This window comes from Gossypium raimondii, chromosome 1 (assembly GCF_025698545.1).
Source record: "Gossypium raimondii isolate GPD5lz chromosome 1, ASM2569854v1, whole genome shotgun sequence".
Taxonomy (NCBI): Eukaryota; Viridiplantae; Streptophyta; class Magnoliopsida; order Malvales; family Malvaceae; genus Gossypium; species Gossypium raimondii.
The window spans coordinates 11,865,480-11,937,568 of NC_068565.1; the positions used below are offsets into that span (position 1 = coordinate 11,865,480).

The window sequence follows — 72,089 nt, forward strand, 5'->3', positions numbered from 1 at the left end:
TCATCCTATACTATCCATATTCATAATTCATCTTTAAAAAACAATTCTTAATTCAACAAATTCAGAATAAATAATCAAAATTTAAATTTAAAATATTTTTTACAAATAAACAATTAATAATTAATAATTTAAATATATTTTAAATTTAAATTTTTGGTACTAAGTAGTATGGACAAAATCAATTGGTATAATCGGTATTGATCAGAATTTTCACTTTAACGGAGCCTAAAATTTATTGTTCTGATTTACTATCGAAACAAAATATCTTAATTGGTATGAGTGGTACTGAAATGGTACAGACTGTCATGGTTTTTTGTTGTACTAAAATGACACATTTTCCATCTTCCATGCGGTGAGTGTACAATCACACTCGAGGACGTAGCTTTACAATTTAATTTACCGATGGATGGGCCAGCCGTCATGGGGTCAACAGTCATTCTTGGTATAGAGGACCTTTGAGAGGCATTTTTGATGAAATTGTCAAATAAGTTTTATGATGGCCAGATACATATTAAGTGGTTAGAAACCAGTTTCAAAAATCTTCCTAAGGATGCACCTGATGTTGTCAAAGAATAATACGCCTAAGCATTCATCCTCAGGTTAATCGGGGGCATCCCGTAAAATATCGAAATTTGGTACACATAAGATGGCTACTACACCTAGTCGACTTCAAAGAAAGCAAACGACTGAGTTGGGGATCAACCATGTTCGCCACACTGTATCGGAAGTTGTGTCGGGTGACGGAACCAGATAAAATGTCAATTGGTGGTTGCCTGTTCTTACTACAATCATGGGTCTGATGGTGACTACCATTTCTATGTCCCCGAGTGAACAACCCATATACGTTCCCATTGGTGACAAGGTAAAAATCTTTTCATAATAAATATGTAGTTTGTATAGTAAATGTTATTTATTATATGTTTGAATTAACATATTGCTTAAATAGGTGAAATCATGGGCCGAGTTACGTGGGACTACCGGAGCAACTCGAAGATATCCAACTAATGTTAGATCAATGCTCGGAAGCCGAGGCTAGTTACTGATTTTTCAAACCTATAATAATTACACAAAGATTTTTAATTTAAAATTTTGTACACAACAAAATTTACAATTGTGCACTGCAATTTCAATGGATGTCATACATCGATCCAGATATCATAGAATGCGTCCTGCTAGAGTTTTTGGTCCTTCAGAGTATATGGACACGAAGGTGCCATTGATAGTCTACGAAACGGTGGAGATACACAAATCAGATCGTGTGATGCGGTAGTTTGGGTGGAGGCAACAAATTTCATTGCCACCGCAAGACATGGAAGCACTGCACAAGTTGGATCTACGGAGGAAGAGCGACGAGGATTGGTGAGAATATCATAAGGAGTTCATCAATGTTTGGGATCGTAAGATGGAATTCTCACCCATCCGTGAACCTTCTTTCTCATAGTGACCTGTTTGGAGTTTTGCCGTGGCTCAGTGTAACAGGCCGATTTTAGCAAAATCGGAGCAGTGGTTTCAAAACCACAAATCTGAGACTGTAAAATTATTTTAATATTTTTTTTGGTATTTACAGTATGTTACTTGATATGTGTGAAAATTTCGTGATTTAATTTTATCGATTGGTTAGTTAATTTGATAAAAGAATTAAATCGCATGAAATGTAATAGTGGCTTTCTAATTGTTAAAGTACTTATTTGCTTTGGTTTCTTGATTTTAAAGTCCTTAGAATGAAATTAGGCCATTGAATAAATGTGTGGACGGTATTGGTAAATTATAAAGGTAAATATGGTAAATGATTAATAAATGGTTAATAAAATAAAACATATAGTAAAAAACACATGGATATTCATCTGGTTTTGGGAGAAACTCAAGGAAAAGGAAAGACTTTAACTTTTATTTGTCTATTTTACTTCCTGGTCTCTTTCAAAGGAAGCGAGAGAGAGAGGTGGTGCATGTAGTGGAAAATCATGAAATTTGTTTGCTTAGAAGTTAAAATTTTCAAGTAGAAGGGTAACTCTTCTAAACTCTCCTTGCCCACCGCTGTTGAAAAATTCTGTTGCATTGTTGAATTGAGCTTGACCGAATGTGTGGGAGAAGAGAAGAGCTTCTTTTCTAGTTGTAAATGTTGCATGTCTAGTAGATGACGAGTTTCTCACTTGTGTTAAAAGAAATAGTGAATGTTTGTGTTGTTATACTTCATTTCAAGAACTTTGGGGTTGATTGTATTTAACTAACAAGGTGGAAGAAGGTCAGAGCGGAAAAAAAAAAAAGAAAGTGAAGGAGCAAATTGAATGGGTAAAATCGGTGTTGGGAACCCCGTGAGTTTTCCTTGAACTTTTATTTTCTTGTGTTTGATAAGTGTTGAACTGTTAAATTGCTGTCCAAATTTTACCTTGTTGTGTTGTAAATTACTTGCCTGCTTATGCTTTCCGATTGTGGTATTGATGTTGTTCAATATTACGTTATTAATGATGTCGAGAGTGGTGTATTTAAGCTGTTTTAAGGACTGCTATTTGGTGTATTAATGCTGCAGAAAAATGGTTGTTCAGACGTCAATTAATGTTGTCTACGTGATTGTAAATATATGTTAATAATGGTTAAAGTTGTTAATGAACAAATGATATAAAAAAATAATTTATTTAGATGTTAAAGAATGTTGTCTAAATGGATGAAGACTATGTTGTCCAAAACCGCTATTTAACTGTTTTCAAGCTGAAATTTAATGGGATTGAGTGCTGAAATTAATTGTACATGAAGGCTAAAGTTTTTGTATCCGATGCTTTAATCTACGCTGAGTGATGGTGTTCGAAAGTCATCTGCAGTACTGCATTAAAAATCTTTATTTTAGTCTAAAATGAGATAGATTTAATGTATCAAAAAAAAATTAGTCAAGGCCATATACGAACATACAATAGGTTGATTTAAATTCCTGTTGTGTTGATGTGCTATCACCACCCATATGGGGTTAATTAAATGCCGGAATTGAATTGAATAAATGGCCATATTTGTGTTGATGTTAACCAATTTGTGATGAATAAAGATGTTTTACTAGTTGAAATTAATTAATCTTAATACATGCTTGCTGTTCGGAACATTTTTAGTATAAAAGTGCAAATCTTAACTGAATTGCTAAAGCTTCCCGAAGGTCAATAATTGTTGGGGATTGACCAAGATCAACAACGAGAAAGTAAAAGTGGAGAAAATGAACCTTGTGAAATAATTGGTTGAAATGAGACTTTCTTAATTATAATTAAAAATATGATTTATAATTGGGGATTAATTGTAACGAGAGTAAATGTTGAGTGCAAATATGTAAAATGTAATTAAATGGTAGAATAATTTGAATTTGAACTTGATATGGTATTTGAATTAATTAATAAATTGATTTATTATGCTTTGATTTTGAAACGAATAAATCGATTGTAAATTGGGAAAAGTCGAAAGTTGTTGAACAATGTTCGATCCACTTGTTTCGAATGAGGTAAGTTCATAAGTAAATAAATGTTTTTTAATTTAAATGTATATATTATATACATTGCTGAAATTTATTTGTATATGGTTATACATTGTTGAAATAGAATTGTATGTGGATATAAGTTGTCAAATAATTCGTATATAATTATACATTACTGAAATTTATTTGTATATGGTTATACATTATCGAAGTTGATTTATATAAGAAAATAGGTTGCGAATTGATTCAGTATATGATTATACATTGTCGAATTTGATTCATATATGGTTATACATTGCCAAATTGATTTGTGTATGATTATATGTTGCCAAATTTGATTCGTATATGAATATAAATTGTTGAATTGACTTGAGCATTGGATGACTGGTTTCGTGTATAAAATGATTTAATTACGAAGTCAATAGCTATGAACAGACCTTAGAAAATGTATTTGATATTGATGACATGATATTAGAACTTCGGACGTGTAAGACCATGTCTGGGACATTTGCATCGTATATGATTCGTGTAAGACCATGTCTGGGACATTGGCATCGATATGAGATTACGTGTAAGACCATGTCTGGGACATTGGCATCGTATATGATTCGTGTAAGACCATGTCTGGGACATTGGCATCGATATGAGATTACGTGTAAGACCATGTCTGGGCATCGTATATGATTCGTGTAAGACCATGTCTGGGACATTGGCATCGATATGAGATTCGTGTAAGACCATAGCTGGGCTATTGGCATCGATATATGATAGCATGTAAGACCATATCCGGATATGGCATTGTGCGAAGTTATACGAGATTTTGAGTATCCTTAGCAATTCAATGGTTCAACAGCAAAGTTAATGCGAGAATAAAAGTGTAAACAAAATAAGTGGGACAGGTATGTACGATACCCATACGTATATTAAATGAAAGAAGATTGATAAATAGATGTGAGCTCATGTATATTACATGGAAAGGTTTGAGTTTATGTAAGTGTTTGATTTATATAAATGCTTATTGAGGATATCGAATTTCACATGATGAGTAAGTAGATAAATATGAGAAATCTATATAGTTATATTGATTATGAATATGTAATGAATATTGGATTGAATGTGGGATAGCTTAAATTGCTTATGCATATGAAAATGTGAATGAATTAGTAAGAATATATTAGATCTGTATGAACACGGAAATGGAAAAAAAAAACTTGTGAGACCCTTGGTTAGCTATGTGTATTGATTCGTGGTATAAAGGTGAAAGCAATTAAGTAACATTGTAATTTGTAAATGCTCAATATGTGTTATTTGATAAGTTAAGTATATTATCATATGAGCTTACTAAGCTGTATAGCTTACTTTATTTTCTTTCCTATGTTTATAGTGTTTCAAAGGCTCGCTTAGGTTGGAAGTCGTCGGAGATCCCATCACACTATCCAGTTATGGTTTTGGTATTTTAAAAGTTTGTACTTTTGACATATGGCATGTATAGGCTAGTTTCGATATGGTTCATTTTGACCTGTATATATATAGCCGCATTTAAAATGGCTTGATAATGATGCTAATGTTGTGTATATTCGATCATGGTATAAGCTCATTTTTGAAAGTATGTGTCTCGGTATATATATATATGTATGGTGTATTGGTTATATGTTTTGGTTGAGTAATGATTTAGTTGATGGATGTGTTTTTACTATAATACATATGTACCCATAAGCTAAGTTATGTATAAGTGATTGCTTGCATATTGGTTGTGTAGGTACGGTTTGTGATGGCAAAGTACGAATATGTTTTATAAATTTTGTGCATGAATTGTAATAATTGATCGTGATGAATTATGTTTTTGTTAGGTAATGCCTCGTAACCCTAATTCAGCGACGGATATGGGTTAGGGGTGTTACACTCAAAGTCGTCGGCAAGGCATGTATGTTGTTGTGGAGCGAGGAGTAGGCAACTTTGTTAGAAGAGGCCACAACGATTGCCCTAGCAGCGTAGGTTCGGATGCGATCGGGCGACGGGTTCGTCATCGGCTTCAACCCAACAAATGCCATCAATGCAGTTGCCACATCCCAGTCAATTCACTCCACTTATTCTTGTTCATTTCACTAACCCTATTTTTTTTCACAAATACCACACTATGCACCATTGCAACACCACTACAAAACATTACTTCTACCCCTCCCGCAAGTACATATTTCAAGGTTCCTCCATCCCCCGCATTCTACGCTCCCATGTCGATATTGATGTCGAAGAAAATACCAAATCAGATGCCGACACATGTACCATCACCGATGCTAGTGTCGATGCTTGAGTCAATACTGACATATCCAAGTTTTGCGACAACGTATGGTTACTCGCCAATAGTGTCACAAACACCAACCGCATCATTGTTTTATTAAGGTGGGTCATCAACGCACCTATCTTCTCGTGGAGCGGAAATGATTTGCCACAAATTGATTTGGTAAACTAGACTTTCCCAGCGTACTTAATAAGCTTATTCTCAACCAAAATAGTGTCTTTTGCATAATTTTTCGTAATTTTTAAATTTTAATTTAATAAGTGAAAATGTATCGTTTTTGCTTATTTTGTGACACAATTTGGCCAATAGTGTCATTGAGAGGATAACGTGTGATTGAGTGGTGTAAAGACGTGTTGGAGGTCGAAAACGAGCGAGAACGACACTGAAGGAAAGGGTATCGCGATATCCACACCTTGGAATCGCAATACCTCTAACAATATTAAAGATTGGAGACCACCTTTTAGTGGTGTCGTGATATCCACTTTGGGTATCGTGATATCCACCTTTCAAAGAAGACCCTAAGGTTCGAAACTGTCTAAGGTATCGCGATATCCTCTTTTGAGAATCATGAAATCAATGTCATGAATGGGTCAAAAAGGGTAATCTTTGTCCACCCGATCCACCAATCCGTGTAGGGGCATTTTTTGCAACAAAAACTCATTAGAAGTTAACCTAAATAGCCAAAATTGGCTAAGGAGAGAGAGACACACATATTAACTTAGTTTTAAGTTTATTTTTCTCTAAGTTTTCTCTTAGTTTTTTTGCACTTTTTTCTAGGGTTTTCATTTTCTCTTCTTCTTTCTTAATTTAGAGTTTATTTTCTGCATTTACTTCTTGTTCTTGATGTTTTTAGCGTTAATTAAGTTAGTAATCACTATAGCTTTGATTTATTTGCACTTTCAATCCCTGTACCTTGGTTGTAAGACATTTCTAGCTTTAGTTTAATGTATTTTAGTTTTGTCTACTTTAAATTTGTTAAATTTTATTCCTTTTATATTTGTTTCTTTAGATTTTCTTGTTGAATGATTTTATATTTTTCTCAAGCTTTACTTTAATGATTGTTTTACTTTTCATTCATGTTCATCCTCTTTGTTTTCAGCATGAGTAGTTAATCCTAAAAGGGGGTTGGTTGATGGAGATAGGGTTAAGCTGATTTTTGGTCAAATGACTAAATCGTAATAAATTGGAATAGATCTAAAAGCTTAAGAAGTGAAGCCTTTAAGGGAACATCTAGGCAAATGAGACCGAAAGGTAATCTTGTTGTGCACTTGTTCATTAGTCCCAGATTGATCTGCGAGAACAAGAGACAAATCAAAATTAACTCGTCTAAGTCGGTAAAATTGATATCAAAAGATAAAATGGAGCCACTTAGCAATTTAAGTGATTTAAGTTTCTTGTTCATGGACCGATGAACCACATCGAAATCAACCAACCACCATTAGTCATTTATTTGGTTAATTTCTTGCAAAATTTCATCGTTATGATTTTTCGTACTATAAAATCATATCAGTAGACACTTAGACTCTATCGAATATGCTAGTCATCACTCAATCGCCATCTCCTTTAGATTCGATCTTTGGAATACTCTGGTGTTCCATCGTAACACTACAAATATTACAACAGACTGTATACTTACAGTACAATCATGCTTTAAAAATTATTTTATAAAATCGTTATTTTATTTGCATGCGCAAAGTCGATCAAGAGGACACACAATGGGCGGCTAGGATGGCATTGCACTCAAGCACAGAGAAAGGAAATGAAGACGAAGACAAAGCCGATGGTGGAGATGAAGACAAAGATGACAATGGAGATGAAAATAAAGATACAAATAACAATGGAGATGAAGATGAGCACGATGGTAAAGGTGAAGAAGAAAAAGGTGAGGATGATGTTCATGATTTAGTAAAGGAGTCGACACCGGTAGTTGTGCGAAAAAATCCTACGCCCACCCATCAGCCCCAACCTTGCGACACACATTCGACTTGACGACGCCAATGATGTAACAGTCCGGTTTCGACCCTAATCGGAACAGTGGTTTCGGGATCACAAATCTGAGTTAGAAAAATATTTAAATATTATTATCTGAGTTTATAATGTGTGAATTGATATCTGTTAAATTTTCGTGATTTAATTTTATCGTTTGAGTGTCCAATTTAATAAAATGACTTAATCGCGTAAAAAGTAAAAGTTACTAACTATTTGTTAAAATGCCAATTTGATTTGTTCTTTTAGTGGGAGGTATTTATGTTGATATTATACCATTTAAATATTGGGTGGACATAAAACCAATGGTTAGTGGTTTTAAATGAAAATAAAAAGGTTAATTTAGTAATTATATTAATTTGATATTATAATAAAACATTAAAAAGAAAATGTTCATCTTTGGGGGATAGCCGAAACTAGCTAAAGAAAAGGAAAAGAGAAAAATAAAGCCACATTCGGCAATAGTTAAGTTTGATTAAGGTATGTAACTAGCTCGGTTTTTGATAATTTTTACATTTTTGAGATCGTTGCTATGAAATCTACAAAGCCCATGTTTTAATTTTTGAATTTGATGATGATTTTGTGTTTTGCTATTGATGATATTTTGTGATTTTTTTTATTTGTTGATATAAAATAAAAGATATGTGATAGATTATAATGTTTTGTCTTTGGATTTTTGGTGAAATTGAGTAATTTGGGCTCAATTATAAAAATAATATTTTGAGTGACTAAAATGTGAAATAAATCAAATGTATGGACTTGTATGAGCATGAGGAAGGTTCGGCCTAAGCATGGTGTGTGCAAATTTTACATGTTTTGTGTTTTGTGCAATTTGGACTAAATTGTAAAAAGTGTTAAATGCCAGGGAAAAATGGTAATTTTCCCATTTATGTGTTTTTGGGTTAAATTAAATAGAATTATGTTTGAATGAGTTTAATTTGAATATGTTTAGATCAAGAACCAAAGAAACCGGATTTGGATCGGGGAAAAACAAAAATAATCGAATAGTCGTTTATTTCCGTCCGTCGATATCTAAGGTAAGTCTATAAGCATATAAATGTTTTTAATTTTGAATGCATGTAAATTTTATATGCTGAATTAAATTTATATGAATATAATTTTTACTGGCCGAAAGTGTATAAGCTTAGGAAATATGGTTATGAGATTGTTTCGATCGAGTGACAACGTCAGAAAGTCCTGTACAAACCTTAGGAATATCTAGGATACATATGTCATGGCATATAATTCTGTTATGTGTTGTCGTGTAAGACCACGTCTGGGACGTTGGCATCGACTTGTGATTTACGTGTAAGACCTTGTCTGGGACAGTGGCATCGATATGTGATTACCTGTAAGACCACGTCTGGGACGATGGCATTGTACGAAACGTTCGATTTTTCGAGTATCCTTTTTTTATTCCGAATGGTACAACGGGCTGTAAAAAATTAAGATCGAGTATAAAAATTCGGATTAGAAAGGCTCAGGTATGTATTTATTCGAGTTATAAAAATATGGTAAGTCGAATGTATGAATTGATGATATAATATCATATTTTAATTTGAATTATGTGTACGTATATTTGAATGTATATATATATTCGACCAATGATGTTTCATTTTGTTATTGTTGAGGCAAAGGTTGAATATACTAATGTTTCCTTATGTATTCGGCCTAAGTAAAATTTATGCCAAATATATATATATATATATATATATGTTTGATATATGAAATTATGATGGTTTATTATTGTTTATCTAGATCAATTTTATATATGAATAAATGTTTTCATTGTTTTTGACTTACTAAGCTGTGAAAGCTTACTGTGTGTATGTTTTCTCTTTATTTTGTTTTTAGATTTTGGAAGTCGGTTACGAGCTCGGGGATCGTCAGAGAAGTCTATCACTCTATCGATCGTCTTTGGTATTTTATAAATTTGAATTTGAACCTATGGCATGTATAGTCTAGCTAATATGTTTGATATTAGGATATGTAAATATGAGCCATGCGAAAAATGGCTTATTCGTTTTGATTAAGCTTGGTTTTTATAAGTTCTTGGTTAAATATATGATGTTTTTATTTTGGGATATGTATATGTATATATATATATATAAGCCATGAAAATATTGGGTTATGTTTTATGATATTTATGCTTGTGATGTTTGGCTTGTGATTCGGTAATAAGGTAAGTATGTCGGTAGAATTAAATTATTTCATATGTTAGTTGAGTGGTATATGAATGTGATATATGTGATAAATAATTATGTTTGGTAGTAATGACAATCGGTCAAATGATGATATAGACATAGACTATGATTTTCGAGCTATTCATGTTTTAGCACTTATAATTATATTCGTGATGAATTTGTTTGAGATGATGCTAAAATAGTACTTTGATGCTTTGAAAGTTGATTTATCTTGTTTAGTAAAAGAAACTTATGATTAAAATGATGCTAATGAAATAGGTATTCCACAAGTTTAATATTGTGACCGAAATGGTAAGGGTTTTATAACTAAATTAGATGTGAATTAATGGATAGTTAGATATCATTCTCGGTATTTTGATAGATGTTTATTTTAGATGTGTGTGCTAAGTTGAAGTTGTTCGACAAGTGGGTACATTAGTTTTAAGATTTGGTAATTTTACTAAGGATATAAAAACAAATAATAATATGTTTTGATAAATTTGGATATTTAATATATACATATATATATATGTGTGTATATAGCATTTTGGTTACTGATTTTATATTGGTAAATTTGGAGTAGATTTGGTAATGCAAGGTTATGTTTTGTATAATAAACTTGTGTGAGGTGATTTATTAGTTATAGATCATGTTAGAAATGGTATGAATTATTGGAGTATTAAGTTGATGTTTCATATATAGAGTTATCCAATTTTGGTGCATAAATGCTGTCCAATTTTGTATATATATGCTGTCAAATTTTGGTGTATAAATGCTGTCCAATTTTGTATATATATGCTGTCAAATTTTAGTGTATAAATGCTGTCCAATTTTGTATATATATGCTGTCAAATTTTGGTGTATAAATGCTGACCGATTTGATGTATAAGAGCTATCAAAACAGGTAGATTACTAATGTTTGTAATATGTAGTATAGTTAATAAATTGAAATGAAATAAATCTGTACAAATAGATGTTTTGATATATTCTTGGTATATGATATATAATAATATGTGTTTGAAAATGTTTTAAGAATTTGAATGATATCAAAATTTTGATTAGATAAATGATAATGAGTTGGTTGAATTTTGAAACATGGTTGGTATATGTAATTTGATTAATGATGCATGTTTTATTTTAATTAGTTATGTTCTTATATATATTTATATATATATATGAGATGAATTATCGAGCGAGTGAATGATTGCTATTTGAATTTGATCTAAAAAAAAACAAAATATATATATACATATATATATATATATAGAATGAAATTTCGTGATTGAGTTAGTCTAATTTATGAATCAATTTTTAAAATGAAAGATAGTTCTGAGTTGGGTTTTGATCGGTAATGCCTCGTAACCCTAATCTAGCGACGGACACGGGTTCGGGGTGTTACAAATGATGTATTTTTAATTTACTTATTGTAATGTAAATATAAACGACATCAATAAAGAAACAATATTTTTTTTGGTATATTTGTATAGAAACTCATATTTGTCTTTCTTAAATTGTGATATAAATTATACGTAAATTTTCATATATAATATTTGATATATGTTATTCATACCTTTGGTTAGGCACCTTTGTCAAACTAGTTATTAAAACAGGTATGGGGACTAACTCGTAGAAATGGAAATAGTTCAATTCCCTGAGAAATTGTAATTATTATCTGAAGTATCGCTTAAAGTAACAATTTCTACGTTGTGTAATTGTTAGTAGACAGTGGCAAATACATTTAAAGTGAAAAACACTCTAAACCACTTTTAGCTGAGAGGTCGATGTTGGTCATATAGGGCAGAAGTTTGTATGCCCTGAATTGAAGATTTGGATCCAGAGCATTGTCTGAACCATCATCGTCAGAACCACAAGGTTCTAGTTTAGTTGGAACGTACTCTAGTTTAGAAAAAAATGTTACTTTCAAACTATCCGGACTGGACTGCCGGGTTGGTTCGTGGTCAGACTCTAATCCATCAACTACAATCGCTGCCCCTTCTTCCTAAAATGCATCTTCTTCCTCATCTGCAGCTTCATTGTTATCTTCAACCAAAGGGTTTGACATACTCTCATCGGACTCGATCGTAGGGAGTAAGTCATCGGTTCTTCTATATCCTATGTGCCCGACAAAATCTGCAGCGGATTGCGAACTGGTGTAGGTTGATAGCCCCTCAGTATAAATGCTTCCGCCCCAAAACATCGATCCATCAAAGTTAAAATCGAATGTACTGATTGAATGTCATGCCCGGGTGTCAAGTTTTAGGTTACGCTCATACCCTAATTGATAGTGGCTTTTGAAGTTTACATCAGTGCCGAAAATCGAAGAATGTCTGCCCATTGATGTTTCAGGGACATCATAGTAGGAGTTTTGTAACAAACTGGTGAACCCACTGTACAACTGTGTAGTAGGGCTTTTTGCTTCAGCTTTGATTCAACATTAGCCGCAACAGTGGCTGAAGATGGACCAGCTATATCAGCCTCGACAAACTCGACTTATAAATCTATTACAACATTACCGCTTGAGCAGTGTGACGATATGACCGCCTCCAGCTGAAGCTCGACTTTCACATCAAAATGCTTATACTTATATGGGTCAATCGGTACCGGATATTTATATTGCAAGCTCAAAATTCTTCCCCGGCTCGAACCTCCAGTTTTCCTCCTAATATTAGTTTGTAGCTTACACAATTTAATGGTACAGTTGAAAGCCAATTCCACGGACTGGGCTCCTACAAATACGACATTGAATTCCGTATTATAGATTTGGTTGTCATAGTAAATGGTGGATTTCACTCATTGTCTCATTTCAATTGAAAACGAATTGGATATTTGGAACCAAAAAAATCTTTAGACGGTTATCCAAAGAAATGCAGAAGACTCTCGCAACTCAACTCTTTGATGTTTGATATGAATTCATTGTCTGCCTAAGTTTTGAATATTTCAGTACTTTAATAGCAAAATAGAACAAGGATAGAGGGAATCCATGCTTCAAAATACGTGGCTAAAGACACACTTTCATTGAATAATGAGAATGAAATGCAAAGTAGTACTCAAAAATGCGTTTCACAAATAATATAATTACATTTTACGCGTGCTTCAGAAGGTATTCAGTGCCTCAAAACATTCTTTAGATTTTATCCAAGAATCCCGGGGTCGGGGTACTTTTTTTCAGACTTTATGAAAATGTTAGTGAAAAGTAAAAAATGTTGCCTTATAAATACCATGTAAAAGTTTACGGGCATAATCATAGGAAAATACTGTGGGGCTTCCCGCTATAATCGGCGTAATTTTTTCTCTATTTTCACGCAGTCGATGTCTTTAACCTTCCTTCTTATCCGAAGGTCGATACCACTGTGGGCGTAAAAGGACTCTCAGGCGAATAGCGACTGTTGCGGTGTAGTAAATGTGATGCTCCTTTTGGGGTGACAACAGTTGTCATTATTAAACAACCTATTAATAACTACAACCACTGTCGCGCCAACTTAAGTTTGACCTCTATTGTGCCGGAACATCCACTCTTCCTTTAAGAGCCCTCTTGTGTCCACATCCGTGTCAACCTTCAAATGAGAAGGAAATGTTAAATATACTGGGTGCCTGGAAATAGAGAAAAAAATTACATTGATTACACCGAAAAACCTTATGTTTTTCCCTATGATTATGACATCAATCTTATGTATGGTATATATAATGCATCATTTGTGAATATCCAAAAAGCTTAAACTCGTGACCGCTTAACGACTGTCAACTGGCCCCGGTTATAATTGAACCTGTGACCGCATCACGACTGCCGACTGGGACCTCCACTTAGACTTCTATATTTAGCCAGGGAGACTCAAAAGAAATCACAAGCAAATTCAACAAAATTAAAGTTTAATTAAGTGTTAGACTAGAATTTTAAGATTTTAAATCATTACGATATTTAGATAAGGAAAGAAGATAAGATTTAAAATTGTATTATCTAAGTGTTTAGATCAGAATTTTAATTGTTTCCTCAAATAAGTCTTGATAATTATTTTAGGATTTAATATTAAGATTTATTTACGATTTAAAATTCAACAAAATTAAAGTTGTTGATATTTTTTGAATAATTTTTTAAGATATAAGTTTTAGGGTTTATAATTTTAGAAGTTTATAAAAATAAATAAAGAGTTAAAATAAATTTTTTGGTAAAATTGAAGTTGTAAATAAATCATTATATAAAAAATATATGTTTGGTTAGTATTTACAAGTTAGAAGTAAATGATTTATTTGTGATCGTCATCAACATTAGTTTAGTGAATAAAACGTGAAGCAAATGGTGTCTTTTTCAAATTCACCGTCTTTATTGATTGATGATTTATATGTGGTGGAGAAGAAAGAAAATATCACTTCGGTGATTGTTATTTATTCATGATTGATTTTAAGTAAGTTGTTGACAAAATTTCCTCTTTTAACTCTTGTTATTCCATGGTGAGATGTTCTTCTTTTTTTTTATGAAATAAGAAATTATTAAATTATTATTTTAAATATAATGCAAGTTCTAAAATCCGAGTTCCTTCCTAAAATATGGCTGTTATGCTGAAAAGTTTTTAAATGGTTTTTTTTATACTTATATTTATTTTTGAATTGTAAAATACTAAAAGTCATGTTGTTTTATTTTTTTTAAAGGGTAAACTATAAAATAGTTAGTTATGTATGGTTTAAATTATGTTTTGTTATTGAACTTTAATTTATTACATGTTATCACTAGGTTGTTATCCGACATTAAAATTACTAGAGAAATCTGATGTGATACAAGTTGTATCGTCATGTAGCTTCCATGTCATTTTATTTATTTATTTTCTTTTACTTTTCATGTTTTCTTAACAAAACCTTAACCCCTTTCGCCTCTTTCTCCTTTCTACACAAAAATGCACCCTTCCTTGTAACACCCAAGAAATATCAATTAAAGTATTTAGGATAAATGATAATTTATTAAGTAAATGAGGATTTTAAGTCAAATAATACTGGAAGAGATAAAATAGGCATTAAGAAATAAGTATGAGAAGTAAATTATCGAGAATGATTGAAATGGAATTTTTACAATAGTATAAAGGCTAAAGTGCAATTTAACCATAAAAGAAAAATAATGGAAAAGTAAGTGATCATTATGTGTTGTTAGAGATCGACCCGATTAAGTAATGAACAAGTAAAAATAGTAGAAGAAATAGAGAAATTGAACACACAAATTTAACGTGGAAAAACCACTCCAAAGAGGATAAAAAAAATCACGGGCAAAAATAATTTTACTATAATAGCAAAAGAACGAATAGTACAAAAGATGGAGATAATAATTAAACCCCGAAAACCTGAAAACAAAGAACCCTCAAAATGTAAACACAAAATTCTCTAAATGTGTTATGAGTTCTAATCTAATGAGTGTATTTTCTAAGGTTGTAAAAGAGTCTATTTATAGGCTAAATTCATATGTCAAATAATAATAAAATAATCTAACCTAATCAGTGTTTGATTGAAACAAATGAGCAGAGTTTAACTAGAAGATTATTTCTCAAATTTGACTGAAATAGGAGTCATACTTAACAAATCACCACCTTGACTCATATTTCTACAACGCCATCTTTGCCAAAGCCCGCCACAAGCCTATCTTAAACTATGCAGGGAATTAACTGAGTCAAATCTGTGCTTAGAAACTGGAAGACTCCTTCAACTTGTACATTGCCAAATCAATTTTAATCCGGGTCTGATTTTCATGAACACAGTGCCCTAACTTTTCAAAACCTGCATCCAAAAGAAAACCTCTCTTCAACGAAACGGTCATACATTTTTCCCTCCTATGATCAAGTTGCCTCCGCTCTAAACGAGTTGACTTCGACTCTGTAACAGACGAGGGACGTCTAATTTTACCGGTCACTGTAAAACCTTCCAGAATATAAAGACTGTAGTTCTTTTACCTTTTAACAAAATGAGAGCTCCACGAGATATTTTAATGTCTCTCGACTCGATGTTGATTCTGCATCCTTTCAAGTCTAAAATACTCAAGGAGATGAGATTCTTTCGTCAGGTACATACCTAACATCTGAGAGTTTCCTAATCGTCCCATCGTGTATCCTAATTTTAACAGTACCAATACCAATTACCTTACTAGATGAATCGTTTCTCATGCACACAACTCCATCTTCAACCGAACTGTATATGGAGAACCATTCTCTCTTGGAACACATGTGGAAAGAACATCCCGAATCTAGGATCCACTTGGACGTGAGCTTGGAGTTATCACCCGTTGACACTAACAAGAAATTATCACCACTTTCACCGACCAAATTAGCACCAGCTACATCTTCCTCGTTACTCTCAACATGTAATGCCCCAGAAATTGGGCCTAGAAGTATTGGGCCTTGAGCAAGGGAAATATTAGGAAACTGTGCACAAAAGTATGTCTGCTTTAGTGGTTAAGGGTCCTGAGAGGAGTTGGAAAAGTCCTGGGTTCAAACCTGGCTTTAGTAAAAATTTTGGTTTTAAGTGGATAAAACCCTGGATGCTTAGATGTAGGCCTTTTAAATTATTGTGTTAAAAAAAGTCATAAGGAAGCATGTGATTTAGTGGTTGTGGCATCACTAAGGTTACAAGGGAGTCTGGGTTCAAGTCTTGGCTCTTGCATTTTATTTTTAGTTTTCTCTTAAATAAACCTGGACACTGGCACTTAGGCCTTATTAGTAATAATGCTTGTTTTGTGTCATAAAAGAGCTTGTGGTCTAGTGGTAAGTGGCGTCTTCAAGGTTACAAGGGAGCTCAAGTTCGAGTCTCATGATGTGTAAGAGAGTATTTATTTTATGTCCTTACAACATGAAGGCTTAGTGAAATTTGGCTAAGGGGAAAGGAAGGGAGCATTTTCGGCACAAGGAAAATATTTGTTCGGTTTTGAGAGGGTTGAAAGGAAGGTGCCGAATGCTCGTTGGTATTTTTCTACCTTTCGGGTTTGCGTTTTAGCTATTGAAGTGCTCAAAATTTCCATTACTTCTCCTCCTTCCTTCAATTGCCAAATAGGTAATCTTCTTTTTGGTTTCTTTTACTTTCTTTGCTTTGCCGAAATCCTTTTCCTCTCTCACTCTTCGTTCTGTTTCTTCTTTTCTTTCTGAATCCTTCTCCTCTCAGCCTCCCTTTTAAACCGAACCTACTCTCCATCTTTTTCTTCTCTGCTTTCCACTCTCTTTCGATCATAGTCGAATTCTTCATAAGGCTTTTTGTGTATGTTCAGTTTATCATTTTTCCCTATTATGTTTGGCCGAATATACCTAAACTATTCCAATCGATCCCATCATCATCAATTTTGGGTTTTAAAATCTCTAGAAGGGAAATGGAGGTTTCCAATAATATGTTGCGTAAAGAGATATCAATGGTGGCGAGTAGTAGTCATTCTAAGAGAGGATCAGGAATAGTGCCAGCTAAAAATGGGCACGTAATCCTTGCCCTCAAATTAAGGCAGCGTAAGGTGTCAGCTGTTCGGGATTTTTCACCGGGGTGCGGCAAGGTGGCTACACCAATCTCTTGATCAAGTGGCCAAACCACAACCGACTGATCTAGTCAAGGGAGAAGTAATCTATTGGACAAGTATTTTTCGGTAGAGGCTGTTTTTGATAAGTTGGTTGGGATTCGATTAATCCATTTGACAAGTGATTAATGAATTGCCTTGATTGAATGTAGATTGGAGTTCTAGTGGGTTTTTCTTACATTTTGAAATCAGGTGTGTATCTGTACACCGTAAATCATTATTGTCGCAAAATCGAAAGAGTGTGTGTAATTACACTATCTCTTTTGTGAATCGGTAAAAGTCGAAAAGCTGAAAAGACAAGTACGGCGACTGAGGCCACATAGGCGTGCGAACACTCTTGTGGTGAACTGAGCCCACGAAACATGGTGTTAGACTGTAGAGGCCACCACGAGCGTTTTCGTGCTCTTGGGCCATTTGGGCCTTGTTGGGCTGAAATGGGTCGTGTAAGCCCAATGGGCTCGTGGGCTCCACACGGATAAAATTCACGTTAAGTGATAAATACTATACTGGGCTATGTAGTTCGCATAGTCATGACTGAATTTGGGCTACATGGGTCACACGAGCGTGTGGGCCCACTTGGGTCGAATATGGTCATTGGGCCTATTTGCACCATTATGATCATTTAGGTTATTTGTGTCGGTCAAGGTGACTGTAGGCCTTCGAAAAGGTTGTTAAATGACCAAAATACCCTCGAAGGGTAAAATGACCAAAATATCCTTAAGAGGTAAAATTACTGTTTTACCCCTAACTGACGAAATGGCCGTTACACCCCTAGTGGTAGGTGGACTGATGTATGTATGAAGTTTATATGACTGATATTGAGCATGACATCCTACATTCATGTATGTTACTATGGCATGTCATTCTGCATGGGGTTGGGTTAATATTGACGGAGGAAGTGTATGGCTTGTAGCCGTTCTGTTCAAGGCTTACTGCCTTTTTGCTTATGGTTTTTAGTCGTTCTGTTAACTAGCAGCATTGCTATAATATTTATGTTTTTTAGCTATTCTGTCTATGGTGTCGAGCTGTTTTGTTGACTTACTGCCGTAACTGGTACTAAGCTTAGTATGTTGGCTGGGTGGGTCGATTTTATCCCCGCATGGTGTGTTGGTTGGTATGGGTGGTGTAGTGGTTGGATTGGGCTAGATTTCTGTTTGCATATCTGCATCTGATACTGATTCTATAATAGGCTTAGGTCCACTTGATTCTGTTTATGGGTTAAGGCTCACCTGATACTATACCTGTGATGGGCTTAGGCCCAGTCTGTTTCTGCTTACCGTTTATCTGACTATTTGTATTATAATGGATTATACATTGAGTTTTTGCAAACTCACCCTTCTGTCTAACTGTGCAGGTAATCCCCAGCCTTAGTTGATTTGGAGCTGCGAGAGACTCGGAGGTGGCCACACGACCGTTGACGCTCCGCTGTAGCCTTTTTATTTGAATTTTATATTTTGGGTTTTAATTCTATTATAAGGCCTTTGAGGGATTAAATTTTTAAAAGGGCTTTAGATTACCTTATCTAAAACTGCTAAACACGAATTTTCAAAATTAACAACTATTTTCCAAAAACACTTAAAAACAAACGTTTTTGCATTTCAAACTTTAGTAGCTTCCGCTATTGGAATAACCTAAAGTATCAATGCCAGACATTAAGTAGACATTTTTGATGAGGTGATTTGCTAAACTCGAGCAAAAGGATTTAAACATAGAAATAAACTTTTAACGACAAACTCAGTATTTGATCGACGCTTTGATATGACACGCCAGATTCGGCCATAACGTTTGGGCCGGGTTTGGGGTGTTACACAATAGGTCTTTTATTTCGCAGTTTATAACAATCTGCTTTGACGTGACCTAACTTTTTACAATAGCGACACCTTTTGTCTCGTTTCTTTGATGCTATCAAAACGGAAGCTTGCCTATCTGCCTTGCTATCCAAATGAAGCTCATTGTCGAGTTTGTCTTTACTCAACAAATAACCCTTCACATCTTCAAACGAGAGTTTGTCTCTGCCATAAATCAGGGTCTCCATGAAAGACTTGTATGAAGGGGTTAAAGAGCACAATAATAGCATAGCTTGATCTTCATCATCAATATGAACCTCAACGTTCTTTAAATCATTTAAAAGAGTAATGAATTGACTGATGTGATCTCTAAAAAGCTCACATCCGTTCATGCGAAACGTAAGTAGACGTTGTTTCAACACTAAACGGTTAGCCAGAGACTTAGTTGCATAAAGAGTTTCTAACCTTTTCCACAAGGCAGATGAGGTCTTCTCCATCAATACCTCCTGCAATACCGTATTCATGAAGCACAACTGGATTACAGACAAAGCCTTTTCATCAAGCTCTTCCCATTCTATTTTATTTAGATTCTCAGGCTTTTTCCCGGTAACAACCTTTTTCAAACCGGATTGAACTAGAATTGCCATCATCCGATCTTGCCACAAATTGAAATTTGTCTCATCATCGAACTTCTTAATTTCAAACTTTGTTGTTGCCATATCTGAATAGGTTGATCTATGAAAATTGAACTAGCTCTGATACCACATGTTAGAGATCAACCCGATTAAGCAAGGAACAAGTAAAAATAGCAGAAGAAATTAAGAAATTGAACACACAAATTTAACGTGGAAAAACCCCTTCAAAGAGGATAAAAAAACCACGGGTAAAGATAATTTTACTATAATGGCAAAAGAACGAAGAGTACAAAAGATGGAGATAAAAACTAAACCTCGAAAACCCGAAAATAAAGAACCCTCAAAACGTAAACACAATTCTCTAAATGTGTTATGAGTTCTAATCTAATGGGTGTATTTTCTAAGGTTGTAAAAGAGCCTATTTATAGGCTAAATTCATGTCAAATAATAATAAAATAATCTAAACTAATCAGTGTTTGATTGAAACAAATAAACAGAGTTTAACTAGAAGATTATTTCTCAAATTTGACTGGAATAGAGTCATACTTAACAATGTGTAAAAATAATACTGAAAATAAATTGATAATTATAAATTTTGAATCGGGAATAGACTAAATTTAAAAGTGTTAAACGTGAAAATTTTCCATAATATAAAAAGAGGGACATAAATGGAATGAAATTAAAATATTATAGAAAGACAATTTCCTCCCATAAAATAAGATATTTTATGGGAAAAATTATGAAATAGTGTGAAATGACATATTTACCCTTAAGTGCAAAATATAAAAAAGAAGAAGATATTTTCAAGTGCATTTTAGCCATTCCACTTTACTAGGATATGTTTTCATATTGAATTAAAATAAATATTTTAATGAAATTAAATATGGGCCAATAGATTTAAAGCCATGTGGTTAAATTTTAACCATTTATTTTATAAATAAATAAATAAAAGGAAAAGTAAAGAAAATCTTTCTTTTCCACTTATTTAAGTGACATGGAAACCATGATGAGGATGATGAATTTTTATTTTATTCAATTTGGTCCTTTTTAATTCTAGTTTATTTTAATCTAAAATCTTTGAAATTTTTATGAAATTAAAGTGAGATTTTATACCCAATTTTAATTCAAGAGGCTTGAAGATGAAAATGGAAGTGTGAAAAAGCATGAATATGTGAAGAAATTAGTTAAGAAATTAACGTAAGTTGTTTAAATTATTATGTTATACTTATTTGACTGTATAATTTGATGAGTAATTGTAAGAATTAAATCTATGTTTAAAGTGATGAAAGTAATATGATTATGTATGAAGTGAATGGTGAATGATTTTAGGAATAATTGGATGAGTGATTTAATTATGAAAATTTTAATTTAAAATTTATTAGTCTGAATAACGAATTGTGTATTTGTGATGTTGAAAGTGATAAATATTGATTTTGAATACTGCTTGGATGAGTAAATTAAAAAAATGTTAAGTGATTAATTTGATAAAATTAAAGTAAGGAATAAATTGTAAATTTGGCAAAATTTTGAGATCAAGGATTTAAATAGAGAGATTAAATTTTATATTTTTATAATAAGACTATAACAATATGATATTTAAGTATTTGGAAAATTTTATTTAAATTAGCATATTTTAAATTAAAAGGACTAAATTGAAAATTTTCTAAAAGTTCAAAATTTTAAGTGTTGAAATGAGGAAATCTGGAGCTTTAATATCCTAATTAATATGTATGGTTTTTATTTAAAAAATTAGAAAAGAAAACATTATCTTATAAGAATTGATGATATAGGGATTAAATTATAAATATTTTAAAACTTAGAAATTTAAGAAGAGGGACTGACTTATAAAATCTGGGAATTCTGGGTTGTTTTTAGGTTGTATTTGTTTGCATGTAAAATATTTTACAAAAAATATTTTCATTCTTTTCCATTGTTTGTTTGGTGGAAAATGATTTCCTACTGTAAAATCATTTCAAAAACACAGGAAAAAAAGCCTTTATTTTAGGAAAACGTCTTACCGTTTTCATTTGGTAAGACATTTTTCAAAAATTTTCTCCTCACCTGTAAACGAAACCTCTTTCCCTTTCCCCTTCTTCCCCACCCCAATTTAATGCTTGCCGCCAGACAATATCTATTTTCAGCACCAGTCACCGGCGTGGATCTTTGATTTACCCCTTTTCACCTTTTGTTGTCGAAATCTGCACTACACCAGTTGGTGACGATGTTCATATTCCTCTCTCGAAGGTAAGAAAGACAGAAACTTTTATGGATAGTTTACTGAAAAAAAATGAAAAAAAGAAAAAAAAAACTAACCTGAAAAGAAGAAAAGACCGTCCCAAGAATGAAGCCCTTTGGGAAATTGGCTCTACTAATATTCTGTGAAGACCCAGCCTAGATTCCCAAAGCTAGTAGCAATGTAATAATTAGTAAGGCAATGGCCTTTAGCACCAAGTCTTTAATTCGATTATTACAGAAAATTGATATGAGAAAGAGTGAGAGTGAGTGAGATATGGAGAAAGATATGGGTTTGGGTTAATGTTTATTTATAAAGGAAATGTGCAGAAAATAAAGAAAGAGGTCGTTAAGAAAAAACGAGAATTTAATCGTTGATTTTATCATAAGTTTACGTTTGTTTGTTGGTCGGTAGATGTATTTTGATTCAATTGAATGATAGTGTTTAATTTTGTGTCCTAGGTAATCACTTCCCTTTTTCATATGTTTTTGGATTAAATTTCATACCAAACATGTCAGCTTGTTTTTCATGGGCTAATATGCATATTCAAACAGAGAAGTTAAGGAAAAAGATAATGAAAAAAGGAGGGTTATTTGTCATTCCACTTCAATCAAATGTTACTGGGTCTAGATATTCATATACATGGATGAGTTTAGTTCAAGAAAATGGATGGCATGTATTGCTTGATGCAATTGCATTAGGTGCTAAAGAAATGGAGACTTTAAGGCTTTCATTGTTTGACCCTGATTTCCATATTTGTTCATTTTTCAGAGTTTTTTGTGAAAACCCTTCAGGGTTTTGCTTCTTGTTTATCAAGAAATCCATTGGTTTATCTGTTTCGAAAGGTTCAACCACAAATGTTGGGATCGTGAGCCTTGTTCCACCATTGAAGCTTGAATCACCCAAAGGAAAGGCACCATTGCATGAAATTGAGGAAATAATAGATTTAAGAACCAGCAACACCCTACAATACAGGGCCTTGGACCATGCAAATTCATTAGGTCTTGTACTAATAAGTAGCAGAACAAGGAGCTTGATTAACTAGTTGGTCAATGCATTGATGAGTCTCCAACATCTATATTCAAAAATTGGAATCCATGCTGTCAAAATCTATGGTCCAAAAGTAATGTTTGATCGAGGTCCAACAGTGGCTTTCAATGTATTTGGTTGGAAAGGGGAAAGGATTGATCCTGCATTAGTGCAAAAATTGGCTAATAGGAACAATATTTCATTGTGCATTGGGTGTTTACAACACATTTGGTTCAATGTTATACATGAAGAAATGAAGGAAAAAGGGAGTTTTAGCCTGGGATAGATGTTACAACTACAATATTGGGTTCCTCACTAGTTTTGAAGACATTTATTGGCTTTGGGTATTTGTTTCAAGGTTCTTGGATGCTGATTTTTTAAAGAAAGAGAAATGGAGATATAAAGCTACTAATAAAAAAACAATTGAAATTTAGTCCAAGAACTTGTTAATTCTTTCATTCTTTGTATATTATTGTCTGGTATGAACTTTATTTGTATATTATTGCATGTTATGAACTTTAGTCCAAAATTATGATTTGGTATCAAAATTTGTAATATTAATTGTGGCTTGGAAGTTAATTTATTATTATCCAATCTTTGTTTTTATTTTATTTATAACACAATTAGGAATAATCTATTTGCTTTGGTTGTTTTCAATTTATGATTGTTAATATATTCAATTTAATGTATTTATTTTAAATAAATCATTGCAATATATGTAAAAATAATGTAAGTATAATTTTAATATTTAAAATAATAAAATCGGGATGAAAAATAATAAATCTCAAATGTATATTTGTTTCATTTAAAACAGTTTTTATAAAATATTTTCGAAAATTTGCCAAACACTAGAAAATATTTTACAGAGATCTATCCAAACACTAGAAAATATCAACTTTTCTAGAAAAGTAAGTCATTTTCTAGAAATTATTTTTCGGAAACCATTTTCAGTCAAACAAACGGACCCTTAGAAGAAACAAATTCTATTTTAGAGACTAATATCATAAAACAAGAAAATTGAATTTTAGGGACTAAATTGTAAAAATAGAAAATTGAAATTTTATGGATTATTTTGTAAAATCTACAATACTTGAAAAATAGGGGTTGTTTAGTAAATTTTGGAAAAAATATAGGAGTAGAAATGAGTAAATTAATTATATAAGTGTTTAAATGAAATATTTGAGAATTTATTGAATTAGGTGTAATAAACTAGAAAATAATTGAATAAAAATAAAAGAAATGAAACTTGAATTTGTAAGATTAGTTATATTAAAGTGAAGATAATTATATTATGAAGTAAATGTTAAAAGAGAAATATGATTTAGAGTAGATTAAGTTAACAAAGGAAAAGTAAAGTATATTTAGTATCAATACATTTTTAAAAAGGACTAAATTAAAACAAACTAAACTAAAGATATGATAAAATAAAATTATGATGCAAAAGGTATGTGGTTCGATACATGAGGACTTGAAACTAAAATGATTAGTAATCCTATTCAGGTTCTGATACTATGAATGAGGTACTAATACGTTTTTTAAAATTATAAATTCACTTTAAAATACTTTAGGAAAAGAATCTAGGGCTATTTAATTTTTATATCACATGGAGTCCTTATAATGTTAGAAAAGAAAAAATGAGCTAGAGATTGTAACTGAAAATTTTAATGTGACATTCCTTATTCATATTTGTTAACGGGTCGGTTAAGGGGTGTTACAGACTTTTTGGAAATAGTGAGTGATGTTGTGACTTGGAACCCTCAAAGTCGCGACGTCAATCTGATAGTTTGAAATTTTTACACTTTAGTCCTTATTCGACTTTAGGTTATCAAAAGAGCCTTCATAAGTTCATATAAGACCCTATTATGATTATAAAACATATTGTGAATGCATAATATACTAAATAACATGTGTAAATGGTTAAATTGAATTGTAATTGGTCATTGTTGCTTCGACAACGAAGGTGGCATCCTGTAGCTTGGACTCGAAATCGGGTCGGGTATGGGGTGTTATATTCCTCCCGACGCATACCCTAGTCACCATACTATCGTCGCCTCACCGTCATTGGAGCTACGATCAGAGGCAACCAAAATGAAGTTCTCTTTCTCCTCTACCCTTTTTCAATTTGGGTTTTCATGAAACAACTCAAAAAAAACAAAATATGCCTAAATTGAGATTTAGACTTTCCTTGACCTTGATCTTTACTTTCCACCATTGGATCATCACCATTGTAACACCCCTTACCCAACTTAATTGCCAAGTTGAGATACCGAAATGTCACATTCGTTGCTGGAGCAACAACAATAATATCATACAATTTTTTTATTCATAATGCATTTAAAATATGATTTACTTGCTTAACCAAGCTTAAAACAAGTTTTCGAAAGCTTTCAAGTAGCCAAGAGTTAATTTGGAGCAAAAGGGTAAAGGCTTAAGCTATCGAGAGCTCGATGTGACCTCAAGGAATTTCTCGTCACGACATGACTCTCTGACTTGAGCTCATCACGACTTTAAGAACCCTGACATCGCAACGTCGATCCTGCAACCTAAAAACCTACACATTTTCTCCCTAACTGTAACACCCCGAACCCGACCTGGACGTTATGGCCGAATTTGGCGATGTCACATGGAAGTGCGTTTGAAAACCGTATCATTGCTAAAACCATTTTCCGTTTAGAACTTATCATTATCTTTCATTAATTCTCGAATCGTGATTCATTTCTAAAACGTTATACTTTGCAAAAGCTTTTTAAAAATAATTTGCGTGTACGTGGTATTTTGATAAAACATTCATCTCTTTTGAAAACCCGAGTTTCTCCTCTTTCTAGCAGATATAAACAGAAAACAATATAAAATCCAAATTTTAGGTAAAAATCCAAAGAGGCCATTATTACAGAAAAATACCCCAAAATAAAACTTAAAATCGTAAATAAGTATCAAATAGCAAAAAGGAGTCGTGTAGCCACCGCTGAGTCCTCCGCCGTACCGATTCGCCTATGTCTGGGGATTACCTATATAGATTAAACAGAAGGGGTGAGTTTACGTAAACTCAGTGTATAATCCGCATGCAAACAAACAGACAATAACAAATAATCCCAGTTTGGGCCTAACCCCTTTTCAGTATCAGTAAGCATTAAGGCCTTAGCCCATAATAGTACAGTAACAATGATAGTTATGCAGTTATAAAATCCTACCCAACCAGCCTCTAGACTCCATCTCCGTCCAACCCTACACTCCATGTGGGGATATAATCAACTCACCCATCCCTACACTCCAAATAGTACCGAATGCGGCACTAGACAGTAGTTGCAGTTGTGCTGCCAGTGAGTTAGGCTTAAAGCCTTTCAGTACACTTCCTCCAATCAAAATCAGTCCCCAACCCAATGCAATGCATCATATAGACATGTCATGGTATCATGTATAAACAGTACAGTGTATATAGCATGCTTAACATACAGATATACATATCTATCTCATATAGGCATATAACAGTCTTTTCAATCATTACAGTTAATTAGGGGTCTAGGTAAACTTACTAACCCTACAGTAGGTTCACATTCGACTTGGGCGACCCGTGCAACCTTAGCAGCCAAATAGTGAAAATGGGCCCACAGGCCTATGTTGCAAGCCCATGTAGGCCCACACGTTCGTATGGCCCACACGGCCTAAAATGGCCTTATCCACATAGCCTAGCCCAATATATTCCAAACGCATGTGTGATTCACCCGTATGGCCCCACGCGTCCATGAGGCCCACACGGCCCAACTCGACCCAGCCCATGAACCGCACATGGCCAGCCTCATCGATCTCACGTCCATGTTCGGTTACATGGCCTACCACATGAGCGATCCCACGCCCGTATGGCGTAGATAATCTTATTATTTGACTTTTCACTGACTAGCGTTTTCAGTGATGTGATTACAAACCTGAAACGTTTTTTATGCTAACGCCACCACGATCACTCCAACACCCTAAAACGTCAACTAGAGTTTAGAACGGATTTAATCATAATCGAAAAGCGATAGTCAAATAGACAACAACAACAATTATACAAAAGCTTACTTACCCTCAACACTTCAAGATCCAACTACAAATCAAAGCTATAACAGCCCCAGTCCACCCAATTTATTACTGTCAAAACAGAAAGTAACCCTCCAATCAGTTACTTATAATCGATAATTAATCAAAATTCGGTAAGGTATACCAAACTATAATTGTAATGGCCCATTTTTGCTCGGGGCCCGAGAATAAAAAAAAACAAAATCAAAATAAACTAATAGTTCAAAGTCTATCAGGCCCAATTTTACAATTACCAAACCCAAAAATTAAAAAACCCTAAGCGGCCCGTTGGCCCAAAAACTAAACTCAGTTTCAGTAAAAATTGAAACCCTAATCCCATGTGAGCCTCCACTGCCATCTGACACCCTTCTGCCTCCCTTGCACCAAAATGACAAAAAGCCGAAATCTCCACCGTTGACCTTCACGCCACCTGCAAACAAAAAGAAAAAAGACAGAAACAAACACGCAAAATAAAAACAGAGGCAGAAACAGTAATAGAACGGTAGCATACAGTGTAATCGTCGCTATAAAAGCCACAAAAATAGATTGTAATTTTTACAGACAATCAAATACAAAAAAAATGAAGCAATCAAAAACAGAAGAAAAAGGAAATCTTTTATAGGTGGTTTTTTTATTTTTTCTATTCATTTCGTTTTATTTATTTATTTTTATTTTTTTAAAAAGAACAAACGAAAACAGTAAAAAGGGGAGGAATATAAATCGAAAACAGAAAAAAATTTCTGAAGGTTTTTTTACTTCTACTTTCGTTTTAAGTTTTTGTTTTATTTTATTCTACCTTTTTCGTTTCTTACATACGACAATAAAAAAAGAGAAAAGGGAGAAGAAACTCACCTGGTGTTCGAGTTTTCAACACCGTGGACGGTTGAGGTAGCCACTTCTGATGAACAGTGGCCGGAAACTAAAGGGTTTTCCATCGTCGTTTTGAACCACGGAGTGCTTTTTCGCGATTGTTATCCCCAGATCCGTGTTCTACACAAAAAAATGAGTTTTAAAGGTTTTGGGGCAATTTTTCGGCCACCGTGCATGAGGGCGCGTCGCCAGTGACCGGCGGCCGCCACGGTGGTCGATGGCCGGATTCAGGGGTACCCAGAGAGAAAATAAAGGATGAATTTTGGTTTTTTTTTCTTGAAAGGCTATTCAAATGATTTTTTTATTTTATTATTTATAATAGGATCAATACGACGTCGTTTTGGGCCTAAGCTTCAGGCGCCAAAACGGTGTCGTTTTAACATTAACCCGAGACCTGACCCGATACCACTAAAGATCCGCGTGTTTTTTAAACAAATGGTATATTTGCGCGTGCAGCCCTCCCGACTTTGCGACGCGTTACAATTTTGTCCTCTTTGCTCTTTTTTTTCCTTTTAATTTTGCCCGATAATTTTATATTTGTTTCATTCTCGTCCCTTAAGAAACGACTAGCATAAGGACAAGGGATATTTTCCCGTTTGGTCCCTATCATTTTTAACGCGTTTTATTTTGATCCTTGTTAGTCCATTTTTATTATTTTTAATTTACACCCCGAATTGCATTTCGATTTCAATTCAGTCCTTAGTCTGTTTAACTTTAATTTTTTTATTTAAAAAAATGGTTTTATTTAATATTTCATTTATTTATTTATTTTCAATTTTTAATCAAACTTATATTAGTTTTTATTTATTTATTTACTTATTATTATTATTATTAATTGGCTTGTTTTATTTTTATTTTTGCCCTTATTATTGTTACTTATTTATTACTTTTTATGTACTTTCAAAATTTAGATTATTATTATTATTATTGTTATTATCATTATTGTTATTTATATTATCGTTTTCATCATTATTATTATTGTTTATGCATATTAACATCATGATTTATTAATATCCATGCCATTATTACTCCAAATTCATGTTGCACTATCATTATTCACTAAGTATGACCCTTTTTTATGTTTTAATGGTCTTTATACCATAATCGGATAAACTAAACATATCATTTTAATATTACATTAATTTTTACCCAAATTCGTAAAAAAGGAAAATTTCGAAAATAAAGGCAATATTTCGAATTTGGAAATTCGAGAAGTCGTGCCCTAACTTACTGGGTTTCAATTTTTCTCGCGTTGAACCTAAATAATCGCATATCCTTTTAAAATTAAAATAAATGAGGTTTAAATAAAAAATAAAAGGCAAGCTTATTCTCAAAAATACGAGGTGTCGTGTCCTAACTTACGGGATGTGACATTTTGTTACTTCGAGATAAGGAGGCATTTTACACATTTTGATTTATTCGAGTAATTTTAATTAAAAATAATACAATATAAAGAGGGATCGTATTTTAAATTTTTTTCGAGTTTTTAATTTTCGACACCAAGACATTAAGTAATCAACTAGGTACCAATTTTGGGCGTATTGAGGGTGCTAATCATTCCTCGTGCATAACTGACTCCCGAACCCATTTTTTGGATTTTTGTAGACTGAAAAACAATGTTTAAATAAATCAAACTATTTATTAAAACGATCAAATTGCGGGGTGATCCGATCACACCTAATAAAAAGGATTGGTGGCGACTCCTATTTTCGTTTTCAAAATAAAAGTTGACCTTACCAAAAAAATGGTTTCGACAATAATCATAAAAAAAATCTCTTACCTTCGGTTAATCAACAGAGACCCTAAGCACTTAAATCGTTGAAGACCACTGTTCAACCTCTCGATTAACACCTAAAACCAGCTAAAACCCCTCTTAATCATTTAATAAGCAAAAGAATTGATAGTCTAACAACAGTTCCAAGCTTACCAACCACGCACAACACAACGATATGCAATCCAGAACAATTGAATAGAAAAACGCAAGTGAAAGAGGAAGAAAGAATACCAATTGAAATTTCGGCAGCAACAATGGGGAGTTGAGGGAGGAAAAACGACAGAAAATGGAAAAGAAAAACAAAAGAAAATGATGGAGACGATTTGGGGAAAACACTCGATAGAGAAAACAAAGAAGCAGAAGGAAAAAGAAAAACTGACAGAAAGTTAGGAGAAAGAGAAGTGAGAGCCGAAATTATCAGTCCACCAAATCGGGATAACTCCAGAATCTCATATTTTCCTCCTAAAATCACTCGAGCACTCCCCCACCACGCCACTACTACTCAGAAACCCAGTCAAAACAACCTCTTGTCGAAACAAAGAGCAAAAATTATCCCTTTTGCCCATGCAAGGACTTAAACTTGAAACTTCTTGCAATATTAGCACTCCACTTAACCACTAGACCAACAAACCCATTCTAACATATTTTACCAATATTTATTTATAAGCCTACTGGTTAGAGATAGAGGTTTTATTCAATTAAAACTAAAATTTTTGCCTAGGTTAAGGCTTGAACTTGGAACCTTCCAAATACTCTCAGAGCACATAACCACTAAAGCTAACAGATATTTGTGTTATAAATATACAAAAATAGATATATAAGGGATTTTTGGGGCGTTACACTAACCACTTTAAATCACTTCCACAAGCTATATTCCTTCCAAACAACCAATAAAACATTACAATTAAACATTTATCAACCCTAAACAATTCTTATGTTTATACATTACATACACAAATAATTATATTTATCCAATATAAAAGTAAATTGATTTATTTATTTTTTAAATGTGTATGATTGAATCCAAATTAAAGTTTCATGTATACATTTGTACCACAATCAAAGTTTCATATTTATAATTGCACATTGAATTAAAGTTCATGTATAATTTTGAGATTTATTCCTATAAAATTTTAAAGGGTAAATTACATCTAAGGTTATTAAACTATTAGTACATTTACATTTTAGTCACTCAACTTTAAAAAGTTACAAAATAACTACTGAACTATCCGAAATTTATCATTTAAGTCATTGGGTTGTTAAAATTATTGTTGTATGGCCTTTTCTATTCGCATTATCTGCACCAATTGAAAGCTTTCTTTTCGCTTTTCTTCTACATTTCATTTTTTTTAATGGAACAACTTTAAACATCACAAATATCTAAACCAAAATCCAAATAACTTTTTTGTCCAATCTCCGACACTAATTATCAAATTGACTTAGATCTAAGGTATGTTCTTCTACTCGTCGATAGATATTGATCCATTGTACCGATGTTGAATAGTTGCTTGAAGCTCGTTAGCTAGACTTTTTCTTTTCTTTTTCTTTTTAGAAAAGAACTTAACAACCCAATGATTTAAATAAAAACTTTCAAATACTTCAATGGCTTAAATAAAATTTTTTGAATAGTTTAGTGATCATTTTGTAATTTTTTTAAGTTGGATGACGAAAACGCAAACTTATAAATAATTTAGTAAAGTTAGATGCAGGATACCCGATTTTAAATTGATAAAGTCTTAATTAAAAATATAAAAATTTAGTCTTGAACACAAATTGCAATCTAAATATAATTTTTTTGGACTCTGCCTGTGATTTGACGAACCCAACAATTTTGTCTTTATAAATAAAAATATAAAATAGTACTAAATTCTGTGTCTGCTAAGCTTTTACTAGAAGTCTGCTAAGCGACAAATTACAGCTTCAGTGTGCATATTTCTAAAAACATTATAAATGACCCAATATTATTGCAGCCTTTTGGAAGCCATATCTTCTCCTTTGCTTCATCACTCGCATTCGACCATTTCAACCATGGCGATTGACAATAAGCTAGGGAACTACACCTTTTCACTTGTTTCAATTGTTTCGGCTGTGAAATGGGCGTGGAGTATCCTGCTTCGTTACTGTTTGTTCCCTTATCCAATACCTGCAGACATTGGTTACGATTACAAGCAAGACTGGGGTACTGATGTTGAATGTGCTATCTGCTTATGTAAGATCGATGAAGACGATGAGATTCCAGAGTTGAGATGTGACCATCTTTTCCATAAAGCTTGCTTGGATAGATGGGTTGGATCCCGGCGATTCACTTGCCCTATCTGTCGCACTTGTACTTTAACTCCTCCACAACTAGCTTCCGGCATGCAAGTTATGGTTTTCAGATATTGTTCTTTCGATGATTCCAGCAGTCACCGGGAAACCTGGTGGCTGCGTTAGATTTAAATGACCGCCATCACCCTGATGTTGCTGCCATTTTAAGCTTACTGTTGTTAATATTTAGCAAGGTGCGGTATTATGCTTTTTTCAGTAATAAATAAAAAAATATGTATGATTTGGTTGCAGTCAAATTTATTATATCTGCAACAATAATAATTCGATGTAATTAAAGACAGGCAAATCTGTTGTGAAAAAGGGAAGCTTGTAGTACGTACGTGAGCCAGTATTGTTGGATTCGAAGTCTAGGAACTGGCTACCCTGTGACCCCTATTTTCTTTTGGTTACTGGATCCGGTGATTAATCCTTTCTGATCTGTAAGTCTGTTCAAGGAGTAAATATTGATCATAAATTTTAAAGTTATGTTGTTTCATACTTAATACGAAAATTAAATTCTCGGTAGGAAGAGAGAAAGGCAACCCTACGATTTTTTATTAGCTCTGAAGTAAGGGAAAACGTTACTTGCTCTTACTTTTTATTTTCTAAGTTACAAGTACATGACATTATATGATAAATTTAGGGGTACGGTTTTTATAAAGTGAGATTTAAATTTAGATGGTCAAGATCTTAACACATAGCTTTGTAAAGTTAAAGTCTCAAGGTATTGTTTATTATTGTTTTATAATTTTTTAATTTATAGCCCTTTTTTCTAACTTTTAATCTCGTGTTGTCTCTAAAAATAGAACACGTCTGGTCAATGCATCTAATATTGGCAGTAACATGAGATCATATTTAAAGCTTGTAAGTTTTGTTAAGACATTAAGAAAAGAGAATCACTGAGTTACAGCTAGTGGTAATCTCATATTAATATGATATGTAAGAAATGTAGTGAACTGACTTGAACACAAATTTGTCCAAATCTATCTTAAACTCAACACTAATTTACTGTTTAGAATATCATTAAAGCTATGCGCTGACAGATATTTGAATTTTTATGCATATTCGATTTTTTACAAAACAATAATAATGAATGAAAATATTAATTATTATGAATATTTTTCATATCAAAGTGGAATATATAAAACTATTCTAATAATATTTTCCCTAGTTTCACCTTTTTTGTTTTCCATTCTTACTGTTCAAGTTCGGTAGTAGAGTTTGATTGAATCGTGAGTAAGTTTTGTCTCCTCTTTTGTTTTGGATCTGTTTGTCGTTAAAGTGTAATTGGTGCAATATATCGATGCTAACCAATTGAGTTGTTTTAGGTGAAGTTCACCAGGTGTTTAACCTGCCGGTAAATTAGGAGTTGTGTGGGTGTATTTCGCGTTCAAGGGTAAGTGTGTATTGTTGTTTGGGGGATGTTGATTATTGAAAATAGATTGGATCAGTGTTGAATTTTTGTGAATCGAGATTGATAAATCATCTCCATTGGTATTTATTTGACGTGTTTAGGTTTTGGAGTTCTTTTGGGTGGTTCCGCGTTAGAAACGAACCAGGTGTGTAACGAAAAATTCAAAAATCAGAGAACAACGAAAGTCGAAAAATAATTCTGTCGACACTACATGGTCGTGTGCCAGATTGTGTGGTAGGCCGTGTGCGAAGTGATGAGCCGTATGTCAGACTGCGTGGGCCACAAGGGCTAGCCATTTAGGTCGTGTGAGCCACACGGGCATGTGAGCTCAAAATTCTGAATTTTTCGCTAGGGCTATAAACATCATTTGGATTGATCGTAGGACTTCTGTAGAATCAATATATTATAAATTAAGCTATAAAACACGAATTCTGACCACCTGTTACCATAAAATTAGATATAAATACACATGTTTGAAATAATATCTGTAATATGCTATGTATGGATTGAAAAATGTTATGTACCTGATATCCGATAAGTATGACTTGAGTTTGATTTTTGAGCATGTATGACATATACATATCTGACATCTGATATATCTGTATGTGCATTTGAGATGAGATTTGTATATATGGAGAAAGTGTAGGCAGCATAATAACTTGTCGTGTTTGGTGGCTCAGTCACACATATTTCTATAAACGGTGATAAATTGCCTAATGATCTGGAGCTACAAATACTCTGAGAATTGTCATACCGACACTAAGCAGTGTGTAGGGTTGAATGAGTATTTAATACCTTATATAATGTGTAGAGATGGTCGGAGGTGATGTGTAGCAGATAGGGGTAGGATTATAAATTTGCATTTGATTCTGTTTCTGTATGTGATATATGTTCTATATCTGCTTTGTTATGAATTATGTTTGAAATTTAATCTGTGAAACTGATTTAATAAGTTACACACTGAGTTTTGAAAATTCACTCTCTGTTTGTTTGTCACATTCAGATAACCCTCAGACTTAGGTGGATCGGTGCGACGAAAGCTCAGTTATAGTATTTTTGTACATTCAATTTTTTTAAAAATTTTGGGATTAACGTGTTCTGTAAATTTTGGACTGTTTGGACACTTGAGACTATTTTAGTTTTAGATTTTATTTTTGTTTTTGTTTCTCTGCTCAAAGTTGTTTAGACGTTTTTATTGACGATGCTTGTTTTTTCTTGCAAAACAATAGATGTTCTAACAACAAATTGAGCTTTCCAAAATTTAATGTGCTAAAGATTTCCGCTGCAAACTTATACATTTTTGAAGATGTAAACAAACAACCGTTTCACAAATCGGATAAGAAAAATATGTTTTCAAATAAATCAGGATTTTACGTAACAAAAGACGCCTGTTTAAAATAGACGAATTATGAGTTTCGAATGAACTTACAATAACATCTCCAGATAGGATCATAACATCTAGGTCGGATTTGGAGTGTTACCCATAGAGTATCTTGTAATCTTGATTGGAGAAGGAGAGGGGCTACCGAAGGTCTTGCATATTTACATCAAGCCTAAAATATTTTCACCCTGATATGAAGTCCAATAACACATTGCTTGATGAAAAGCTTGAAGCTCATATTGGTGACTTTGGAGTAGCAAAAGCATTGACATGCCATTTATGACTAAATTGCACTAGGAAAATTGATCTCTTGCAAGCCTTTCATTTTCACAACATATGTAGCAGGCCGTCTTGTAAATTCCCTCGTACAACTTCATCGTTCTTCTTACGGTCTTTAGTAATCTTATTTTGCCTACACTATTTTGTTTATTTTCATTCCATTTCTACAGTAATATGACATGCATTCTCCACATAAGCTTTCACCATTTCTTTGAGCTTAGTTAAGACGAGAAGGAGCACAGTGACCCACCAGCAGCACCATTTGTTTGAGCCCAGTGAGTTGACCTCTTGTTCATTTTACCGAGCTGGGATGGTTGCTGCCTTCTTTTTTCTTGTATATCTCCGTGTCGACTGTTATGTTATGACAGTTCTTAAAGGAGAATATGTGGCTATGTTGTAAAATCTGAAAACATGAGAAAATATATGAACTAGGGAAAATTATAGATGAAAGCATATTAGGCATTAGTGTGAAATTAAACAAAAATTTCACCGTCCTAAACTGGAGGTTTTTGGATCTAGTGAGCTGACTGATGAAGCAGTGAGATTTGTGGCCAATCACCATGTACATCCAAGCGGCAGTGTAGCCAATTGGTGGAAAAAGCTGAACCAAAGGGGTATTTTAGATGTGCATTATGAGGTTAAAAGTAGCACTAGCAATAGCGTTAGCTATGTATAATTTTATCAAATATATATTTGAAGAAAATTTTAAAAATCAAATTAAATAAGCTGACTAAGGCTGACCAGTCAACCCTTGATCAACATCTTACACATGTCGTCATGTCATTGAAACATATTAGTGTTAACCAGTTATTGACATAATAGTTTATTGATGTAGGTATAACCTTAGGGAAAGATAATTTAAGTATTATTTTTATCATAAAATTTGAAGTAGCAATTTGAAAATATTGATATAGTTTAGATATTAATATGTAGGTTAAACCTTTTAAGTAATTATGCAAAATTTCAGACATTTAATTTGATTTTGTCATCCTTAAATAAAAATATAAAATGTTGACATTCAGATTTGGTCTTAAAATCATAAATCAACTTTTATCAAATCTTGCCATTGAGGCCTTAGTTATGTAAATCATGTATGAACAAATTTGTTTGAGTTGAGTTAGTTTGTTGAATTAATTATTTAGTTTAGTATTTGATCGGTTGATTTTGATGATGACCATTAATATGTTTATAAGTTGTATCTTCAAAAAAAAAAAACTTTGTATAATGATAAATTTAGCTCTTAATGTTTTTTTGGTTAATTTGACCCTTAAAAAGAGTTGAATTTGACTATAAACATTTTTAAAAGAATCAAATTATTTTTTGGACCAACATCTTGACTAAAACGTTAACATTTTAAACATAACAACATGTATGGTAATTCACGTGTACTTTATGTTTTTTTAAATTTTAATAACTTTTTATAATTTTCCAAATTTTATTTTTATTTTTAAATTATTTGATGTCGTAACATATAAGATAAATAGTGACATATTTGCATGAAGCATATGTGGTTTGCCACACAAGTAGTCACGTCAACATCGTTAAAAAGAAAATGTATCGATGAAATGTTCTATTTAAAAATAATAATTTAACTCTTTCTAAAAGGTTAATGACCAAATTTAACTCAAAAAATCAAATTTAGATGTAAATGTAAAAGACTAAATTTGTCATTATTATGCTTAAAAGATTTTATTAAAACTTAAAGATAAATTTTGTTGAATATAAACTATGATATTAAATATGATTTTAGATAGAATTGAATCTATTCAAATTTGACCACTAACGTTTACATGTTTTGTCAAAATGACCCTAATTATATTTTTGAGCCTTTTTGGCCATAAACCTTTATTCCTTTTCTTTTTTCAAATTGTTTTTTAACAGATTTGATGAAAACACCATTAAAAGTTAACGGGATGATGTGAAATTTTCATATGTGGAATATTTTAATGAGATGTAATTTATTATTGAGGTAACCCAATAAGATAATTACATGTAAAAATAATAAAATAAATAAACCATAAATGAAATTTTAAAAAAAACTCTTAATTTAAAGAAAATAAACGTAATTATCTAAAAAAAGTTTCAAAATGAATTAAAGTATTTATTTATGTTTATTTTGAAACTTTTTAGCTTAGTGACACCATCCTATTAACTTTGTTAACGGTATTTTTATCAAATCTGTTCAAAAAAATAATTTGAAAAATAAATAAAAGTTGATGGTAAAAAAAGCTCAAAAATACAATTAATGTCATTTTGAAAAATGATTATGACAAGACTTTTTTATTATTATTAATTTCGTTGAAAAGGAATAAGAAAAACGAATGGAAGAAAAAAGAAAAGAAAAGACATTAAATTTGGTAAGCAGCCGAAGGTGGTTACCATTAGATTCAATATCCACGGACGCATGATTGTGACAAATTATGATTATAGTTGTAAGATTGAGTGTGACATGATCTTATAAAAATTCTTTTGAAATACTGAACTAGTTTAAAAAGGGCGACAGAGATTGAGGGCTTAGTATATACTACTGAACTGGTTAAAAATTCATAAGTTTTTTTGGGAGGGCTTTATACTTAATAAGCAAGCAATCTCTTTGCGATATAAGGTTTACAATAGGTTGGAAATATTTGTGGTCATGGCAGACCTAGTAAATTAGAGAGGGCTACAATCAAATTGCGACAAACCCCAGATACCATACCAACAAAACCAAGCAGCAAATATGGTAGCTTCCGTCAATGCCCAGTTTTGCTAATGAGTCTACTATGCCATTCATTTCAAATTCACAAAGAACATGTACAACATCCAATATCCTCGTACTTGATTGACTTGATCGTTGAAAACAATCCAGTACCTCCAAGGCCGATCTTCTTTCTCATACAGGGTGCAGGTATTCATGTTTTGCCCCCTCTAACAGACTCTCAAGCAAGGCAACCACAAATAATAACTTACAGGCACACCTCTAATTCTTTTAGTCATTCAGGTTCATAGTTCTGGAAATGGACAAATTCCGACTCCAAATGGCATCATCCGTTCCACCCAAGCTTCTTTATTACTGTACCGACAAGCCTGTCTGGCAGCATAATCAAAGATCACTCAACTGTATTTATACATGTTTAACATTTAAAATATATATATCTCTACACACACATGGGAAGCTCCAGGTAAACCATTATGAAGATTAGTTTCTGAACAGAGGGCCAATTTTACATATCCAGGCAGAATGCACCACAGGTATATCACATGCAGTAGAGAATGACATGTACAAACCGAAAGAATGGGCCAACCATAATTCAAGAGTCCCCAGTATCACACACACTTAAAAAAGAAGACCATTACTGGGGGGAAAAGCTAGCAAATTGGGTATCACAGGTGGAAAAGCTTAAGTTTATAGTATCATGAAATGTCCTCTATGTCTAAATTTGTTAGAAGTCATGAAGTGTAAATAACAAATTGACATTGGGCTAAGTTATAAAGAAAAAAAAAAAATCTAACAACTTCTTTGGTACTTCCACAATACTTTTTTCATAAAATATTTATACAATAAAATTCACAAGTCATTCTCAAATAAATCATATTAAGAAGTTTAATATTGTGGTAGATCTGCAAGGTTCAATAAGTTGGATTATGTTCTGCCTATCATGTTGGATTTAGTTTTGACTTCCAAAAGCAGGTTATTAGCCCTATCAAGCTTGTATCTGTATTAATTTTTCTAGAAATAGATACAACAATGAAATGGCAATTTTATAGAAAAAATAAAGATATGGGAATTGTATCAACATTCAACACAAACAATCAAGAATGAAATAAATAAGAGATTTACCATTCTGTCACTGCATTGATATAAGCTTATTAGTTGTCTCGCGAAGCACATTGTGGTTTTCAAACACCCGATCATCTCCATTCAAGCTAGGATCTAACTACCTAAGAGAATGGAACTGTATATTGCAGAGATAAAGGTGCAATGACTTGAAATCAACTAGACTTATCCTCAAAGCAAAAAGTTCAATTTCTTCCACTCTCACATCCATCAAATGGCTGCTTAGAATCATTGATGTCACCTAGACTACCAAAAGCATTTTGATCATAACTATCTAAAATTGGGACAATCCAGTCACCATCTCTTCTGCCTCCCACATTTGTTCTAAAAACTGAGCCATTTCTTTCCTCCTTAATTTCTTCCAGATCTTCCAAAGATCTAGTATTTCGATGCCCAAGCAAGATAAGGTCCAGCATTTTCCTTCGAACAACATAAATTGGATTTGGCAAAGCCAAACGCCCTTTTGAATAGGCTTCTCTAAGGAAAACAGTCTGAGTACTTCCTTTGGTACATATATAGAAAATACCAGGGTGCTTCAAAAGCAGTTCACATACATTAACTTCAATAGCAAAATCCTTTCTAAAATGAGCCAATCTGTCAACTTCAAGCATCTTCTCTACTGTCAAGCTCAAGAGCTCATGAATAATCCCAACTGCCCGCTTCTCAAAACGCTCAATCCCTCCACAAGTACGAACTCTGAGAACCTCCTTGCTCTCATAAGGCTTCAAATAGGGAAGCCTCTGCCAGTTCTTTAATTTCTCTCTATAACCTCCCTCTATCTTAAACCCTGTTGGAAAATTAATGGGAAATGCATAACTTGTCTCAAACTCACTCAACCATTTATCTACATATTCTTTTTCTCTCCATTTTTCAACTTCAGCCTTGGCCAAACTCTCATTCCTGTCAACCAGCTCAACAATTTCCAAATCAACTAACCTAAAATCCTTTGAATGTGTTCTTAAAATAGAATCTCTGAAATCCTCAGGCAAGCCAAGTTCTCTCCTAATTAACCTCAAAGCATGGACATGAAGTGTCCCATTTTTTGACATCATGAGCAGTTTCTTTACCTTTTGCAACAATTCAGGTTCATATTCTTTGACAATTTTTTCTTCCTCGTCAATCAAATCTCGCATTCTCTGAGTTATCTTGCAGCATAAATTCCTCCTAAGGGGGTGTACAAATAACTCAAAGACATGTGGATATTTGTGAAGAAATTCACCCATGCCCACGTTCAGACCGACAATGTTTCTCCATTGTGACATCAGTTGCACAGAGACAAAGGGACCACGCTTTCGCTGGGCCATAAGCTGGTGGATGTTAAGGATGGTTTTGAGTTTGTTAATGTGCATCATGAGCTTGTCTAGTTTTAAATCTTTAGTTCTGGTTTCTAGGCGAGTCTGAGCTGAAAAAATTGGTTTTTTCCATCTCCTTTGGGAAAATGAATTGAATGGTCCAAATAATCTTCCATTGCACCTTACACTTTTCAAAAAGATCATGCTTTCAAGACCTAGAGAACTTCTCAACTAGTCTCACAAGCTTCCTTCACCAAAAAGCTTTTTTGTAACTAAACAACGCCTGCTTAATGTGCATGATAAAATGTTAGTAAAGCAATGAAAAAAAAAAAAAAACTTGGAAAACCAATTGATACCTTTCTGAAGCTAAAACAATTTCTAAAATTTAACACGATGTACATGATAAAGTGTAAATAAAAAGTAAATTTAAACAAACCAAAACCAAAAAACATGAAAAATCTCACATACTTGCTAACCAGTTATATAAAATTGACATCAGCAGCAACCCATAGTTAGGAAAGCATGTAAATTCTTAATCTAAATCCAAAATCCGAATTCCAGGTCAGTTAATGAATAAAGCACATATGAACTACCCAAATTAAAATGTAATAGAAGATAAATTTTCCTAAGACTCACGGTGGCTGGCGAGTGAGTTGGCTGCTGAGTAAAGTGGCAGGCGTCGGTTGCTCGGTTACAGCCTCTGAGGAAAGGGGGGCACAGTGGATGTTTAGGGTTTGGGGAAATCAAATATCTGTAGAGCAGAACTGAGAGGGGTCTCAGCAGTCCAGGAAGTCGGGTTTTCTTTTGTTGGGTCATGGGTGGGTCATTCCGGTATGGTTTATTTTAAGGCTAATGCTTAATGTAGTCCTTCAACTATACCAATTTTCTCACTTTAGATCTTAAAGTTTTTTTAGTCTAGATTAGGACCTAAAGTTATCTTCTGAAAAGCGGTTCAGTCCTTTAATGTAAAAAAGAAAAAATTGATTGAGCCTCCTGCCATTTATTTTCCATCATTAGAAAAATTAAAAATATAAATGACTAAACCGCATTACCAAAGATAACTTTTGAGTTGTTTAACTGAACTAAAAAATAAGAAATTTTACTGATCAAACTATAAAAAGTATAATTCAAGGACGAAATTAAGAATCAAACATTTTTTTATATAAACTTTAGGCATAATGACTTAGAGGTGCTCGTGAGTCGGGTCGGGTTTGATTTGGGTTGGACCTAAGCATAATATTAACATATTTTATACTTGCCCAAGCCTGGTTCGACCTGAAATCTGGGCCTAAAATTTTGCCAAAACCAGCTAATATTTGTCAAAAACTAACTTAAGCTCATTTTAGTCCCACCCATATTATTTTTAAATTTTTTAAAAAATATGTATATTATATTATTTTAATATTTAATAATTTGATACATTTTTTATTTATTGAAAATTTTTATATTATCATCTTAACATTATTTTAATGTTTACATTAAAAATGTATTCGAAATTATATAATATATAAAAATAACAAATATTATCAACTTAAAACCAGTTAGGCTCAGACTTGAAATTTAAGGCCCAAGCCTGACTCATATTTTAAACGCACTTAATTCTTTTGTCTAAATCTATTTTTCAGGCTTAATATTTTTGCTTAAATCCTCTTAAATTTTAAGCGGGCCTTCGGGTCTGGACGGATAACCTAGCCCATGAACAAGTCTATTTCAACTTTATAAAAAAAAAATCACTTTAGCCCTCTATTTAATTTTTTTTACTCTTTTAACTCTCAAACTTTTTTTTGTCAAATCACCTCAAAATAAAAGGGTTAAAATAATTATTTTTATAAAATTGAAGTGCCAAAAATGTTAATATGGGTAACTGAAAAAGGGTTTCTTTTCCGACATTCTTGATAATATTTTTTCAAAACATTAAACAAGCGAAATTAAAACTTTATTTATGGGCTTTCATATATATTTTCTAAAAATATGCGTCACTTGTTGCTAATGTCAAATAATTTTCCAGTTGGGCAAGGTTTTATTCATGAAACATTCATGCTATATCGCAAGTGTATATATATGTAACGAGAACATGCGATAAATCTTAAATTATAGAATGAAGAAACTCGACCAAATCTATCGTAAATATCATATGAAGTTGATTAAGTGATGGATTCAATTACTCATTTCATTCAACTTAATAAAATCAATGGCCATACCGCCATCGTTGACATATACATATATACAAGCTACACAAATTCATGACTTTCTCCCCAAACTTCATTATCCGTATCCCTTCACCAGTATAAACAAAGGCAAAACTTCTAATTTCTACTTTGGAAGTAGTAGTAAAGCCAATCAAGAATCTACGAGTTATTTAGATTTACAGCAGAAGAATAATAATAATATGATATGAAGGGCGAAAGTCTCATCTTCCCTCCCCAATGATACTATGGAGCATAGGTTTTGTAAGGTTTACTGGTGAATTCTCTGCACCAGCTGCTATGCTTGTACTACCGTAGCTGGTATCACTTGCTCTAGTTGCCTCATTACTTATAAAGCTGCTTGTGTCATCGACTTTCCAGTCGGTTAAGTATCCAGGCTTTGAAACCTCCCTGCTCACATCTGTGTCTCCTGAAAGCATAGCCACGACACGAGACATGGATGGCCTCTGCAGTGGTGATGTCTGAGTGCACAAAAGAGCGATTCCTATAACACGCTTCACTTCTTCCTCGTCGAATTCTGATAAATTACTGTCTACCAGTTCAACTTCCCGATCTGCTTCATGCAGGTGCCAAGCCTAATGAGCAGAAAGATGGAAAGCATAGTTTAGAAAAAAAAAATTATATGCATAATGCAGACGAAACTCAGAAAGCAGAGGATCGAAGGTGAAAAATATGTTTTTAAGATGCTAAAAGTGACACGAATATGAGTCTATAAATCTAACTGATGGATACAAGATATTTAAATGAGGATGTTGGAGCAGAAAACCCAATGTCAAATACCAAAGCAAAAGGTACATCTGCTGTTCCTCCCATATATCCAATAAAGAAAAAAGAAAATGAATTTCATACCCATTCAAGAAGGTACATCTGCTGTTCCTCCAATCCTGAGTCAGCATTAGGTCTTCCACTAACAATCTCTAGACACACGATACCAAAGGCAAACGCATCAGTCTTCTCTGTAAGGTGCCCACGCATGGCATACTCTGGTGCAAGATATCCACTACATTGGTAAATAAAACAAGAAGTTAGTATTTATTCTCCTGGATGCATAAAACATGTTGAAAAGCAATAAATTTGGTAAAAAAAGTCAGGTTTGCTGGTCTTAAGAATCTTACATTGTCCCTGCAACACGGGTACTTATGTGGGTCTTCTTATCATCGTAAAGTTTGGCTAGACCAAAATCGGAGATTTTTGGGGTGAGATCAGAATCAAGCAAAATATTACTGGACTTGACATCTCTGTGCACAATGCGAACCCTTGATTCTTCATGAAGATAAGCTAAACCGCGTGCTACTCCCAAGCATATATCATAGCGTGTTGACCAGTTGAGATCCAAACTTTTTCCTGCTTCATGAAAACCATAGGTAACTATATACATCCAATATGTTTCCAATTTTACATCTTCGAAAGATAGGCATATGATTAATAATTTAGTTGATTCTATCTTCATACCAAACAATATTTGATCTAGACTCTTGTTTTCCAGATACTCATAAACGAGGAGACGTTGTTCTGCCTCAATGCAGCAACCATATAGTTTGACAAGGCTACGGTGTTGCACAGCGGATATAGTGGCAATTTCAGTAACAAACTGGCTCTTGCCTTGCCGGGATACTGCAGACAATTGCTTGACAGCAATTGCTCTTCCATCATCAAGTCTTCCCTATGTAGTGTGATTAAAAAAATAAAGAAAAGATGAAACAAGTTATCACAAACTCAACAAAAAAATTACTAATACAGTGATTAAATCATTTTTATTACACTGGAGTTCCTTCATTCAGTCTTTTAAAGTCAATATTAGACATATGATTCCATCAAATTAAAATCAACATAACCAGAACAGAAGCACACATTTTCTCACAAGGAAAGATAGAATAACAATAAAAATGTCAAGTTCCATTTATTTGGTTTTAAAATGCAAACGGATGAGGGGATAATAGGATCAGTCACTTTCAATTTATTATCATGTCAAAGGCTCATGTCTTATCGCTGCTCGTGTCTTGCCCTTTCCTCATTTGTATATGTTAACAATGGTTGACAATCTATTGTGTTTGACTAAGTTGCTGTTACGTGTTAATAGACACCAACTCTGTTGGTGAATTTACTAAATAAATTAAAACTATTATAAAATGAAAAAGTAAGGCTATGTATGTCTTGTCCACCTTAATTTAACTGCAATTATTTTAACTTCCCGCTTTCCCTAATATCACTCCATGTCTTACACACTTGAATTTTTGTTATTTTATTAATTTTTATTTTTAATTTCAAATAAATTTCATATGCATTTGCATGTGTTACGAAATCTAGTTGACATAAGGATTTTGTAATCTGAGATTAGTCATGGATCCACAGGTGTTATGGGCATTTGAGACAAAAACCCCATATCCAGGTTTATTCACCCAGCTCCATCATTTTGCCAATAAGAGAACCAAAAGTTACCTTATAGACTGGCCCAAACCCTCCCTCTCCAAGCTTATTTGCAGGACTGAAATCCTCTGTAGCAGCTTTAAGTTCAGCATAACTGAAAGTGTAGGGTCTAGCATCAATCCCCAGGAACTCTGCAAATTCAAGAATAGAAGATTTATTTTCTTAGGAGAAAACGTGATTCTGCATATGTTTCTACGGTCAAATAAATTTTTAAAACTGATATAAAAAGGTTTTATGCTTAAAATTTTTCTTCGTAGATGTACTTCTTTAAAACCTTGTCCGGTTGAAACCAAAAACTGGTAGCAGGAGAAACTGGTGGTCATTAGTACCTTACTTTTCTCAAACGTTGTTGGTGTATTAAAGAACTAAAAGGAAATTATGTGGTTCCAAAAATGCTTGGTCGCAAAGGTGTAAAATGTTTTCTTTGAATTCAAACTGGTTTCTTCCATTCTGTCCTTAGGATGAAATTTGCATCGACATTCACACTGCCTAACTTTAACAGACGACTTGGTCCACATGGATGCAGCAGACAAGTTTTTAAACCCAGAAATGATCTCAAAATAAGAAGGTACAATTATAATATTCGCACCATGGCTACGAAGTTTACCTTCATCATCCTTCATAGGGACCCTTCTTCGTCTCCTAAAAATGAAGAAAGCTGCAATAGAAAGTAGGCATACAACTCCAACACCAACAACAATTCCCACAATCAAACCTGTTCTACTCTCCTCGCCGGTTGGAGCATTATTACTAACAGTAGGTATGAAATCTGAATGAATCAGAGGAATCAGTATTATTGAAACACTGTGCCATTAACCAAATAATTGTTGATTGCTGACCTGGGGTAGCACTAATTGCTGAAATGGATGGTCCATATGTACCTTGAACTGGAACACAGCAAGTCCCTTTTCCAGCCCAAAACAGATGAACTTCGAGGTAGTTTTCCGATACCACAGCCGTAAACTGTCTTGTAACTGCTCGTCTAGAAACACCACCTGCTTCCCTCCGTATGTCAAAATCCTCTAAAACACGACTCCCCTGGAATAATCAAATTTAGAAATAAAGAAAGTTAAATGCTGATGTTATTCTTATAAAAGAGTATTATATGAATCACGCTAAAACACAAAACATTCATAAGCTAAAATTATCCTACTTAAGACCAAAAGGATCCTTTTCAAGTTTGAACCCGCTAACTTGTTAAATTCATTATTCGAAAGGTTCTAACCTTTACGACCACTAGGTGCACTAACAATTTTTCATGAGCTAAAAATTTCCCATCCAAGAGGAATCATATATGCCAAGAATTCTATAGAAAAACTGTGCATAAAATTCAAAATGAGGAAACAAAATTTTAGGTGGTCATTTCCTCAAGTATTTACAAAATTGAGTTAAACTCAGTTCCATTTTAACTGTGTCGTTTCTAGAGGTGAAGTACTATTGTCAATATATGAGCACTGAGCAAAAGTTGTTACTTCTTGAAGAGTTTTTGTTAGTATTAAAAACTTTAGCACCATCTGGAATACATCAGCTTTCAGGATAACAGTGGAAGGGCAGGACAGGAAAGAATTCCATAAAGAGGTACAAACCTGGATATAAATATCAAAAACACGCCTCCCAAGACCTTCCCATCTATTGGTTTCTACAATTTGTGTTTCTGCAAATTCAAGCCTAACAGTATAGTTGCCATTTTCAAGCCCCAATCCATAGTACCTTAGTGAGGAAGCAGAGATCCGTGCTGTCTGGAATAGCTCTGAGTCTAGGGTGTTTGTGAACTGAGATCCTGAAGTAATAATGTACTGAGGATTATTGGACGCAGTAAAATATCCAACATTACTGACTGCCCACCTATTTGTGTTGGTAACATAATATGACGCCGGACCAAGTGTCTCGTTGTCTCTCTCAAACAGAATACTATCTGATGATGTAATTTGTTGACCACCAGAATTAATTGAGAAGTTAAAATCTGCAAATGAACACAAAAGATATACTCATCAACCACACTGAAAAGGATACCTTTAGTGGAAAAAAAATTAGCATCATTTGCAACTCTTACAGTCAGCATTCAACCTAAAAGCAATGAAAAATATTCCTCAAAGTTGACCTACTTATGGTAATACCATTTAACACTTTTCCCCAGTAGGGGTGATTCAATCAATAATAACTACGGAAACAGACAAGTTAACAGAAGGCAACAAATATGCGAAACCAACAACATGAATAACAGATAACGGACAATAATGATCCAATATTGTGCCAATAATACCCTCTAATGAACTCAGGAAGATCTTTCCATCCTATTCTAGCCTAAGTAGCAACCTATTTGCTTCACCTTAAGAAGCATGTAGAAGGAAAGTTTAAATTATACTCACAGATTCCAGATCCTCGATTACAAGGAAAATTACGTTGAAGGCAGCTCAGTCCGGATGGCAAAACACTGAAAATAAAAGAGCAACACAGTTGTGTAAGGATGAGGATCACTTGCTTAATAATGTTTGATGACATATGACAGTCCAAAATCCAAATACCAATCAGTTTAATCAGCTTAACTTAAACATATCAAATTCACAAATGACTTTTTTGCAAACTGCAATAAGTTGTTTCCCTTTTCCTTCAAGAAGTAGTCACTCTTTTTCTCTAGATAAAATTGTAAAATGTACTTATTATTCATTATATCACATCATAACACAAAAGGTAAAGTGAAAGGAAACCAATGGTAAATTTAAGCACTATAAATACTTTTTTATATAAATCTAGAACAAGGCGTGAGGCATAAAAAGAAAAGTACACAAAAGCGAAAAACCGTAGAAAATAATAAAGACTACCGACTTATCAACAATAGATAAGCAATTTTACTTTAAAACATATAAACAATGATAGACTCTAGTTTTTGAGAGAAAAGACTACTATAACGATAGAACTAACATTATTTTATTATTACTTATAGCACCCATCTGGCTCAAGAGCAGTAACATAGCAAGGACAAGTGACCAAATACAATTAAGACCCATAATGTTCTAATTAGAGAGAAAACTACTTCTTAAATCAACTTCATATCTTCAATCATGTAAAAGAGAAAATAGCACCAAGAGAATCACCTGCTGTTTGACTCCCCTATTGTGAAGTTGTTGGCAACTAAGTTACTGTATAATGCACACCATAGAAAAAGTAGTCAATTTCTTTATTTTTCAGTGTATATGCTAGGACACAATGTACAAATTGAAGCTTTATATAATACTGGACGGCCAATCTCAAGAGATAGCAGAAGACAAATCTTAAAAGAGCATAAAATATTTTAACAGGAGTTAAGAACCTGTAAATTACAACAGAATCTGTTTTTATCTTATTGACTATATGCATATGAACAAACATCTTACATTAATAAATTTGGCTCAGAGATCCAAGAGGGAAAGTTCCCAGCTAAATTGTTGTACGACACATCTCTGCAAGGGTTGCATGTTGAGAATGAAACATATTCAAAGACTAAGAATGAAGTAAATCACATCAATTCATACAAGCTTTAAACACCGTCCAAAACTTCTGTATATCTATGTTTCACCATCAATGAATCTTAGGTGAGATTGGAAGTGTGCTATACATATGGTCCCTAGTTTCCAAGGCAAAACCAGCAGTGAAGGCTTTGGCAAAATAATGTGCCTTCATCTGTACCTTCTTATATCCAACCTGGAAACATTTATGATTTCCAAGAAAACAAACCAGAATGAAGCATCCTTTTCATATAAATAATACTTCCTTCTGCATAAAGAGCCACTAAGAAACTTGAATAGGTAATCAAACAGAAACAGCCGCATTCGATGGCACATCTGAATTCTTTAACATGTATGCTACATTTTATTATTCATTTTTCCTAAAAGTGGTTCCTAAGGTTCAGTTCTGTCGACTTTCATCCTACACAACTTTTAGCAGCTGGTCCCTTGGGGATTTGTGGGCAAAAGATAGGGCTATGGCACCAGAATAATAGGAACAAGAGATTGCAGCTTAAGATGTCCCTAAGATTCACATAAGTGAATATACTGGCAGTAATAAACAATTAGGCCAAATAAATTTGTATCTTTGTATATCATCTTCTCATTGAGTTAAAGGATACAAGTTGCACTTACATATTGCGAAGAGATGAACTCTTTTCTGCAGGAAGTGTACCATTCAACTTATTATTTCCAAGAAATCTGCAGATAAAAACATCAAAATGAACTACATTTTCATGCATAAAACAACAGGTACATGAAGATATTTTTCTTAGAAGTTGGAGTCTTACAAATGAGTGAGTGAACTCAAATTAAAAAGTGAATCTGGGATCTGTCCAGTTATATTATTGAAGCTTAAATCCCTAGAAAGAAATACTCAACAGTTATTAGAATGTATGAAACAAGCAAAAAGTAATAAAAATAATAATTCTATTTAAGCCAATCATGGAGCTCCACCCATCAAATGGTAACCAGCTCTCTCCCACCAAAATAGACATACATATCTACACACATGGTGTGTGTCTGTGTATCAGTATGTGCATGCACAAGCATATATGACACACTTATGTAAACAATCAAGCTTTAAGTAAAATGATTGCTAACCCAATTTTAAGTAAAACAGGTCTGGGTTTAAGAAACTTTATGAAAGGCTCTCATAAAACATCTGACCATCATTTTAGAAGGACCAATCAAATGGTCAGTTGACTGCTTTTAGGTTCAACACTCTATACCTGCCTTGACAGAAGCTTGACTTATAAGGAAACAACCATTCAAGAAAGTAACTTACAGCTGTGTCAAACTCTGGTATTCTCCCATACTGGATGGAATTGTACCAGAAATATTATTGTTCCTTAGATCCCTGCATGCAGTATCTTTTCTTGAGGCAATGCTACTATAATTTATTGGACAAAAAGAGAGAAAAAGAAGCAAAATTAGGAGAAGCAGGAATTGAGCTGGCTTACAAGACACCCAAGGACTTCATATCCTTTATGAATGCTAGAGAACTTCCATTAGATAAACCACTTATTCTCCTACAAGTACATCATATTAGAATGTTGACGTCAAAGACCTTCAATTTTTTTTTTTTTTAACTTCGAAAAAAACTGTAAGGCACTCACAACTCTGTCAGAGAAGTAAGATTGGCAAATGTTGAAGGTATAGGACCTTCAAAAGAGTTCCCTTGAAATCTCCTACAATCAAAGAATAGACTGAGACATAATAAATGTGCAGAGATAGCACTAAGAGACAAATATTTATCCCATTTTCCTCTTCTGCAAATCAGAGAAGACCTTAAAACCAGAAAGAAAGTAAACCATACAAGACAGTAAGCTTTGACCAATTTCCTATAAAGTCAGGTATCCTCCCAGTAAGTTCAGTATCTGATGCCCATCTGAAATAAATAAAATTATTGCTTCAAATTTCATGAATAAATTTTTTTTCTGAGCTTAGCATATTGTTTGGGAAATTACAGAAAACAACACATGAAAAAAATTCTTACACCGTCTCTAAGTTCTGCAGATTAGCAAATGTTGAAGGGATCTCACCACTTACCCCAGAACTATCAAAATAACTGCCAACATAAACAAAGTTCCATCACCTCTGATGGTCTCTACAATTTTCATCAAGAGAACAAGAAATGAATAGCTCATAAATTTTAAGGATCAAACCATCAAAGAGGTACACAAACACTACAAAAGAAGTAGGTTGCATAAAAACAGAATCCTATAAATAAATAACAGCGGGTATTTACATATTATATTTCAATCATACAACATCCTTGAAACCCCAAAGGCTTCATGTTCAAATACATATTATAGAGAAATTTATCATGTTATACATCCTAAAAGAGGTTCAACAAAAATGAGTAGTAGACTCTGGCTGCAGTACCATGCATGATAAAATGTTAGTTTGAACCCATATATGTGTTTAACCTTTTAAATATGATGTGCTGATCATGAATAGAAGTTACTTCTCTTATTTTTAGGCCACTAAACACATATGATAAGGACAATTTCAGCATCTTAGAGAATACAAGATCTTGAAGAACAGAGAAATTTCAGAGAAGCGTACTTGTGCAAACAGATGAAATTGCCCTCAAATCTAGCCACTAATAAGTTCAAACATATTCATAGCTTACTAAATGGTACAGAATATAATAATATGACCACTCAGGTAGAAGAAAGGTAATTCCATCAATAAAATCCGCTACCAAGTGGATATAAATGATTTACCTTAACTGTTTTCCTCCATATAGTTTCACTATCTCGTGTTAAAAGAATAATAAAAGAAAGTGTCTTAACTGTCACAAGCATACATGCAATTCGTTGTAAAATGATTTTGAAGCATTAAATCAGTATATCACTTTCTATAAAACCTTATGAAAGAGAGTCTCTGTTTAGTTAGGCTCTTAGCTTGTTCCAATATCCTTACATGTATTGATTCATGTAATTATTTGGTTGTTCCTATTTCCACATCTTTATTTTGAAGGACTGTTTTCTTGTGCCCATTTTCTTTATCAAAATATGAACATCATTATGGATCGCATTGTAGTTTGTTCAAAAGCCTAGGCAAATCAATCAGATGAATCCCACAAACTATAGCTCTGGTAAGGAACATTACCTCAGTTTTCCATCATACAAGAATCCTTGTACAATGAAGGACCAGTGTATCCCATGGCAATGATGCCCCCAGCAAGTGAGCTTTGAAAGTAATTATTATTTAAATTACCAAAAAAATTAGTTTTTCATCATTTTCCTTGTCAAATTATAAACATATAGATAGGGATGGCACAACCCAAACCACCCAAGAGATTTCGAACTGGTACACTCCAAATGGATAGAGTTTTTTTTTTTTTTCTTTGAACAATGGTGGTGTGTCAGGGCAGGTTTTTTTAAATTTTTTTTGTTTAAAAGATGGGTATAGAGCAGTTCTAGTATTTGCTTGCTCCACCCTGCTTTGATATTTGAATTTACTGTGTTTTCCTTATATATTTTACTTTTAGAAGAAAAAAAATGTAATAGTACATCATCAATGAACCCTAAAATATATAGGTCAGATATTCATCGGTTATTCTTCTATGTCTATATTGAAAATATAAAAAATAACAAATAAATATCAAATGAGGTAGGGCAGAGCAGTTATGGATGTAGCCAACATCCATGGAGGTGGTAGTGGTATTCAAGTTTTCAAATCCATGGAAGAGCGGGGAGGGGGTTAAGGAAAAACATGCCAACAATGAAGTGGTGGTAGATCTGGCAAAGTGGCAATATCCGCCCCCGCCTTGCTCCACTGCAACCCCTACGGACTGTCTATAATCCTTAATATTACTATTAGACATTGTGTGTTAAAGTGGACTGGAAGTCAAGAACTAGACCGAGGTATAAGATGTCAGTGTTTTAGGATGGCCTAAGCCCTTAAGTTAGTATACAATTCTACACATTTGTCTTCAGATTACATAACTCTTATGGCTTTACAACAATAAAATAGTAAATATATAAATAATGTTAGTCACTAAACTATAATTAGTTTTAATAGCTGTAATCAGTATCTCTCTATTTAAGTTTTTCACTTCTAGACTGCTTAGATTGTGAAATAATCTCCCTATATTAATTAAATACTTTACCTCTGTAAAGCATTGATATTTGGGAATAGCCAATCATAGGAGTAGTTGCAAATTTTGGTCATATGTGTCACATAGATGTTAATCCACTTTTAGTTTTTTATATGATATATATATCTCTTTTCCGGCTAGCAACTGCTCCCTAAGACAGCTTACAGAATCTGCATTGAAATTGGAACATTAAGCAATGTAAAAGAACTTACAGTTGTTGCAGCATTGAACAGTTGCCAAGCTCAGATGGTAGAGGGCCGGAGAAGTTATTAGTGCCAAAGGCACTGCAATATTGAAAAGTACATCAATGAATAGATTGTACTACTAAGGTACTTTATTGATTTACTTTACATCAGTACGGTACAGTGAATATGAAAAGGACAATCCCACAAAGTCAATAAGTAACAGAAAAGAAAAGGGAAGGTGTGAAAAAGAAAGAAGAAATCTGTAAATAAATTCTGTTGTCGAAATGTATGTGTAATGTAAAACAATGTAAAATAAGAAACCTGCATTTTAGGGATGATGCTCATCATGCAATCACGGAAAAGTGGGAAAAAGAAAGTTGCAAAATTAACAAAAGAGAAAAATGAAGAGATTAGCTTACAATGATTGTAAATCAGTAAGCAATCCTATCTCCTTTGGGAGCTCCCCTGATAATGCATTAATGCCAATGTCCCTATTCAACACAGAAGTTAACATCCGAACTAGAAAGATTTATAATAATGAAGTCATAACTGAGATTTTACAAATTGTACTTACAGCCATTGCATTCGAGTTAGATTGCCAATGGAAGTTGAAAGGGGACCTGTCAAGTAATTCTGGCCCAGTCTCCTGAAAGAAATGGGTTTGACAAATGTCAAAATTCATCATCAAGAAACATGGACAATTGATCGTAGAAAACAGTCTGGCTAGACGGTATTCAACATAATTCAAATTTCAAGCTCTGCAGCACCTTGATCTTAGCAGAGACATGAAAGGATGTAATGCTTGAAAATGTACAATTGTAAGAAAAGTAAATATAATCCATACAGATTGGTAAGAAAGGTCAAAGTCCAGAGCTCATCCGGGATCACACCCACGACATTCAGTGCATAAACTTTCCTGTAAAAAAAGATTATCTCAACAAGAAAGTATAATATGAAGCTTTTACAAAGTATACTAGTCTGAAAGTTCGGATACAAAATTCTCATCATACCATCAATTATTCATCCAAAATTTGATAGAATTTAAAAATTAAGTATTACATGATAAGTTGAGAACAGTCTGCAAACATAAACTCAAGTTAAACATTCAATTTCATTTGTTTAATCTTTTTCCCAATAACAGAAATTTGAAATTAAACTAATAAGATGACATAATAAAAAATATTTCTAAAAAAAGTACTCTATTGATCTACTTATCAGTAATCATGCAGCAAATGGCTATCAAATCAAAGGTTGTTATTTTGTTTTTCTGTATATAACCAAATTAAGCATGCTTCCACATTTTCGTTTTGTTCCCATAGATTTTTTTGGCTAGGTAGATAAAAGAAATAGCTTTTCTTTCTTTTTGGCCTAGGGATAATGAAACACGTTATGGAGGCCTAGAATTAAACCCAGAGGTAAAATGTCTAAAAATAAAAGAAACTGGAAATTATTAAACAAAAGAGTATTTTTAGTACTATATGAGTGAATTATTACTAAGATGCATAACAAAATCAATGTGAAATCTAATATAAAAGTTTATGCAAAATATATTTTAATTTTATTCATGCTAGAAAATAAATAATTATATTCCTTGTATATTTTCATTTTAAGTTCAAAATATCTCAACATTAAAAGATGATAGCTTATAATAAATTTGAAGCAGAAAAAGAAGAGTGAGAGATAGAAAAATAAAGATAAAAAATATAATAGATAATATTTTCATATATTAAAAAAGTTTTCAAGTCCATAGGTATTAAAATTTAGGTTAATGAAATATGTATGATTCAACAAAAAATTGGAAAGTTTTTACTACGAAAAGTAGAACTAAAGCAATATGCATGTGGATGGGAACAATTATAGCTTCAATACAAGCAGTTTCAAGAGCATTCAGACAAAATGTCAAACAGAAGCTATGCCACCATCAAATACCGTACATGAAAAATAACAGGTTTTCATGGGATTGAGATACCGGATACGTACAGGCGGGTGATATGACAAGTAGAACCATTGCTGAAAGAACAGTCGCACTTGATGAAAGGGTTGTAAGCAACGTTGTCGATGTCGGTGGAGTCAGAGTCGAGGGCCGCTCCACTGCATGGATCACCCGTTGTGTTCCATTGGTCCTGTCGGGCTGTTATTCCCCAGTCTTCAAATATTGAGTTCAATGCTCTCACTGCACTCCCATGCAATGGTGTCAACTTTCTACATGTCTTCTAAATTAACAATTAACCGCTTCTTAATTCTTAATGAAGTTTTTAACCAAATTGTTGTAGGTATGCAATAAAAACATGACGTGTTACATTTTTATTAATTAGTATCGTTTTAATTCCGTTCGTACATAATTTAATAATCGTTTTATTTTTTAAAAATATATTAAAATATATAATTTTTATATCATTTATTTATATATTTTCACAAGTAAATTTAAATAAAATAATAATATTATTAATATGAATCAAACTACTTTCAATTATAAGATGATATCTAAAGCAAGCCTCCCTATCAAACCAAATGGATACTTTTTAAACACGTAAACAAATCAATCAAGATCATTCAAATTCAAAAACAAACTTTTCATTCATCATACCATCATCGATGAAAATAATATTATAGTCATGTTCGAATAACCTATCTAATCTCTCAAACACCATAAAAAGAAATATGTATCCAACTAAAGAAAGAGAGCTTAGTCGTAACTTATTTCGATTTAGCGCACATGTTATCTCCAAACGTTAGAAAAAGGTAATATAACGAAGATATTAAGAACCACCAACCTTCAGCAGGATCAGTAGTTGGCTGAGATTGATTTTGAGCTTCAGCTGCAAAAGGCAAAACTAAAACACAAAGAGCACATAAACTCAAACCCAGAACTTGTTCTGATCTAAATAATTTCCACATCTTCATCAACCCCTGCTTCCAATAGTAACTAATTGTTGTTTCATGTATATGTATGTATCTCTCTCTCTCTCTCTCTCTATGTTTCTCTGTTTGATTGTTGAATGAAAAAAAGTTGTAGGAGAGTAGTTAAAAATGTTGCCTTTTATGAATAATTGCAAATTAAGCAACCTTTTTGGATCATAAAATTTGACCAAACCAATATTCATTTATTTTAATATTAGAGTAAGAAATGTCGGAAAGGATTCTATTACTTCCCTTCCCTCTCATACATTATGGTTGGTTTTCATTTGTACAAAACTTTAAATAATTTAAGTTGAATTTTAACATATATTCATTACAATATTGTTTAAGGAAATGCTAACCCTATTAAAAGAGTTTGACTGTGGATTATCAAAATAGTTTAGACGTTGTTATTGATTATTTAATCGTTGAATATTCAACTATAGTATTTCAACGGAACGCATTGGTGGCGCACCAGCCATTACATTTCAGTTTCACGTACAAATACGACAATGACACCCGCCCGTCCTTGCGTCATGGATGGTGCCATTATATATCCTAAAGTTCTAATAGAAAATTTACTTTTCATACCATGCATGACCTTTTCAGTTTATCAATGTTTTTAAATTATTTGCACCCTGTGCTTTAATTGTCACACATAATTTTAACTACAAAGTCAACCAGCAGTAGTTAAAAGTTCTTATACATAGCTTAAAACTAAAGTTTTTAAAATCAAATTAGATTAACCGGTTGAATTGATCAGACCGATCAATATATCAATCCAAAGCAAAGGTGAAAATTGATTGAGCCATGAATCGCAATTGAATTGGAACCCTAAACTAAATAAACTAGTAAAAATCGGTTGAATCAACATTTCTATTTTCGAGTCAAATTTCTTATGCCAAAAAAAAAAAAAAAACTCTTGTATGGAACCCAACATCTTGACTTGTATGGAACAATAGTTAAAGTTTTTACCAAACATTCATTTAATACATCCCTAATATTATTATAAAAACTTGTCGTTTAGCAACATTTAGTGCCACATCAAAAATCTCAATCGATGTTAATTTATCACAAATGTGATAAATGAAATAGGTAAGACGTAAATAAAATCGCCTTTTGAGACATGTTATTTTAATCATATAAATTAATGTTAAAATAATTTATTATATACGAGAGAGCAGGTCAAAATGTTCTTTCTATTTTATAAATCTTCATGCGTTGCTTGTTGTTTTTATGTTTTTAGGAGAAATTTGAGAGTGAAATGTTGTTTTAAATCATTATGTTTGATTCGATTAAGTTTTTATTGGATTCAACATACATTTTGTTTCATATTTTGTTGGGAAAATGAAAAAAATGTTTTTATAATTTGCGGAATTTTCTATCTTTTTAGAATTTTCTTTAATTTTTGTAATTTTATTATTTTGTATATATTTATTATTTTATAATTCTATATAATTTTATGTAAATTTCTATAATTATTTATTATTTTCTATATTTTTAAAAATCGTTTTATATTTTTATAATTTTATTACTTTTATTATTTTAAAATATTTTTTACATTTTTAACAAATTTATAAAGAAAATATCAATTTTGCCACATGGCACAACCGTAGCATGCCACCTGCCAAACATAATCCAATAACAAAAAAAATTGAACCGTTAAACTTTAACGGTCAAAAGGCCTAATTAGGTGTATTTTTAAAGTTCAATAGTGCAATTGGGTGCAAAAAAATGGGGACCTCATTTATTTATTCGAAAAAGTTCAATGGTTTTATGTACCCTTTAAGTAAAAAAAAATTATGTGGCATCAAAAAATTATGACAAGTGAACACCTTTATAATTTAACACTATATCCATTATAATAGTAGTATTAATTATTAGGCTTCGCATTTTAATTCATATATAATACTTGATTTAATTTAGAAATATTAATATTTTCTTTATATTCAGAATAAGTTAAAGCATCACATTCGTTGCTAAAGCAACTCAAGTCATCAAGCTTACAGTCCAAACACATAAATTCGAGTTTAAAACATAATAAACAATGATACAAAAGTAATTATATATCAATATAGGTGAAAATAAAGCTCAAATGAGCCTTAATACGGAGTACCATGGTCAAAATTGATCAAACAATGAGCCAAGTTCGATGCTAGGGCAAAGTATCAAGAAAGTGTCTTATTTCTCGAGACAAAGGATCCTTGTCTCAAGACCTAAAACCCCAAGAACCAAATTTTAGCTATTGATTTGAATGTCTCAAGACTTAGTCTCCTATATCTCGAGACAAGCATGCCATGTGTCGAGACATGCACCCAAAATGCATGTTTATACAATTTTGGTCAATCTGTCTCGAGATTTAAACCTAGAAATGCAAAAAATGACATTTTAGACCAATGTAATCATGCTCCAATAATGCTCAAACATATTTGGCACTAAACCAACTCATTACCATCAAGTTTAGCATGCTAAGACAAGTCCAAAACATGCAAATTCATAGCCAAAAATTGATTAAGGAAAATTTTAACTATATAAGTAGTTTGAACACTTATGCACTAACATGTAGTCACTTTATAGTCTCACATTTAAAATGAAGCATAAGCATTATACGTACCAAAGTACTAACAAGAAGTGTCAAAATGTCAAAATGACCAAACCAACATTGAAAATTAAGCAACATCCAAAAATATCTTCCTAAGGTCTAGGTACATGCCAAAAACTAATAACAAAGGCAAAAAATGTCTTTACAAAAAAAAATGATTAGTTGAAACTTTTGAAAGTGATGCTACTTATCTTCAAGAAAAACTTTCGAATCTCTTGTAACACGCGCATAGAATAGAAATCTACATGTTGGGTTTTCCTTAAAGCTTAGTGGTGCTAAAAAAACTTCTAATAATACAATAAACAATTTACAAAATTAAAAGCATACCAACAATATTTATGTTCTCAATTTCATGACATATAGCCTAACCATGATAACAGGCATTAGAACATATCAACAAGTTTGTGATGCTAGCATAGAACCATTAATTATACATCTACCACAAATAAGCACATAAGTAACACAGATGTTTCCATGAATCATTTCAAATAATCAATCAACATAGGAATATTTCCATATAGACATATTTACCTCAATTAACCAAATATGGAATCATGAACGGATGCATGGATATCCATTCAAATCCCCGAAAAGTGGTGTATAGGGCACATCAATAAGGTACATAATAATGAATCTCTAGTGCGTGTATAACACGACTTATCCAACTGTTCCCCGAAATAGAATGCGTGAAACGCTACAAAACGAATTTATAGGTCGCACTAGCCTAACCCATAAATACAAAATTTTAATAGAGCTCTACATACCCTATAGCATGACAACTATACATAAGAACTATCCAATATCATTAAATAGGGCCATTAAGATTATTCATAAGCATTTTAACACAACTCAATAACTTGATCACAACACAAGTATTTCAATAGCAACTTATCTTTTTATGCATTTCGTAATGGCAGTCATAACTAATCATAAAGAATACATCAATTTTCTAAACAAGCATATTTAATATACATGAACACATCAAGATTTCCATTAAATAATAAACAAATCAATTTATGAACAAAACAATAGATCCTAAAGCATTTAATTTGAAAAAATGTATATAATATATTGGAAATTAACAAGCAAAAATTGAAAATCAATCACTTCTCTATCACTTTCTCCTTCCTCTTGGCCTTACAACTCTCTGCCACTTCCTTAGCTTTATTGACACAATCAAAACAATGTTTCAAGTTAGTATTACAAGAATCAAGCACCAAAACATATAAATAAACTAGAAGGAATGCATTTGATCAAGCAAGAAACTAAGTTTGCTTCCAAAACTCCTATTGATCAACCTCTCAAACTCAAATCTAAACTTATCAATTCTAAAATCTATTGTTACTATTTAGACTCTAAAACTTAAAAATAGTCGATCTCCACTCCAAATCCATAAAAAAAAATCAAGATTCCTTAACACTGTTCCTCTCACTAAAATTCATCTAAGTTATTATTCATCTTACTATAGAATTGATGTTGAATTGTGTGAATCCGTTGACTTTACCTTTCGTTACATGTTTAGTTGCATGTGGACTAATTTAGTAACTATTTTAAAATAATAGACTCATATCTAAAATAATTACAAGCATTCTCTTAAATAAATATACAATGGCCTGCATAATTGCAATCAATGTGAATCTCTAATTATCTTAAATTAAACTAAATCAAATCTTCAATATGGAATAGAATAAACAAAGATCTTCTTTCTTAACTTTGATTTTAAAATGTTTTAATATAACAAAATAACTCTAAAAATATCTTAATAAAATTTGCAAAAATCAATTGGAGATCACTTAAAATATTTCGAGTGGTATAAAACTCAAAGACCAATTTTCAAAAGACTTAAGACTTATTGCAAAAGTTTTTTAGCACTTCTAAATCTTTCGAAAAGTTTCTAAGCCTTTTAATGCAATTTTGAAGTTGTGCATCCATACTAGAACAAGAAGTATCAGTACATGGCAAGTCAATAACTAAAATTACAAAGCAGGGGAACAATGTATCTGTACCTAGTTGAACATAGTAGTACATGGACTGTCAAGTATCAATATGTGCCAAGTATCGATACATGACTTGCATGTATCATAACTAGGAAAGTCAGTAGCTAAAATTGACAAATAGGGGAGCAAGGTATCGAAACCTCTTAAGAGATATCAATACTTGCTTTTGAGGTTTCAAAACCTTCCTTCTTGGTTCTGATACCCACATAGTTCTAACAACTATTTTATTCTCTAAGGGTGGGTTTGGATGGGCAATTGGGTGCAGTGCGGTGCGTTTAGCTTACTTTTTGTCTCACGCTACAGTATCACTACAGTATCTAATCTCACCGCCACCACTGTTTTTACACTAACCGTAGGTAAACGCACTGCCCATCCAAACTCACCCTAAGTATTGGTACCACCTTTTTTGGGTATCAATACATGACCTAATAGATTGCATCAAATGCACAAAATTAATGTCTCCAACAACTAGAAACTCCCTCTAATGGCTCCAAATGTTTCAAAACCAATGAGAGAGTATAAATCTGATCCAAGAACACCCAAATAAAGTCAGAAAACAAGTTTACAAAGTTCATTGAGCAAAAATTCTATTTTTTTTGTTAAAGTCATATTTATTATAAAAAAAACTCGTTTTATTATTCATTCTTTCAAGTGTTGTTTGTATTTGTGAGGGCTATTCATTGTAAATCTACCTTTGAGAGGTAACTTATTCATTATTATTTCCATTCTCATTTTTTAGGGATCTTAAGGCTTTTGGGTAAAAAAAGCTTAAAGGGTAGTGGTGTAATTTTACCAAATTAAGAGATAAAGATTGTGTAAAGGGTATACCTTTTCCTAAAAATGTGCCAATTAGTAAATTGGAGAAAATACTTAGTTTTGGGATGCAAGGTAGTGAAGTAGGCATTTTAGGTAAAACCACTATAAATTCTTGTATCCAATATTCTTGAGTCTATTTTTTTGAATTTCTTAAAACTTCAATTTGCCCCCTTCTTGGTAGATATAAAAGATAACATTATTGATTTAATCTTCTAATAAAAATGAATCTCTCCATATAAGAAAATGTGATCACATTGAAAGCCTTCAATTTATCCTTGTTTTTCTCTATGATTCAGTGTAACACCCCAAACCCGGCCTAGACATTACGGTCGAATTGTGGAGGTTACATTGCACGTGAAAAAAAAATTATTATTTGTCAAAAACTTTTTAACTCGAAGAAAACAAGCTTGATTAGCCTGTTGAAGACATATCGTTTTTGAAAACCCGTGAATACGTTGAATAAAACCACCTTTATTAATTTTACCGAAACATATTTTTATTACTTACTTCGTTTGTGAGATAAAACACCTTAGCGAATTTTGATTAAACTTGTAGCAGAAAACATTATATCGAATCAATTTTATAATTGTGGTTCATTTTTAGTTGTACTGACCTAAGCATCAATAAAAGTTAAAAACTTTTGCAACAATAAGTACCTAAATAATCTTAACATCCTAGACAAAATTTAAAACGTCCGAGAGTCTAAAAAGTCCATAAAATCCATATAAACAAAGGAGATTCCAATGTATACTTAAACCGAATGAGTGAAATTCGAGCTCCAAAGTTGTCGTCTAATCCTAATGATACGAGTCACAAAGGCCCAACCCAAGCCCAAACAAGAAGACAAACCATGCTTACTTGAAAATCAGGCCAAATTGTCAAAGTGACCCAATTTGTAAAGTTTTATTTTTTTAAATACTTAGTTTAAATTTTTATGTAAATATTCAGTCCAAGAGGCCCAATTAAAAGCCCTTGGCCGAATTTCCATTTAAAACTAAAATAATTAGGATTTTTTTTAGTTTTAGTTTTCTAATTAGATTAGGAAAATATTTGAAAAACCTATATAAAGGCTTGCCAGCCACCGTGTTAAAGACTTCTCAATTATATCAAAAATTTCAGATTTGTTTAAGTGCAGAATTCTCTTTGAGTTTTTCTCCAAGGATTCTCTCTTGGGTTTTCTTTAGAAGTTGTTTTAACAATCTTTTGATTGTGGGAGCCATCTTCAGCCTTCTTCTTGCCATTGATATTCTTTGGAGGGGAGATTAGAGCCGTTTAAAGGGAGTTTTGAAATCTTTCGGGATTTCAAGGCTTCTTAGGACTTTAATTTAATTCTTGTTGTTCAAGTTCTTTTATTTGTTTCTGATTGTGCCGAATCTTGATCTAATCTCTTTGCTGTTCTTTATCGCGTTTCAGATTTGTTTAAACTCCAAGAACTCTTCGTTTAATCGATCTCTTGTTGGCAGCATATAATCGATTCAAAAAAAATCCCAATTTCTAGGATTCTTGCCATACTCTCTTTGGGTGAAATTAGATTGCCAAAATTTGGGGAAAACTATCTTGGTATTCAATTGGGCAGAATCACAATCTCCTTTAGGGTTTCAAGAACCCTTATTAACACTTATTTCTATTCTCAATTTGATTCTTTGCTGATTTGGGGATTTTATTTTAGATCTGGAAATTCAAGGTTCTAATCTTTTAATTTTCTGTTTCGTTTCAGATCTGTTCGTTTAGAGCCTCGTAGAAGTTTTCTCGTGACTTGGCAACTCGATCTTGGTCTGCGCGCTACCCTCTATCACCTAAGTTTGAGGATCACCTGAAACAAAACAAAACAAACGTGTGAGCTTAACGCCCAATATGTGATTTGGCCCACGTATCGTGGTAAATATATGCATGTATCAAAGTGTGTCTTAGCATAACAAATTTCATAATGGGGCATATCTTATATCGTATCTTATCATATCATATTTCATATAATGTCATATCTCATTTTATATCTTATCATATCATATCTTAACATATCAATTCTACCCCCATCTATTACACACCATCTCCGTCCAACCAATCACACCAATTAGGACTACAATAGTCCATCCATCCAATCATACCAATATATGGCGGCATGCAACTCATAAATATGCAATTGAACTGTCAGACAAAAATCTTGCGGTCTAGTCGCTATAGTTGCAGTAAAAACTGCCATATAACACTTCCCCCATCATAACGCATCCCACCCTAAAACATAGACATAAACATAGTTATAATATCATACACACATACATATATTATAAGTCCTACGGCACGCATACACATATTTTTTTAAGGAACATAGCATAGCATATAGTTTTTACACAACCAAACTAACTTAACATATTTACTAAGCTTACTCTTGTGTATATATGAACTGAAAATTACTATTTTTCGAGCCTATATGATACCCACAGACCCAATTTTTGAGTCCCTTATTTGACCCCTAATTGGGCCTTAAAATTGGCTCAAAAGGTCCACATGGCCCAAAAAGCTAGCTTGTGTGGTCCACGTGGTCTACCAACACAGGCCGTGTAATAACACACGGTCATGTGCTCTACATGGCCTAGCACACTGCCAACCACACAGCCTGGCACACGACCGTGTAGCACTAGGCAATTTTAAAAATAGTCACTGTTTCACAATTTTATCGAGTTTCGAGTGATATTTTGGGTTAGTTTCACACACCTGATTATTAATTTGATTGACTACTCAACAGGAACTCCCAAAAACCTACAATTTTTCATCAGCTCATACTAATTAACCAAAAGAAAATAATCTAAAATCACATCAATTAAACCGAAATTTCAGATCCTAAATCACAATTTGCTCTCACTTATCCAAAACATCGTCCAAAATCGAGCCTACTCTGTTGGAGCGTTTAGATTCTCACACCTTTCGCCTAATCGAGAACCACAAAAATGCTAATTACAAAAACAAAAAAGAAAATATACCAACACAAACCCAACTTATTCAAGAAACTAACTAAAACTAAAATAATAATAGAAAGACAGCAAAAGTAACCAAATGAAACTTACACTGCGAACGGAATACAATCCAAGAGTCAAAACGCTCAAAAATCGATAGTATTTAAGAATGATCAAAGCAAAAAAGAAAGAACCAGGAGAAAAGGCGATGAAAACAACAAAAGAAGGGAAACAAATGACAATAATGTGCAAAAGGGAGTGGGAGTTTGGACAGTTCAAAGTGGGAGAGAAAGTAGGGATTTGGTAAAATTACAAAAAGTAAAATAATTAAGAGGTTTAATTTAATTTAAATCCCACCCAATAGATTTTTTTTAGAATTTAAATTAAACACAGTAACTAACCAAAAATATTGCACTCACGCACAACACAAGATTCAAACATAAGACTAAGTGATAAGCTGAAGCCTTACCACTAAACCAGCAAGCATATTCTTATTATAATTCAACAAGAATAAAAGATAAGCCCTAGGACTCAAGTTGAACATAACCCTAAAATAAATAGGAAAATTTAAAAGAAGGGAATCAAACTTAACATCTAAAGTAAACATGAAATGCACTTAACTACTACACCAAATCAAATTATTTGACATGCTTAACAACTAGAATTCATAAAATTTGGGGCATTACATTCAGTCTCAGTAAATTTATGCTAAAAATCCTTAAAGATGTGCTTTTAAAGAGTCCAAAAATTTTGGTCAAAAGATGCTAACCAAATATGTCAAGTTACATTTAGCCTGCCAAATGCAAGCTAAGTTGCAATTGGAGTTGCTTCTGGCCCATGTAATCGACACTAACAATCTCTTCATTTGGTTTTTATTTTAAAAAAATAACACAATAGCACATTCAAGCTAGGCAAATATAGTTTTCAACTCAACACTCATCCTTAATCCATCTATTCAACTATGAAATATAACAATGGAATTAATCATCAAAGCAAAGATAATATGCAACATTAATAATAAAAACTCATAGTATCATAGTGTCATAGCAAAAGACAAAAATTAAAGGAAACTTTAACAAGTTCATTTCTCAAATATAAAATCCAAAGTATCATTTGTAAACCATATAAGAAGAAAAAAAAATCATCAATCATATATCAAACATATACTCCTACTCGAACTCATTCTCCTTTTTACTTAAAAAATGCAAAGGCATTAGGTCTAATGAACAAGCAAATCTGCCTTATAGTGGAAAGTATGAGTCTTTTGTTGATGAAAGAACTTCAATTGAAACTCATGATATTGTATGTTCTTATCAAGGCAGGCAAACTTTTCATCAAGATGTTCTATGAATCTAGCTTGATAAGCATTAAATGTGTCAAAAAATATTAATATAATGGCAACTAGGGTAACAACTAGGGCAGGATCTTCATCTTTATCAGTATCAAATCCTAAATAGTGTTAGCAACAACGTGTTTACCTCATTTCCACTTCAGAGAATACTCCAATTGACTTATATGAGGCTCAAGAACCTCATTCTTCTCCATTATATCTTTCTTTTTCTTAAAGAGAATTTGGTAAATGAATGATGGAAAAGGTAATGCATGCCTAGTATTCTTTGCTTCTGCATGCTTAACAATTTCATTAAAGATTAGTACTCCAAGATCAAAAGGAATAAATGAAGCCACCTTGTATAGTAAGGCATCCATCATTTTGTTCATCACCATGCTCTAGTTATTAAAGAGTCAATTCTTGATAGCATTAACCTACAAATTAGTATATGTTGTCTCAAGTTCAGAGATTTTGAAATCTTAGCCTTCAAGCTTTGGAGTGTGAACATTGTTGGTGAGTTGAGTAGCAAGAAAATCATCTTTAGCCAAGAAATTCACGTCATTCACACCATGATGATGAAGGGAGTTACTAAATACTACATGGCTAAAGGTGAAATAATGTCTCCTCACAAATGTATGCCTATAGTGCTTAATATTTGGATCCTTGATCGACTTCTAAAGGTTGCCATAAAATTCTAAAGCCACATTTTTCAAAAAATTTGACACTCATTGACATGGCATAGTATAGATTTTTTTTAAGTTTTAAATTTTTTTATTTCATGTCTAAAATGAATTTAGATAAATGGATGTCCAAATTTAAATATATCTAGATGTTATTTTGTCCAAGTTCATTCTAAATGTACATTTTAGTAATTTTATATATTTTTTAATTTCAAAAATAATAATATAAAACATAACATTATTTTTAAAATTTCCAATACTTTAAAAATTAGATTTTTTAGAAAGAATTAGATGTTTCTAATATTTTAAGCTTTTTATAGTAAAAATAACTAAGATAAAAAAGTAAACATGTTTTCAAAACAAAATTATAAAATGTAATGAAAACTATAAAAAATATAATTACTGGAAAATTCAAAATGTGATTATTAGGATCAAACATTCCTCCTGAAAATACAACAACATAAATATGATATGAAGTTATATAAATTGCAATTATAAACTATGAGTTAATTGACATGTTTATAATTTATAGCTTTTATTAGTTTTATATTAATTGTAATTTTTAATTTTTATTTACAATATTTTTATAATATTTTTATAGTTTTTATTTTTAATATTTTTCCTACTTTCATATCATACGCCCTTCTTTTACCTTGTTAACACAGTTAATATCAAGAGTTCCAACGAAAAAACAATTTCAAATAACTAATTGATTTTAGTTTCAATCAGTAGCTTAAATATGATTTGTAGTTATATGAATTGCAATTATAAATTTTGAGTTAATCGATATGTTTTATAATTTTTATATTAATTTTAATTTTTAAATTTTTAAATTTTTTATTTACAATATTTTTATAGTTTTTATAGTTTTTTTTTTATTTTTCAATATTTTTCCAACCTCATATCATGTCGCCTCATCTTTTACCTAGTTAGCACAAAGTTAATTTGAAGAGCTTCAATGAAAAAAACAAATCCGAATAATTAATTGATTGCTAGTTTCGATTAAGACCTCAATTGGACGATGTTTCTAATTAGAAACGCAATTGATTGTTCATTTATTTTATGATTTTTTTTATCATTTAAACCTTTTATATATGCAAAATAGCATATTTGGCCCCTATACTTTATCAAATCTTCTAATGTGGTAATTCCATTGTGAAAATATTTTCTTTGGTACCTACACTTTTACTTCATCTATCAATTTGGTACCTATGCCTAACGGTGTTAAATTATGATTTGTCAAGACACGTGGCCCAATTGTAAGGTGCCATGTGTCACTTTTAACAAAGATTTTTTTAATCTTGAAAAACCTTAAGCTTATTATTATTATTATTATTATTATTATTATTATTAACCAAAATCAAGAACCATTAATTCTTACACAAAATCTAAAAAATCAAAATCATTTTTTAAATCCCTAACTATTCCCATTTTCACCCCTATTCTTTTTTCTTGACCAGAAATTTCACTTCTATTGAAAATCCATTTCAAAAGTAAGAGAGCAAAAGAATAACTAAACAAATAGAATAAACAAAGTGAAAACACAAATTAGAAAATTTCATGAGATTTAAAAAAGAAATAAATATAAGAAAATTATGATTAAAAGATAAGAAAGAAGTAAGAGATTAGGTTTGTTAAAAAGAAAAAAATTGAATGTAAGTTTTAAAAAAATTCCATATTATTTCATATATGCACCACTGCATTTGAGTCCAATCTAGTGGTTTGCCTTAAAATAAAGTACAATGGGTTCATTTTGAGACTCACACCCTCACTCAATTATTTCAATATTGTATACTTCTATGCCATCTCGCTTACTAGATAGAAGCCCAAAGTCATGATGCCCTTCGCTCTTTGATTGCTTCCATCCACCTTTAAAATAATCTTTATGAAAGATGATTCATCACTCATCAAATGAGTTATAAAAAAGAACACATCATCATTAGCGGTGAAGCAAAAGAGCTATAACAACGTGAATGCTAAGAGAAGAAGTGAGAAATGCCTCATCATCATCGATCCAAGAACCTTAGCTCTATTTTTTTTTTTTGTTTAAACATAACAATCACGAATATTTTCCCTTTTGGTTAAAAAAGAATTTAAGTTAGTTAATTTGAGGTCCTTAGCATATTTTGAAAGAAAAAACTCAAAAAATATGACACGTTACACTCTACCATTGGTCACATGTGTAACACCCCTCACCCAGTCCAATCATAGGACCCAAGCTACGGGATGTTACTATCGTTACCAAAGCAATAACACACAGTTCATATTAATTAATTTAATATGAATTCAATTCATTTTTTAACTTCATGTATGATATGATTTACGAACAAAACCAAGACTTAACTGAGCTTGTGAAAGCTCTAAAGTTGTCCCTGAGCATGAACAAGCACCAAACTGTAAACTTTTCAAAGTTTGAGCATAGGTATCAATACCTAGGTCAGACACTGATACCATCTTTAACTTTGATGATTCAAAAACCAAGTTAAAATACACAAGTAATGATATCAACTTAAGTATCGATATCATTTTGGAATTCTATCATTTTCAAAATTTTGGACACAAGTCAATTTGTATCGATACCTTTATAAAGTATGGGATTAAGTATCGATGCATTATACTAGCATCGATACGAATTTGGCATTTTATCGTTTTAAAATACTGTTCATTTGGTAAAGTATCGATACTTCAAACCATAGTTCGATACTTTTTGTCAAATGGTCAAAAATCACACATTTTGGTACCATTTTCAAGCTCAAACCAAAACCAATTCAAAAAGAGCCTTAAATATACATAGAACCTGCACAAAACAACATTCAATCATACACTAACATTCCATTTTTAAAGACCTTAATTTTCAACAGTCAATATGCCATATATTTGGCACCTTTTCACATTCAAACACAACACTTACTTAAACACTTCACACTTATTCAACCATGCAATTCATCATGTTGAACTATTACATTACTATACCAATTCAATTATACCATTCTCATCACATTAGCTTAACCAATTCACATTCAAAATTGGCCACTCATATGCTTCAGATATAGCTTATCACAATGCCAACATGCACACTTATAAACATAACATATAAGCATCCAAAATCAAACATCATTTATGGTTCAAACTCATAAACATTCAAAGTAAAAACATATGCAAAACATATCCTATATACATGCCACATAACCAATTCCAAAACGTTTAAAAGTCTACTGAGTTAGAAGTCGGATAGTGTGAGCTCCGAGGTGATCCGATCGACACAATTCGCAAATTGACCATTGCAGAAATAGAAAACGAAACAGAGTAATCATTACGAATGCTTAGTAAGTTCGTTTGTATTTAAATGGTAACTTACCTCGATTCATAACTAGACATATCAAAATAACTACTTTACCTCAATTTCTTGTTATAACATTTACAACAACAAGATGAGCTCATCAAATATTCAATTCAAGTAACATTTCACATTTACGTGCAATTTCGATTCAATACTGTTCAACAGAGTACACAACTATATATCATTAACAGTAATTCATCATCGTATAAACATATCACATCCAATTACATATTATCAACTTGTCATTTTTTTTAACCATTTAACTCGATGTAATAAATCAGACGGATATGGATACCCAGGTAACTACACCACACCAGATTGCTCATTTGAGCAGTAACTACACCACACCAAGGTACCAAAGTGCAAGGCCTAAGGCACAGATAATATAACAGTACATCCCTCCACCACACCAAAGTCTCCATAAAGACATAACTCGGTAATCCACATCAAATGCAAGATTCCGACATAATCAGTGAATTTTCCATACATCAATATACCATGTATCATCTCTTTTGCAAATCCTGTACAATACACAAATAACCCTATTGGCATGCCAATTTTATCCAATCCTAACATTTACCACATCATATCAATTCTTTACAATTCAACCCATTTCTCACCTTTTTGTACCAATTTGCATAAAATTCAAAGTACAATCACAAAATATAAATTCATAATTCAAATGCATACATTACATTACATTTATTTTTATATATATATCATACCATATGACCTTACCTAATTTGAAATTTTCCTTTTCTTCGATTATCCACTAGTTAGTTCGAATCTTATTTCAAACACCTTGTACCATCTTATTTCATGCATATGACAATATAATTTGACTTTTCTCAAATTCCCTAAAGTTTTGCATTTTATTCAATTTAGTCCCTAAAACTGAAACAATCATATCTTTCACATTTAAGCCTTGTTTTTCATCCTAATTTCAATTATGATCTTATGATACCCTCTACTATCTATATTTATAGAAATTTATGCTAAATCAAATGTTTACAATTTAATCCCTATGTTCAAAACTATCAACTTTCACTTTACAAATTAGTTATTTTTCATAACTAAGCTCAAAATTTATCAATTTAGTACCCAAAGCTTCAAGATTTAACAATGAAAACTTTTATAGGCTTTAAAAGTTTTACAAAGTAATCCCCAGACTAGCTAAATCAAGCTTTTGGGATCTCAAAAACATAAAATTTACAAGAAACGTGTTTGATTTAGCTTACCATGCAATGGAAGAAGCTTGGCCAAACAACAAAGCTTCAAAAGTGGTTATTGATTCTTTTTCTTTTGAATTTTTGGTGGAAAGAAACAAATAAAAATGACAGTGGTATTTTGTTTTCTTATCTTAATATCATTTAAACTTAATTTAACATTATTACTAACATATAATTACTAATCAACAAGCACTAATCGTCCATGCTATTTTAAATTGGCTTAATTGTCATTTCAAGCCTTCTTCAATTACTAATTAAACCTTTTAGCCATTAAAAATTTATAGTGATTACATTTTATGGTTTTACGATTTAGTCTTTATACCTTAATTACTAATTGTTCAATAAAATCACCAGATCGTAATTCAATATAACACCGTAATAGACTCATAAATAATAATTAATAAAATTTATAAACTTGGTCATCAAAAATGGGGTTTCAAAACTACCATTTTCGCACCACTAAAAATAGGATGTTACAACGTGTGTTGACATGTAAAAATTTTAACATTGTTAAGCATACGTATCACATTAATAGATTGGGGTAATTTACAATTTAAATCACCAAACTTTACTTCAACTTTCATATAGATCATAAAGCTTTAATTTAGTCAAGCTACAACATTCTACTTTTATTATTAATAAAATAAATCGCTTATATTAACATCATTAAATGATTTAATGAAAAGTTGAGTCAACACCATTAATTGGCATATTTTTACATGTAATCAAAATAACATTTATTTGGTATTTTAAGTAAAATTTAAGGGTTTTCAAATCTAAATTATTATATAAATTTAGAATTCACATTGTTTAAGAGTTTTTCAAACCGATAAGAAGAATGAAACCAAAATTACAAGAATCAATTGAACCCATGCCCAAATATTGTAAGTATTTAATACTTTTATGATTCTTTATTTTGATTTTATATTGCTCATCTTGTTAGTAAACCCATTAAAATTTAGTTTTAATAATTTTCATTCAAAATAAAAGAATGATTATCAATGAAATTAATAATAATAATCATCATCATCAAGTATTCTAGTTTTTGTTTATTGTTTTGGATTCATATGGCCATCATGTACCGGAATTCATATACCTTTATGTACCTAATGCTTTTTGTAAGGAGTATACATACTTTTTTTTAAAAATTAAGTTAATAGTAAAAGAAGAAGATTTAGAGTTTGTGGCTTTTTATATATTGATAATTTTCATATTAAATTTATTAGTGTTATTTAAGTTGATTTCTTAAACGACCACCGTTTGAAAAATACCTAAAATTAAGCAATCTCTCTTTCAAAAGGAAAACTTATGTAACATTGATTGGTTTAAAATCATTTGAATCCAATGCTTACTTTTCAACCTTATTAAAACTTAATGTAAACTTCTAAAGGTTCTTTTAAAATTACTAAAATTAACTAATGTACCCTATCGATTTAAGATTTGATTTGAATCTTTTTTATTTATTTATGTTTTTGTATTATTTATGTTATTTTTATTTGATGTTTTTTCTTATATTCTA

The 72,089-nt window shown here is 32.3% G+C and overlaps 3 protein-coding genes across 5 annotated transcripts; 1 reads left to right on the forward strand and 2 right to left on the reverse strand.

The window, feature by feature from the left end:
• The first annotated feature begins 31,666 nt into the window (after nucleotides 1-31,666).
• On the forward strand, nucleotides 31,667-32,474 carry LOC105782508 (E3 ubiquitin-protein ligase RHA2B). Its single transcript, XM_012607293.2, has one exon. It carries the CDS (start codon nucleotides 31,776-31,778, stop codon nucleotides 32,256-32,258), a length of 483 nt encoding a protein of 160 aa, XP_012462747.1. The 5' UTR covers nucleotides 31,667-31,775; the 3' UTR covers nucleotides 32,259-32,474.
• A 5,265-nt stretch (nucleotides 32,475-37,739) lies between these two features.
• LOC105782496 (protein ROOT PRIMORDIUM DEFECTIVE 1) lies at nucleotides 37,740-41,135 on the reverse strand. Of its 2 annotated transcripts, none has more exons than XM_052631814.1 (3): nucleotides 40,952-41,135; nucleotides 39,027-40,598; nucleotides 37,740-38,272 (listed from the first exon to the last, which is right to left on the reverse strand). In XM_052631814.1, exon 2 carries the CDS (start codon nucleotides 40,517-40,519, stop codon nucleotides 39,209-39,211), a length of 1,311 nt encoding a protein of 436 aa, XP_052487774.1. In that variant the 5' UTR covers nucleotides 40,520-40,598; nucleotides 40,952-41,135; the 3' UTR covers nucleotides 37,740-38,272; nucleotides 39,027-39,208. The 2 variants fall into 2 exon arrangements, with proteins under 2 accessions (XP_052487774.1, XP_012462726.1); XM_012607272.2 differs by having other exon boundaries at nucleotides 37,740-38,276.
• Nucleotides 41,136-42,455: 1,320 nt separating this feature from the next.
• LOC105782474 (probable LRR receptor-like serine/threonine-protein kinase At1g56140) lies at nucleotides 42,456-55,860 on the reverse strand. Of its 2 annotated transcripts, none has more exons than XM_012607250.2 (24): nucleotides 55,502-55,860; nucleotides 54,708-54,900; nucleotides 53,572-53,643; nucleotides 53,302-53,373; nucleotides 53,147-53,218; nucleotides 52,755-52,826; nucleotides 50,431-50,502; nucleotides 50,251-50,322; nucleotides 50,051-50,122; nucleotides 49,895-49,963; nucleotides 49,720-49,791; nucleotides 49,223-49,294; nucleotides 49,068-49,133; nucleotides 48,324-48,389; nucleotides 48,045-48,089; nucleotides 47,319-47,383; nucleotides 46,536-46,912; nucleotides 45,789-45,987; nucleotides 45,557-45,718; nucleotides 44,962-45,080; nucleotides 43,975-44,185; nucleotides 43,638-43,869; nucleotides 43,372-43,522; nucleotides 42,456-43,097 (listed from the first exon to the last, which is right to left on the reverse strand). In XM_012607250.2, exons 1-24 carry the CDS (start codon nucleotides 55,629-55,631, stop codon nucleotides 42,726-42,728), a joined length of 3,105 nt encoding a protein of 1,034 aa, XP_012462704.1. In that variant the 5' UTR covers nucleotides 55,632-55,860; the 3' UTR covers nucleotides 42,456-42,725. The 2 variants fall into 2 exon arrangements, with proteins under 2 accessions (XP_012462704.1, XP_012462713.1); XM_012607259.2 differs by having other exon boundaries at nucleotides 43,638-43,866; nucleotides 55,502-55,858.
• Nucleotides 55,861-72,089: the final 16,229 nt, after the last annotated feature.

Excerpts from the sequence above, each read along its gene's own strand:
- LOC105782508 (XM_012607293.2), top strand. The coding sequence starts at position 31,776 with ATGACCCAATATTATTGCAGCCTTTTGGAAGCCATATCTTCTCCTTTG.
- LOC105782474 (XM_012607250.2), bottom strand. The coding sequence starts at position 55,631 with ATGAAGATGTGGAAATTATTTAGATCAGAACAAGTTCTGGGTTTGAGT. Across the intron at positions 52,827-53,146 it reads CTTACTGATTTACAATCATT|TGCCTTTGGCACTAATAACT; the intron begins GTAAGCTAATCT and ends TCAATATTGCAG. Across the intron at positions 50,323-50,430 it reads CTGCAGAACTTAGAGACGGT|ATGGGCATCAGATACTGAAC; the intron begins GTAAGAATTTTT and ends TATTTATTTCAG.
- LOC105782496 (XM_052631814.1), bottom strand. The coding sequence starts at position 40,519 with ATGATCTTTTTGAAAAGTGTAAGGTGCAATGGAAGATTATTTGGACCA.